Raw genomic sequence first — 69,562 nt, 5'->3', positions numbered from 1 at the left:
ACAGATGATCTTGTATCAATATAGCATCATCATTATTATTATTGCCATCTCCATTTTGCAGCTGGGGAAACTTGGGCTCTACAAGGTGGAAGAACTTGGCCAGGGTTATAAATGGAGTAATTAGCAGAGCTACCTGGGGTTTGAACGAAGGTCTCCTCACTCCAAATTCAGTATTTTTTTGTGTGTGTCTCCAGGTTATAACGCTTCTCCTCCCCAGCTCATCCCACCCCTTGAGGCCCAAGCTGGTTACCTTGGAACAGAGAGGGGGATGCATTGATCCAGAGGGCCCAGATGTGTGTCTATTCACAGAGGGGAGGTGTGTGTCACCAGACTCGGTGCTGGGAGGGTTGGATGGAGCCTGCCTACAGAACTGGACAAGCAAAGGAGAGGGCTTCGGTAGAATGGGGGGAAGGGGGGGGGAGGGAATAATGGGGAAAAAAGAACCAGCCAAAGGCTCTGCCTGAGGTGGGCTGAGAATATCTATTTTAAGTCGTCCATTCTGGGGGAACAGGCTTGAGATGAGACAAGGAAGAGAGAATCTGGCACAAATCCTTCATCCCCCTTACTGAGCCCTCATCCTCTTCAGAGAGCCTTTATCTGCCCCCTCCTCCCCAGGCTTCATCCCCTCACTGTGACTTCATTTCCTTACTGAGCTGGATCCCCCTCACTGGGCCCCCATCTCCCACAACATGTCCCCTCCCCCATACCTTCCCCTTACTGAGCCTCCATCCCCCTCACTGAGCTCCCATTCCCCACAATATGCCCCCTCCCCCATGCCCTTCCCTAAATGAGTCCCAATCCCCCTCACTGTGTCCCATCCCCCTTTCTAAGCCCTAATTCTCCTCACTGAGCCTCCATCTCCCTAACTGACCCTCCATCCCCCATACCTTGCCCCTTCCCTCCTTCCCTCCCCTAAATGAGTCCTGATCCCCCTTACTAAGCCCTCATTCCCCTCACTGAACCCCCCATCTTCCACAGCGTGCCCCCTCCCTGAGTTCCTTGGGGGAAGAAGAGAAACGAATGAGCCAGAGGCAGACAGAGCTGATTCAGATGTCACGGATGGGACTTCAAATGCTCAGTCCTGTTCTCCTCCCCCGGGGAAGCTCTGTCGGCTGGATGTAAGAAAGAAGAGAGAACTGGCTTCCAGGGAGTAAAGAAAGCAGGCCTCCTTGTACTTGTTTCTTCTGGGGGAAAGTCTGGCTTCCTGCCAGGCCCTAGGTCTGCCTCTCTTTTTGCAGGATCATAATACGGATAGAGAACTGGGAGTTCTAGTATGTCTAATCTCCTCACTTTACAGAGGGGGAAACTGAGGCCCAGAGAGATCAAATGACTTGTCCAAGGTCACACAGCTAGTAAGTGTCTGAGGCCAACTTTATTAAACTTTTTTTTTGAGGCTGACTTTAAGAATCAGAAACTGATAGGACTGGAAGGGCCCTTAGATCATAAAGCATAGAGTGTCAGGGCTGGCAGAGGACATAAAACAGAACATCTGAAGAGGCACAGAGCATAGAATGAGGCAGAACGAGAGAAATGTTTCATTCAATGCTTCATTTCAAAGATGGGGAAACTGAGGCTCAGAGAGGGAAAGGGATTCACTCAAGATCACAAGGTATGTGAGTGGCAGAGACAGAACTCGAACCCGGGGCTGCCAGCTCCCAGTCCAGGGCTCTCTTCTCTATTGTCTACTACTGACTTTTTAATTTGTTTTTTTTTTCCTTTTCTTTTTCCTGCTCCTTAATTTGAAGAAATCCAGTCTTGTCCCTTTGTGGCTGTGGCTGTGTCCTCTCTTCTGTGTCCCCTCCAACACAACAGAGGCAGGTGTCTTAGTGGATAAAGCACTAGACCTGGAGTCAGGAAGTTGTTCTTTTTTACAGTTGAGGAAACTGAGGTAAACAGAGGTTAAGTGACTTACCCAGGGTCAGTTAACCTCTATTTTCTCTCTGTGTGACCCTAGGCAATTCACTTAACCTCTGTTTACCTCAGTTTCCTCAACTGTAAAATGGAGATAATAAACAGCACCTACCTCCCGGGGTTGTTGTGAGGATAAACTGAGATGATATTTGGAAAGTGCTTAAAACAGACAGACAGATACTATCATTAACAGTGGCTCAGACCTGCCCCCCGCACCCGTGGACACACATACTCCACCAGAGATAGACATACTCATCCAAACAGATCCACTTCAGTCAGGTTATTTTTAACCAGGCTCACTGTTCTAATTGCATCTTACGGAGGGCAGGGCAGTGGGCGAGCAGGCAGGCTGCCGATGATTAAGCCTGCACACAGACACCCATGCAAGCTGGGGCTCACATTCAGATATGCACGTGTTTAAAGAAAGAGTGGGACAGAGCTCTGTATGGAAACACGTAGGAACCCGTTCAGGGGCAATCGATCAACAAGTATTTATTTATATCTACCAGGTCCAGGGACGGTGCTAGGCACTAGAGATACAAATAGGAAAGCAATTGGTGCAACAGGGAGCTAAAATATGTTCATGGGGGAGGAAATACAGGATATTTACAAAAATGAGCACACAGTTGGGGGCGGGGGGGGGGGCTGGGAGGATTGGGAGATGGGGAGGGGGACTCAGAAAAGGTCTGTTGTATCCGGCAGCTTCTGAGGTGAGACTGGAAGGGAGAGAAGGGTTCCAAGGAGCCAAGACAAGGGGATAGAGCATTCCTGGCATTGTGGGTGGGGGATGGGGGAAGGGGGGGGAACACAGCCTGTGCAAAGTCATGGAGACAGGAGATGAGAGGGCTATGTTCAGGAGAAAACAAATAGGCCAGCTGGAGCACAGTGTGCTTGGGGAAGTCATGTGTAATCAGTCTATGGATGAAGGCTTTGAAGGGATTTAAATGACAAACAGAGGAGTTTGTATTTTAACCTAAAGACCAAAAATGGAGAACTGCTCAAGCTTCTTGAGGAAAAAAAAAAAAGACGTGATCAGACCTATACTTTAGGAATATAAATTTGGCACCTGCCGGGAAGATGGATTAGAGAAGGGATAGGAAAGGAAACAAGGATTTATCAAGCACCAGGCGCTCTCCTAAGTGACCAGCAACAACAACAGCAACAAATATTCTCTTCATTGATCCTCCCAACAACCCTGGGAGACAGGTGCTGTTATTATTCCCATTTTGCAGATAAAGAAACTGAGGCAAACAGCAGGGAAGTGATTTGCTCCGGATCACACAGATAAGTATTCGAACTTAGGCCCAGTGCCAAAGTCTCCCACTCCATCCAGGGCCACCTCTAATCATCCTGATGCATATCTCGCCACTGGACCCAGATGGCTCTGGAGGAGAGAGAGTAAGGCTGGTGATTCTGCACAACCCTTCCTCACTTAAATCCAATTCATTGCAAGTCATGACATCACCTCCTGATGTCATGGTCTTCTTCGAGAACTAAGGACAAACAACAAGAAGGCCCAGTGCTCTCTCCACTGAGACTGGATGCAAAGAGATGCTTTTTTAGGTGATTCTGTTGCAACAGTCGAGGTGAAAGTGAGAAGGACCTCCTCGACAATGGTTGTGGCAGAGCTGAGATAAGGGGAGAGATGGGGGAGATGCTGAGGAAGTGGCTGGATATGGAGAGTTAAGGGGAGAGGGAAGAGTAGAGGAGAATGATTCCTAAGGGGTGACCCTGGGTGACTGGAACAGCAGCAGGGAATTTAAGAGGGTTAGGGGAATAGATAATGGATTCTGTTTTAGACTAATGTTCAATTTGAGACACATTTGGGACATCCAGGAAGAGATGCCAAGCAGGCAGCTGGAGATGTGGGACTGAAGCTCAGGAAGAAGTGCCCAGGTGGGTGCACATCACTGATGAACAAACAAGCTTTTGTTAAGTACTTACGGATCACTAAATGTAGGAAATACAAATAGGAGGCAGTTCCTGCACTCTGCGAACTCACATTTTAATTGGGAAGAGAACACATAGGAGAGTTCAAGGATAGCGAAGTTCAGTTCCAGGAATCCTTAGGATGCACTGGGTCGTCTGGTCCTCAGGAGCAGCTCCCCACTCAGACAGTGGGGCAGAGTGGAGAAAAGAGTCTGGGTTCCCTTCCACTGGTAAGGGTGGAGATGAGCATTCAGTGTCTGGAAAGGAGGAGAGAGGGGAAAAAGGCTGTTTGAAGGAGTTTGAGGTGAGATGGGAGTAGGGGGAGGGAAGTAGCTGCTGCCTTCCAGGTTCCACAGGATGGGGTCTGAGCAACATGCAGTGGTGGGGTGGGGGGAGGGAAGGAGAAGAGGAAACCCCAGTGGGAACCTGTCCTAGCATGCCATAGATACACTTTCATAAATCTGCATATATACACGTGTGTATAGATTTATGTATACCTAAATATGTGGGCCTAAAGCCCCTCCTGGCTCAGATCATCCATATTCTAAGGGCCCTCCCAGCTCTGACAGTTTGGGTTCTAAAGGCCCTCTGAGCCCTAACATTTTATCTCTTGAGGGTCCTCCCAACTCTGGGTTCTAAGAGCCCTCCCAGCTCTGACATCCTGAGTTCTAAGGACCCTCCCAGCTCTGGCATTCTGGGTTCTAAGGGCCCTCCTAGCTCTGACTTTCTGTGTCCTAAGGGCCCTCTAAGCCCTGACATTTTATCTTTTAAGGGCCCTCCCAGCTCTGACATTCTCTGTTCTAAGGGCCCTCCCAGCTCTAACATTCTAGGTTCTAAGGGCCCTCCCAGCTCTGACATTCTACTATGTTCTCAGGCCTCCCAGGTCTGCCATTCTGCACTCCAAGCACCCCCTCAGTTCTGACATTCTGTGTTCTGTATCCTAAAGGTCCTTTCAGCTATTCTGTCTTCTATACTCTTAGAAAGGCTCCATACTCTAGAAAGGATCTTTCCAGGCTTGACGATCTGTCTTTTGTGTCTGTCCAAAGGGGTTTTCTAGCTCTGCTATTCTTTCCTCCCAGCCCTGACATTCTAAGTTCTATGCTTCAAGATCTATTCTAGAATTCAGTAATTCTCTGTCTGGGACCTTGGTCCCAGTCTAGGGACAAGGTCTGTTCCTGGGGATAGGCCTCTGCCCCTGGCTAAGGTTAGGACTGATTTACTATCGGGCTGAAGAAGCAGATGGTCAGGGGGGCAAAGGTGGGTTTGGAGGCCAGGCCCAGGGTGGGGGAGTGAGAAAGGATTGCCTTCTGCTTGATCCAGACTTCTGTGCCCACCCAAAGGCCAGTACCCCCCTCTAACCCACCCTCCCGGGGCCACCTTCACAGCAGCCAATTTCCTGGTGATGGTTTGGGAGATGAATCAAGATTGTTGTAGGAGTGATCTAGAGAACGGGATCTAATCAGGGCCGGCAGAAGAGCTCAGCTTGGCCTCGTGGGTCTAATGCATCCCCATGGTAACAGCAGCCTGCGGGCTCTGCTGGGAGAGGGGATGGGATATGAATGGGGGAGCAGGACTCCGTGCCCAGGAAATAGAGGGTAGGCAGCAAAGAAACCCTCCCTGTGCCAGCAGACCCTGAGCAGCCCGGCCGGACTAGAGTCCCTTGTCTGCTTCCCCAGAGGGTGGGGCACCGGGACACATTCTAACCCAGGGACCCAGTGGCCCATCCCACCAGATGCCAGATGTCTTGAGTCATGGACTTAGATTTGGGAGAGGGGATTGCTGGCTCTCTGGACTCTAGCCTGTCTCTGGGCACTAGGCTCAGGTCTCCTAGCTGAACCTGGGGACTAAAGACTGAGAACAGCCCAGGCAGACACTGAAGCCCCACTCCCCTTAGCCCTACCCCCATCCCTGACAGGAAGACCACTACCTAGGCTAGGACTGCCCATAATCCCATGGATCTGAGTCTCTGACTCGACCTGTCTCCAGTCACAGAAGTCTCGATTTTGAGGGCTAAAGGGGACCTTCAAGATGCTCCAGTCCAGCCCTTTCATTTTACAAATGGTGAAACTGAGGTTCACTTGGAGAGTCACAGAAGGAGTTAGTGGCAGAGAGGAGGTTCAAACCTCAGACACCTCACGCTAGAGGCCTGGGTTCTTCTTAGCCTACCTTTCTCTAGCCTGCCTTCCTTATGGAATCCCTGAAGCTCTGAGCTGGAAGTGCTCCCAGGAGGACAGGCAGTCTGATTCAGTGGAAAGAACCTGGGTTTGAATCTTGGCCCTGCTGCTTACTGGCTGCGAGACTGTGGCCAAGTCATTTGACTTCCCTGGGCATTAGTTTTCTTCACTGTAAAATAAGGGGGGGGATTGGCCTAGATGGTCTCTCCATCTCACCCTTCCAGTCATAAGGAGTTGTACCATGTGGGCGTTTGGTGGGTAGTGGTGTGAGGGCTTGCCCACCTTTGGTGTCCACCTGGCACCCAACTCTTACCTGTGGCTCCAAGGTGTAGCATGTGCAGCAGCCAACCCCAATAAAACAGATTGGCTAAACCAGCTAGAGGGTAACCAACAGTCCTCAAAGCCTCCTGTGAGTTAGGGGCATGTCTCCCCCAAGCATGTGAAGATGCCCCCCGCCAAGGCAATGGGTAAGCAGAACAATTTGTTCCAAAGACCACGGAGGTGCCTGAAGCAGGTGGAGCCTTGGAGTCTGGTCAGGCATAGAAGATGCCAAGGCCGTCGCCCACTGCATCCTGGCCCAGTCTTGACTTCTGTCCTGTCACTGGACTGGAAGAGAGATTGAGGGTGAGGACTTGGGGCAACTCTGCCCCACTTACACCCTAATTCATGGCGAAAGTCGAGACATCCCCCAGGATGGAGCAGCAGGACAGATCTGATTGTTGGGAAGTTTTTCCTTCCCAACAATCCTGACAGGGAATTGGCTTCCCTGTGATTGGAACTAAAAGTCTGAACGTTTCTAATTGGGGAAGGGAAGAGAGGAAAGCAGTTTGTAGGACCCCAGGGATAAGGGTTATATACCCCATCAAAGCTTCACAGAGGGGGTCACATAAGTTCCTCTGAAGCCATATTTCCTTCCAGGTGAGCCCAAGATGGGGAACAGTAGGGTAACAATGAAGAGAAAACCAGGAATATGCAGCCCCTGTTCTCTGAGGCTGCCTAACCTCCTGTGCCCTGGGGGGTGAGGACTCCTGAACTTAGAAGTTTTACATTCTAAGGCCCTCTCAGCTCTGGCATTCTGTGTTCTAAGGGCCCTCCCAGCTCTGACATTCCATGTTCTAAGAGCCTTTTGGGCCTTGGGTATCTAGGATTCTCTCAGACTTGAGGGGCTGCAGGTCCCAGGTTTCCCTCTGTCCAGACCCTCCCAGGAATCTGTCTCTTATGATTTACCTAGTTTCCCCTCCCACAGAAGACTGAACTACATAAGAATCCTAATGAATCCTTCCCGCCCCGCCCCCAACACACACACACACATATGCAGGGGACCTTGCCATCAGCACTGAGGCCAAAGGCAGGGAGGGAAAAGAATCGAGCTCAATAAAAAGCAGACTGAGAACACACACACACACACACACACACACACACACCCATCAGATATCACACCAACTCTTCCAGGGGCACACGTGTCTTTACAAAAGTCTTTTCTTCCCACAATGGGAGATACCCCTCCCTCCCTCTCCCACGAATGCTCCCATGGACAGAAACGTATCTCCCCTTCAGGGCTGAGGTGTTCTGGATGTTCTAAAAGCCGAAGGAATCAATGCCCGGGTTCAAACCCTGAGGATGTCAAAATGGCGGATGGAAGAGCTGGCTGGCAGCCATTTTGAATTCATAGGCCACCATACCTCTGGGCCTCATCTCTTGCTCTACTTCCCCATCTCTCCCAAGATTTTCAATCTCTGGCCTTGTCTGGGAGTATATTAACAGTGGCAGAGTTGACATATACCTGGTCAAACACACAGACACACCAGAAAATGCAATCATGGCTGGTCAGGGGAAGAGGCGAGAAGTTGCCCTGTTGCCTAGCAACATATCCGGGCACCTGATAGGGAGATTGTGGTTCATGGTGCCTGTATGTTATCTGTCCTGGGAAAAGGAGGAAGAAGGGGCTGTTAGTTGTTTCCTTCCTGATGAAAAAAAAAAAGCCAGAATTTAGGACCTGAGAGAATTCCAGGCTGAGTGTTGAAGGAAGATATCACCTAGCCCCTGTCTTCAGGGAGTCCCTCATCTAAGGGGTAGACTTCCCCTCAGAGGACTTTCAGTCTTGGGGAGGGAAACACAACTTTGGAGCTCACACAGCTCCCCAAGAGATACTGCCTCTGCCCTCGGTGAATTTCCAATCTTTATGGCTCATCTCCCCTGGGGTCAAGGTTTGGGAAGGGGGTAGATGAGAAAAGGATCAGGAACCAAATCATCCAGAGCTGTCACAGCTATTAAAATAAAGTACTGGAGACCGCAGGAATGAATGGAAAGAAGGTCAGGATTGGCAGCCAAAAGGCTTGGGTTCTAACCCCCATTCTACTGCTTAATGTGAGGTGGCTGGGGCCTTTAGGGCTTCCCCATCCACCCCTCAAAAATGAAGGAGGTCCCCTTCACTGACTTGGGAGATGCTCCGGCCACTAGCATTCTCCCCGTCTGGGACTGGGGAGGGAGGCTCTCCAGGCAAGTGCTTTGGAGATGAAAGCTGGGCTGGCAGGTAAAAGCCGAATCTCATCACCAACCTTTCTAGAACACGGCAGGACCTTGGCCTCTGATTTGCCCCGACTGACGGTACCATCAGCCTCCAAACTTCCCTAGCAAATGACAGCTCTTCTCTAACTCCAGCTCCTGAGGATGGGGAAGGGCCTAGAGAAGAGGGTGCCAAAGTTGGGGGAAGGGGAAAGGGGGGGGAATGGCATCCCAGAGCCTTAAAAGCTAGAGTTCTCATGTTCATTCCCAGAGTACTTTGAGGCTGGAAGGCTTGCAGGCTGCTTCTCCCCTGTGACCCTGGGGAGAGGGTTGGTGGAGCCAGGAGACTCTCAGGGACAGTTTGCTAATAATTCCTTTGAGCTGTGTCCTTGGAACCTGGGATGCACCCCCTCAACCTCACCTCAGCTCATTGAAATCTGTGCTTCCAGATTTAGCCCAAATGCGTCCTACATGAAGCCTTTCCTGCTTCCCACCCCCAACCCCCACCTGCTGCCGCCCTCCCTCCCCAAACTACCTTGTACTCCTTTTGCGTGTATGTTAGACCACCAGCTGCTTAAGGGCAGGAATGTCTTTGTTTTTTCTCTTGGTATCCCCAGAGCAAGCAGAGTAGAGGCAGCCTTTTAGGCCCCACCCTGTTTCTTGGTCACTTTCCATCTACCTCCTTACAGAATCTACAATGCATCCCAGGGGGAGAGGGATGATGACTTGACAACTCAGAGGGTTTAGCAGAGACCCCCCAGGGGTCCCTGGATCACACCTTGAGAACCACTGTCCTAGAGGACATGTATTGTTTTCTCTTTCAAGTGAAGTCAACGAGCATTTATTAAGTGTCTGCTAGGTACCAGGCACTGTGCTAAGTGCTAGAGGATTTCATTCATTTGGGGAGTGGGTGCTTCCTTGGACCGGGCTCTGAAACTACCTCGAGGCAGGGTCCACTTATAACGTGGGCCCTACTGTCCTGGGCATATTCCTCCGAGCAGGAGGCTTTTTGCTTTCAATTTAAGTACAACCAAAGGAAGAGAAATAAGTAAGTCCCTCCACCCTCTCTCTAAGTCTCAGTTTACACACCTATTAAGTAAGAGCATCGGGTTGGCTTATTCCTAGAGCCCCTTCAACATTCTGAGTTCTAACAGGTCTCTCACCTCTGACATTTTAAGGCCCCTCCCAGGCCTTGGGGTCTGTATTGAGCAGCCTTTCAGCAATCCTTGGGTGTGGCACTTAAGATCCTCCAACCTGCCTCCAGGAGATCAAGTCTTCTATGAAAGCTGGGGAGGAAAAGGAGTCCATGGCCCTGCCTATGAGCCAGTGGTCAGAACCCTGGACAGGGAGGCAGGAGGCTCTGGTCCTCATTGGATAAATGAAAGGGTTGGTGTCTCAAGACCCCTTCCAGCTCTTCCAGTCTAAGTGCTAAGGCCCCTTCCTGCTTTGATTCTCTCTTAGAGAGCCTGAGGAGACAAACAGTGTGAGGGAAAGAGGTAGGGGAGATGGGCAGGATCCCAGGTCGAATAAACCCTTCTCTTCCAGCTCAGGGAAACAGCCACAGCAACTCAGTTGTTTTGGAAATACCTTTATTGCACTAAAAATGCATTTATAAACACACGGACACACGTACTCGTAGATAGGTGGGTAGAGTTCACTTTAAAAGTTACCAGCAAAGTTGAAACATCAAAACAACTGCAAGAGAGAAAGAGGGTGGGGGTGTTTTTTGCCCACTTGGCAGGTGCCAGCAGAAGACAAGTTTGTTGGGGAGCAGTGGGCATGGGAGGTACCTAGAGCCCCAGGGTCTCTGCTGGGATGAGCAGGTGTTGATTTCCAAGCACTGAGGGTGTCAGACAAAGCACCCTTCGAGTGCCCCACATATACCTGCTCTGTTTAGGGAATGGAGTTCAGGAACGTATCACCTAGAGACCCTAAGCTCAGCCCCTTTTAACAGCTTTCTTACCTCAGCCCTCCTCACATCCCAAGTGGGCTTCTTCCAGCCACTGGAAGGATTAAGATCAGTTACCAATCCCAGCCAACCAACAGGTGGCAGAAATAATGAGCCCCAGACCTAGAGCTAGGAAGTCTGGGCTTTGGTTCTCTACTGCCAGAATCACCACATGTATCTCAGGTAAATCACCTCAGTTTCCCTATCGTTAAAATTACAGGGCTGGCTGGAGTCTATGGTCAGGCCCCTTCTGGCTCTGACATTTTAAGATTCTGGAAGCCAAGAATCTCCCCCCTACTTGTTGTGGGGGAGGGGGCTCTGGCTGTCACGAGCTACCCCGACCCCAGTCAGGATATGGAGGCAGAGGCCAACTGTGGAAGAGAGGGACTGGCCAGCCTTGCCCACCAAGCAAGGGACAGCTGTTTGCTAGTCCCCACTCCCCCACCTGGGAGTTTGGGGGAAAGGGACACCTTGTGCTCAGGCCCCAGTGGAGAGCTCTGGGGATTGTTGGCTAGCCATCCAAAGGGGTGCCAAGAGAGTGAGGAATTGGGAAGGAATGCCAGGTCCCCATCCCAGAACGGGATCGGAGTTATCCTGGCAACCATCCCAAGCTGCTTCCAGTCCTTGGCCGAGCTGGGAATTCCCTCCACCTGCCCCCAGGGACCAGCAGAGACTTCTTAAAGGCCTCAGAACTACAAAAAATAAAAATAAAAAAGCCATGACAAATCACTATACCCACCCAGACTGTATCCAAAACATATTTACACACGCAGAATAAAACACGGGGAGATGTCAATCACTCTCCAAGTATAAATAGCTGTGCACAGCAAGGCCTACGGCTGCCATCTGCCGTGTGCAAGAGGATGGGGAGCCAAGCATGGGCCCTGGAGACCGGGCACAGTATGGGGCCCCATGGCGCTCTCTCAGGCATTAGCCAGGCATCATGCAGGGAGACAAGGGACAGAGGACACGGATACCATGGAGTGGAAAATAATAGGAGGCAAGGGGGCCGGCCAGGAGTGCGTAGGACTCAATGGCTCCCCGGCTGGGGAGCGGAGGGTTTAAATACTGACAAAGCACCCCCTGGCCGGAGGAGGGGAGGGCGGGGCCGACTGTGAAGGCAGGCAGATTTACTGGCTGCCTCCATCCCCCAGGGGATGAGGCAAAAGCAATCCTTCAATCTTTGCTTCCCAGGGCTTTTTCCAGGCTGATCTCAGCACTAGAGTGCCCTAGAGTGAGAGCAGCCCTGTCTAGAACCCAGCGTTCCAGCCCTGATTCTAACACTGTCTTGTTGTGTGACCTCAAGGAACTCATTCTCTTTGAATTGCAGCTTCTTCATCTGTAGAACAAAGGGGGTTGGGCTAGATAGTCCCACTAAGCTCTAAGGTTTCTCTTAGCTCTAGAACCCAACCTTTGCTTCTGACCATTCCCAGAAGTCATCCCTTTAATCATTATCCACTAGGGCAGGGAGTAGAGCTAGGAAGGGCTTCTGGAGATGGGAGGTTTCCCAGCCCAGGATCAGCTGATCCGGGGGACTCACCTGGGTGCTCCTGGGGAAGCAGAGCTGGGGTCAACCAGGGTGACAAAGGCAGGCCCTTGACAGCCCTAGAAGGGATCTCATTCCTTTCCCTACACAGTACCAAGGGCCTTCCATTAGCCTCCCCCGCCCCCCCCCTCCCCCAGCAGTTCCTCCCTGACTTGAGATGCCCAAATTCCAGCAGGTCTTCAGCAACCCAATTTAAAACTATGCAGAAAGGGTTTGGAGGAAGAAGGTACCGTCTTCTTAGGATTATAGAGGGGGGTAGAAAAAAATGAGAGGTTACCCCCCCCTTTTCCACACTGGAAAGAATCCAGTCTGTTTTTTGTCTGCTTGTCTCCTCCCCATCTATCAACAAGTCTCCTTCCCCAGCCAGAGGGACGTGAGACCCTTGGACCAGGTCACGGGATTTAGACCAGGAACAGATCTTGGAAATTATCTAGTCCAACATTTTCATTTTACAGATGAGCAAACTGAGGCCAGAGAGAAGAGACTTGCTCAAGATCTCCTAGAGAGCAAGAGGCAAAGGTGGAACTTGAGGCCAGATCATCCTGACTCCAAATCTGGGGCTCTCACCACTGCCCAGTGCTATTGTCTCAGCCCCTCCCCCTCCCCACCCCCATATAAATGAGTGAAAATGACACTCTGGTTTCTTATAGTGACCTGGGACTAAAGCACAGCCAGGTGGCTGGGTGTGAGGACCATTTTTCTCCCTTACCCCCAATCCCTCCTGGGACCCCCTGCATCCCTCACCCTGGGCATGCAGCTCTCAGTGCTGTGGGCTTGGAGTTTCCCCACATTCCCTGGGTGGGCAGGTGGGGCAGAAATGTGGAAGGAACTGAGAGGAGCACCTAGGGTAGGAATGGGTCAGAGAGGGGTTCCCCACCCCCTCCTCTGAGATGGGGGGCTGGGTTGGGGGGGCCTTCACAAGAATGGGAGCAGGGCCGTGAGGGGCACCTCCTTCTCTCCCAGCAGGGTATCCCTCTTCAGGCTGCCTCCCTTGTTCACCACTTTGAGCTTGAGAGCCAGCTTGCGGGCACTAGAGGGGCACAGGCCATCGAAGAAGAAGTCCTCGTTGAAGATGGGGTGCCAAGTGTTCTTGATGATGGTACTCCGCTGCTTCTGTAGCTTCCCAGGTGTCAGACAGAGGCCCACACAGCAATTGATGCTTCGGGTGTCAAAGAGACGGTCATAGAGGCCCTCGGCGGCCAGCAGCCTCACTCTCAGGCGGGCACGGGCCGGATCATACTCAGCTGCTAGGCGGAGGCTCCCGCGTTTGCCCAGACGTACAGTGTGCTCGCCCCGAGGGGTGGAGGCGGATTCACCGCTGGCCTCTGGGCCCGTTGGAGTGCCCCGGCGGGCTCGGCGGCGGGCGCTGGGGCTGACGTCGGCAGAGCTGTCATCCGTGGACAAGGAGCTGTGACGGCCCACAGAGTGCCTCAGCTGGCTCACCTTGGCCTGCCCATCCTGGGCAAAAACCTTGAGCAGAGACACCGAGCGTGAAAGCAGGGGTGAGCCAAAGGGGGACGACTCGGCTGACGAGCCTGTGTCGCTCTCCCCGCCGCTGAAGTATCGGTAGGGGCTCATCAGACCTTCGGCCCGGGAGGTGCCCTCGCCATTGGCCTTGGTCCCAGCTCTTCGAAGGGCACCGGGGGATCCGGCCTGGGCCAGACCGGTGTGCTCACTGTGGAAGAGTGACTCCTTGCGCCGGGTGTGGGGGCTCTCCATCAGAGTGGCAAACCCGTAGGATGTCTGGGCCTTGGGTACGTAGGGCAAAGACATGGCGGTCTGAGCCTGGGGGTCAGCATTGGTGGCCACCGCCTCCTCCTCTTCCTCTGGCTGCCAGTCCTCAGCGCTCTCGATCTGGATCACGTGCCGGCTGGCTGCCTTCAGCAAGTTCTTACTCTCGGCTGCTAGCTTTGCGGGCAAACGGGGGCTTCGTTGGGCCTTTCGCGCCCCGCTGCTGCCAGAGGCCAAGTTTTGTTCAGAGGTTGATGATCCCAAGTGCGGGGAGCTGGAGCCTGAACCTGAACCCATAGCGGCCCCCTCCGCCTGACCTTCGCCGGGCCCTGAGGTAAGCTTCGGAGGAATGAAGAAGTCGGGGATCTTATCTGGGGTGAGTACATTGCTGTAGAGGGGCCCCTTAGAGGACCGGTCCCCATCCGCTCCGCGGGAGGCACCGTTCTCTCCAGACCCTCTCAGACGATCCAAAAGCCACATATTGGTTTTCTTCATAGGTCCAGCAGAGGTGGGAAGAAGGGAGGCACTGGGGGTGACAGAGGCAGGTGGCTGCACCAGCAAGTGCTGTAAGATTAGACAAAGCGAGGCCAAAGAAGTCAGGGTGGGAGCAGAAGCTGCACAGGGGACACAGACCAAGAGGACCTAGTGTGGTGACGTAGTAGTAGTGTGCCGAACTTGGACTCCGACAGATCTGGGTTCAAACCCTGCTTCTGACACTTGCTACCTGTGGGACTCTGGGTAAATCACTTAACAATTCTAAATCTCAGCATCTTCATCTATAAAATAGGGAAGATAGACTAGATGTTCTAAAGTCCTTTCCAGCTCTGATTCTGTGATCCCATTATTCTCTTCTGAATCAGGGAGGGACTAGTGGACCACCTGGCAGTCCCCCCCCCCATACCTTGCCCTGGGAACAGGTGGTTTCACCTTCCTCCCCCTTGTATGTGGCCACTTGAAGATCTTGTTTCTCCTGCCTTCTCTCCCTGGTATCCATTCCCAAGGGTTCATTCCTGCCCTGGTCTGATAGGATCTTGGGGGGAAAAGAGACTCTCTCCCCTCTACTCTCTCTCTCTCTCTCTCTCTCTCTCTCTCTCTCTCTCTCTCTCTCTCTCTCTCTCTCTCTCACACACACACACACACACACACACACACACACACACACACACACACACACACACACACACACCCTCTCCAGGTGAGTGGAGAAATCTAAAGGGCTTCACTTCCACGAAAGCCCCCTACCCACTCTGGGCAGGAGAAAAACTTGACTTTTGGGCAGCCTCCTTGGGTTTCCCAAGGGTTGGAGGATACTGATGGGAGGAGGAAGAGGCAGGAAGGCAAAGAAGTCGTGGGCCCTGGACTCTAGGTCTATCTCCCATGTTTAACAAGTCCAGGGGACTACTTCCTCGTAAGAGATGAGAAGTCCTCCCCCTGCTAAACCAGGGATCGATGGGAAAGGAATTCAAAGACTTTGGGGGTACTCCACTCTGTGGCCAGAGGATAGGGAAGGTCTTGGGGACGACTCTGTCACTCTTCTGAGATCTCAAAGCGCACCTTTAATGCTATAAACCCAAACCCTAGGGAAGGGATCCGAAGACCCATTACATCCCGGATCTGGGCTTGACGGGGAGTAAAAACCATTTGGGTTTGCCCTCCGAGCCAGGGGTACTCTTGTGTGCTAGGATCTACAAGTCCTCCTTTAGGGCTATAAATTTACATCTTAGGTACCGGGTATCGCTGCTCTGGCCACCCTGCTGAGTTGGGAATCTCAAAGCGCTCCTTTAGGGCTATAAGCACCTATCTCCAGGGATGGAGCTTGAGGGCCCTCGGGGACCCTCTCTGCGACAGAGCTGCGGGAAAGACCCCTGCAGGGCATACGGTCCCTGCTCCCTGCATAGTACTTGCTGGGATCTCAAAGCACTCCTCCAGGTCTATAATCCAGCCTCACTAAGGGGAGAAGGGCTGGGAGGGGCCAGCAATGCAGCAGGGGAGCCCAGGCCCTGTCTTCCTTACACACTATCCCCCTCCCCCCATCCAGGGTAAGTTTCCACCTGTAGCTCCCTCCCTCTCTCTGGTCCCGGAAGATGGGGGATCCAGCTGTCCCATCGGTGCTGCTTCTGGCCTCCCGAATCGAACAGAGGAAAGACTGGGGGGGGTGCAAGACACAGGAAGATGGGGACCCCCCCAGACCCCTGCGGAGCGGGCACCTGCTTACCTGCTCAGAGGGAGAGGGATGTCCCGGACCAGCAGGGACTGAGGACGCAGGGAGAAAGCGAAGGAAGGAAACAGCGGCTCCCGAGCTGGCACTGGGCTGGCGACCGGACTCGCGGTGGCTTATATACGGGAGGCGGCGGCGGCAGCGCAGTCGGACTCATTCACCGCGGCCGCAGGAAGCCGCCCAGCCCGGCCGCCGCCGCCGTAATACTCCGAGTAGCGCCGCCACTGTATCCCCACCCCCCCAGGACTCCTACCCCCACCACAAGCCCTGGAGCACCCCCCGCACGGCCGGAAAGTGGGGACAGAAATCGAGGAGTGGCCCTAGACTTCCTCCTCACCCCCAAATTCACGGTAAGACCCTCAGAAAGAGCTTTGTGAGGAAAGAGAGCCGGTGGGGGAGGTGGACCAGAGAGATGAACTGAGGTGGGCTTGGTGGGGGCGCCCTGTTAACTGGAGTTAATCCGAGACTGCGGCACCACACTTCTCTCCCTAAACCAGGCCTCCTTCCAAGATCGCGGGGCGGGGGGGGGCGGGGGGGAATGATCCGGGGGTGCACCTCCCAGAGAGGGCAGCCTTGGCCTGAGCCACTGACCCTTTGTTTCTGGCCGCCAGGTAGATCAAAGGCATCCTAGTCAAATTATCGGATGTCATAGATGGAAGAGTGCTTAGAGATCCCGTAACCGTAGAATGTTAGAGCTGGAAGGGACTTGAAAATACTGCCTGCTCACAACTGGAAGGGACCCCAGAAACGATCTAGTCCAGCTCCTTTTTACAGATGGGGAAACCAAGGCCCAGAATGGGAACAGGGATTTGCACCAAAGTATCGGTCCAGTCGGGGTAAAAGCTGCTTCTAGAGCTCAATTCTCCTGACTCCTGGCCAAAGATCTTCACCTCCTTGGTCACGGTCAAAGAGTTGAAGGAGATGTGAGCCCCTCCCTACCCCCACCGTATCACCGAGTTCAAGCCCGTTTCTTAGGCCGGCCCCAACCTTCCCTCCCCCTTCCCTCCTCCTATCCCCACCTCCCCCGACCCGCAGGGATCCGCCTTGGCCGCCACGAGGTGGGGGGCGGGAAGGCGCGGGGGGGGGGGGGGCGGGGGCAGTTGGCCGGTTGGATTGGACCCGCCCCATCCCGGATCCGAGGGCGAGGCTGGAGGATCCGATTTCGGGCCATCACAACCTCCCCGGGCCGGACCCCCACCAGACAGCCCCGCCCCATCACGCCCCGCCCAGAGAGAGAAAGAAGCTGGAGTCTGTCTGGCCTTAGACCCCTCCACACCTCCTGTTCCTCGCCCGCGTTCGGGCTGGGAGGCAGGGCGTTGGAGAGAGGAGGGAGGGAGGGAGGGAGGGAGAGAGACCGGGTCCTTGAGTTCGAGTACCTGCTGCTGGGGATGTCGAGTGGCTGCCAAGAGGCTGCGTTAAAGACTAGTTAAAAGGCAGCAGGAGAGGCCCCTGGGGGTCACCGAGCAGGGTGAGGCCGTGGCTCCCAAGCATCAAGCTGGGCAGGCTGGAAGACTGGGGCAGTGGAGGGTGGGAGGAGTACTCCTGGGCGTGGTGGTCTGGGAGGAGGCCCAGTTCCCAGCCTGGACCCTTAGGCAAGTCCCTTCTCTCTGAACCTCAGTTTCCATCTCCATAAGAAAGCAGATAAAAGGTACTTGCACTCTCTGCCTCACCTTAGGACTGGGGAGGGAATTATAAACTGTAGAGGTCCATAGAAATGGAAGTTATTATTATTATTACCCTGCCACGGCTTGCTTGTGTGACCTTGGGCAAGTCGTTTCCCCCTGGAAAATGAAGGGGTTAGACTTAACAACCCCTAAGGCCTTTCCAGGGTAGCTAGGTGGCACGGATAGAGTGCCAGGCCAGGGGTCAGAAAGACTCATCTTCCTGAGTTCAAATCCAGCCTCAGACCCTTACTAGCTGTGTGACCCTGGCCAAGTCACTTAACCCTGTTTGCCTCAGTTCTTCATCTGTAAAATAAGCTGGAGAATGAAATGGCAACAAAACAAAACAAAACAAAAAATCCTAAATGGGGTCACAGAGAGTCAGACACAACTGAAAACAATTAAACAACAACAAAAGGTCCTTCCTAGTTCTAGATCCATGACCCTAAGATCCTACTATCTATCCCATCTCCAGGGGAATCCATCTTCAAAGACCCCCATCACCCGACTTCCATTCCCTCCCACACATTTCATTTTCAGAGCTGTAGAGAGGAATTCGAATCAGGGCTTAGAGGGAAGTTAGAAGATAGAAGGAAGAAAACTAGATCTCTAACCAACCCAAGATCAGAGACTATCAGAGTTGGCCTCAGCACTGCACCATTACAAATCCTTCCCTTTTGATTCTCCCCAGGAGGCAACAGGTACAAGGAAAGGAAGGAAGGAAGGAAGGAAGGAAGGAAGGAAGGAAGGAAGGAAGGAAGGAAGGAAGGAAGGAAGGAAGGAAGGAAGGAAGGAAGGAAGGAAGGAAGGAAGGAAGGAAGGAAGGAAGGAAGGAAGGAAGGAAGGAAGGAAGGAAGAAAGAAGAGCATCTCAGGACCTGGCTCCCACAACCTGCTTTATATGCTTATTACTTGTGTGAGCTGGTCACCACACCCCCTGGGCCTCAGTTTCCTCATATAGTTGAATTAGATGGTTTCTGAAGCTCCTTCCAGCTGGAGATCTTTGATCCCATCATGTAGCCACTCAGGCTGCCATCAAAGCTTCCCATGATCTGCCTCCCCCCACCTCCCTTCACAGGCTGCGGTGAGCCTGTGACCTTTCTCAGCCTTGTCTCACATTGCTGCCCTTCACAAGCTGGGCTACAAGCTGTCCTCTGAACTCCGCACTCCATCTCTGGGCTGTGTATACATACATTCGAGCAAGCTTTTTCCTCTTCCTGCCTGGAATGCATAATCTTCTCATCTCTGCTTCTGAGAACACTTTTCATCCTTTGGGGACCAGTTCAGGTACCTACTTCCTATGCAAAACATCCTCTGATCCTCCCAGTCCTTAGCGCTCCTTCCCTCCTCAGGTTGTCTGGTGATTTCACTCATCTGTTGCTTCAACCCAGTAGACTATAAATTCCCTGTTCCCCCTTCTATTTTTTTTGGAGGGGGGGGGTGTCTGTGTATTTCTAGCACCTAGCACAGCTTGAAAATAGGAGGTGTTGAATAAATATTTGTTGAATTGAAAGGAGAAGGACTTCAGAACTCAAAAGGAGTATGTTAGAGCCAAAGGGACTTTAGGACCCTGCATGATATGTAGGATCCCCCAAAAGGGCACTTGGAAGAATGTCCAACACAGTTTGGGGCATTTAATAAATGGTTTCTTTAAAAATGAATTGGAGGGGGACAGCTAGGTGGTGCAGTGGATAGAGCACCGGTTCTGGAGTCAGGAGGACCTGAGTTCAAATCCAGCCTCAGACACTTGACACTTACTAGCTGTGTGACCCTGGGCTTAACCCCACTTAACCCCAATTGCCTCACCAAAAATAGAAAGAAAGAAAAATTAATTGGAAAGGACCTTAGAACTCTAAAGCTGGACTCTTGGAGCTGAAAGGACCCTAGAACAGTGCCTAGCATGGTGCCTGGTACACAATAGGTACCTAATAAATGTTTGTTGATTGGTTATTGGAACCTTAGAACATAGACTATCCTGGCTGGAAGGAACTTTAGAACATTAGAACAAAACTGGAAAAGGTCTTAGAGACCATGAGGTTCGAATCCATCTCTTTCCCCATGCTTATTTTTCTTTTTTTTCTCTTTTCTTTTTTCTTTTTGTGAGGCAATTGGGGTTAAGTGACTTGCCCAGGGTCACACAGCCAGTAAGTGTTAAGTGTCTGAGGCCAGATTCGAACTCAGGTCCTCCTGACTCCAGGGCTGGTGCTCTATCCACTGCGCCATCTAGCTGCCCCCTCCCCACGCTTATTTTACAGAAAGGGAAACCAAGGCCCGAAGCAACAATGGGACTTGCTGATGAGACTTGGGTCATAGGAACATACAGTTAAAGCTGAAAGGAATCACAGAAATTGCCTTATTCAAAACCTTTCCTTTAATGGAGGTCTGTAGATTTTAAGTGAATTGCCTAAGGTCACACAGGTAATAACTACCAGAGCCAGGATCCAAGCCTTTTAAATCCTGAGCTGCGCATTATTCTTTCCCCTGTACCATAGTGTGGTTGACCATTTGGTCGAGTTCCAGGAACCGAGTTCTTGAGGGGAATACCAGGGAACCCCCAGGCTAGGAGCTAATGTGGTGCAGGTGCCAGAAGGTTTTGTTGACCTCTGGGATCTGCCTTGTTTACCTACTTCAGTGAAGCTAACCAGCTAGGAGGCATCAGGGCTCTTTTTTTAAAACCTTCCTTCCTCCTTTCCCCCACAGGCTGTCTCCCTAGGGCCTCTCTCATCGCTTAGGGGTAAGTTTTCTCAGCCCTCATACACTATGTTCAAAGGTCCTTTCCAACTTTAACATTCTGTGTGCTAAGATTCTATGTTCTAAAGTTCCTTCCTAACACTGCGTTCTAAAATCCTTCTGTATCTGATATATTCTAAGGCTTCCCGGAACTGGGGGGTGATTGCCTCCCCTCATATATACACCCCAGGGTGCTGGAACATGGCCCCAGGATTTCTTTCCCTTTGAAAGAGCAGTCCTGGCCTGAGCCCTAGGACCCATCTGGCCTGTCCTGAGAGAAAGGGGGAGAGGTTCAGGGTCCCTAGGTCCTGGGAGAATTCCTATCCAATCTGTTCTCCACCCAGGAGCTAGAGGTGGAGTTGAGGGGTGGGGACTGGTCAAGTTGTGCTGGTTTGGGGCATTGTTCTCCACAAAGGGAAGGGAAAACAAATAAGTCCAGCTGCACACCTCCAGCCTGGACAATTAGTCTCAACCAGACAGGAGCCTGGAATGGGGCAAAAGCCTTCCCAGAAGACAAGGGTCTGGTGGATGGTCTGAGGTCCAGAGCGAGCAGTCTCAGACCTCATTGGGGAACAGGGAAATTGACTCAGATCCATCCTGGTATAATTAGGGAAGTGCTGAATTCAAGTCATAAGGCCTGAGTTTGAATCGCAGCTTCGTCCTTTTTCTCAGTATGACCTTGCCTCTCTAGGCTTGGATTTCCTCTTTCGGATGAGGGACTTAAAGTGGATTTTCTCCCACAGCTCCATGACTGGATCCCAAGGGGAATCCGTGGATGAATCAGTTCTACTGATTCCCCCTCCATCAGATTGGTTTATTAGTGACCTGACCCTGGAGAGACAAGTGGTAGGCCATCTCTGCTCCTCTTATCCTAGCCCCAAACGGGCTTTGGGACTCCATCTTCCTTTTCCTTTCACCACCCAGGCAGCTGTTCTTATTTTTTTAAAGCAGCTTTTGCCCCAAGATTCCTTGGACAAGTGCTGGGGCTAAGAAACAGCTGCTCAGTTAGATTTCCTTCAATAAACAGGAGAAGTTTCCATTGCTAGGAGACCAGGCCCACCTTTCCCTGCTCCCTCCCACCTTACATGCTGACAAGCTGGGGGACTGGACCTGCTGATCCAGGCCAGGGGTTGAAACACACTTGGGGGAGGTGGGGAAGGACTGTTCAGCCAATATGAGTTCCAATCCAACCAATGCCAGATAACTAGTTTTAAGGTGGGGGCTCTAGCATACCACTGAGGTCAGCTGGGCCCAGGTGGCCTTGGATGGTGGGGGTTGGGGATGAAGAGAAGTGGGTGGCCTGGCTGATTTCATTCTTCAGGTGAGGAAAACTCCTTCTACCAATCCAGGTGGGCACTTTCTTTTGCAGCTTGTCTTAGAAAGTTACCTACGGCAGCGCTGCCAGCCTTAAATAGTAACACATAAGGATTCCTACAGCCGTGAATTGACTTAGTTTTGAAATATAATGTTCTCTGTTTTGTCATATTTTTATTTATTTTGTTAAATATTTCCCAATTACATTTTAATCTGGTTCAGGCTGCAGGAGAGTATTGTGGGCTACATCCCACCAAAGTGCGTTTGACACCTCTGACCCAGAGTACTGAAAGGTTAAGTGAATTACTCATATTTATCAGAGGCAGGATTTGAACCCAGTTCTTTCTGGCTTCATAACCAGTCCTTTATTCACCACACCAGGCTGCCTCTTGTAGGGGAATAGAATGAAGAGAAAAGTTGGAGGTAATATTGGGAGAGAATTTGGAATAGTTGGGTAAGAAGTTGGAGAACTCTTTGGGAGACAACTGGGCATGTCCTAGGATTGAGACCTATCTTCTAGGAGTAAGAGTTCTGGGGTTTCCTAGAGAGAAGTTGGGGCATCTGAGAGAAAAGTTGGAGTGTCTCTGAAGAGAAATAGGACCTTTCTTTGAAAGATAAATTTGAATGTCTTCAAATTTGGGGGAGTCTAATAGAAAAGTTGAGGCAGTTGTATGTCGCAGTGGATAGAGCACCTGCCTGGAGTCAAGAGGACCTGAGTTCAAATCTAGCCTCAGACACTTAATAGCTTCATGACCCTGGGTGAGTCACTTAACCTGTTTGCCTTAATCTACTGAAGAAGGAAATGGCGAACCACTCCAGTATCCTTGACAAGAAAACCCCATGGACAGTGTTGGTGTACTATATGGTCCATGGAGTCATGAAAAATCAGACACAAGTGAACAACAGCAAGGAGAAAAGTTAGCACCTCTTGGAAGTTGGGAAAGTTTTTTGGGAGAAATTGGGGCAGTCTTAGGGAGAGAAGTTGGGAGTGTCAGGGTAACAATTCAAGGCATCTTTGAGAGAGGAATTAGGCCCAGGGATGATTCCTCATGAATCCTGACTGGGGAGATTTTTTTGGTGGGTGTGGTGAGGCAATTGGGGTTAAGTGACTTACCCAGGGTCACACAGCTAGTAAGTGTTAAGTGTCTGAGGCCGGATTTGAACTCAGGTCCTCCTGAATCCAAAGCCGGTGCTCTATCCACTGTGCCACCTAGCTGTCCCTGGGGAGATTTTTGAGAGACAATTTTCCCTGAGAGAGAAGCCCTCTGAGCCAAGATCTCCCCAGGGGAGTTATTGTGCTGAAAAGCTCCCAGAACTTGGGAGTCAGAAGATATGGGCTCAGTATTCTGTGACTTTGAGGAAGAAATTTCCTCTCTTTGAGTTTCAGTTATCCCCATCTGTGAAATGGGTATAAAAACCATTTAGCAGGGCAGCTAGGTGGCGCAATGGATAAAGCACCGGCCCTGGAGTCAGGAGGACCTGAGTTCAAATCCGGCCTTAGACACTTAACACTTACTAGCTGTGTGACCCTGGGCAAGTCACTTAACCCCCATAGCCCCGCAAAAAAAAAAAAAGTAAAAACCATTTAGCTTCTCTACCCTCCCAGTGCTGCAGTGAGGCCTGGAGGAGTAGAGATAGCACAGTAAGATGGGGGGAAGGCCAGTCTTGGGGCCCAGAAGACCTGGGTTCAAATGGTGCCTCTGAGACATACTGGCTGTGTGATCCGAGGAACCTTGCTCAGTCTCTCGGTGCTCTAGGTCAGAGGGGTACAGCCCACAACACTACCCAGTGCAGCAAAATCCAAATGAAAATGTCATTGGGAAATGTTTAACAAAAATAAATTAAAACACAATAGAATGTAGATAATGTTACCATGTCGTTTTCTAAGTCAGCATTCAGCTGGCAGGGATCTGAGCTTAACACCATGGGTGTTGGCAACTCTCTGAGACCAGTGTGCAGAGAAAGGACCTGCCTGCCTTGGTAGAAGTTCCCCACACCAGTGAAATCCCAGGCCTATAGACATGGTCCTGGGGCCTTCCCAGCCTGCACTTGTCCTCCTCCTCTGGAGAAATTTCCTCCTGGTTGGTTGAGAAAGGACAGATCTTGGACTGGGGTTACCATACTCTGGGACTGGCAGCTCCACGTCCTGGGGAGGGAAGGGAATGGAAGGGGTGGGGAGGATTCTTTCAGGATTGGGTAGCTCAACGTAAATGAGGCCAGGTCGTTTGGTCACTCCCAGATTTAATTATAAACAGATTCTGAATGCTAAATCTGGGGGGGGGGTAGTAACTGGAGGGAGGGACTTGAGGTCACTGACCAGAGTACTGGGGAGGTTGGAAGTGTGTAGTGGCTATTGTTGGAATCCCCAGCCAATCCATCCCACTTTCTCCTGCCCTGTTTTGCTGCCAACTTGCTCTGTGACCCAAGGTAAATCCCTTTTTCTCTCTGAGTATTGTTTATTACCCATCAGCCAAATGGGGGGTGTGGTAAGATTACTGGAATTTGGCTGACTGATTAGGACCCCAATATTACGGTGAGCCACTCAACTCTCCATATATTAAATTTAGCCCTCACAGGGAAGGGGGGGCTATACTGAATGACCCCTGAGGGCTCTTCTGAAATGAAAGAGCCTAGAGTTGTCCGTGTCAGGAGGCCTTCCCACCTGCATCCCTGAGTCCTCTGGTACCTGAACCTTGAATGAGTTAACCGGGCCTGTGAAGAAGATTGGGAGTGATGAAGATGGAGGAACAGAAGGCCCTGAGCCCCACCTCCCCAGTGCCAAGTTTCCTTTCCATGCATCATGGGGCCTTCAGGTCAGCTCCTAACTAGCGGCCATTCCAGCTCTAGGTTCTATGATATTCTATGGCTTCCTTTCCCCTAATAAGCCGAAGAGATTGTCAAAGCTCCTACATCAGTGTTCTTGAGTGGTGGGGGAGGGAAGGGGGGAAGAGAAGGGATTGGTTTGGTGGAGATCTAGGGTCCTATCGTTCTTCTCTGTCAATCCTCATCTTGCTCTGCTCTTGCTCTGACCCCACCCCGACCCAGATTGAGGATCTCCAAGCACCTTAACCTGATCTCCCTACCCCCCACCCAGGAACTTTGCACCTGCATTTTACAGCAGGCTCCAGTCAAGAAGTGGGCAGCATCATTTCTACATCCCTATGGAGCCCCAACCCATTTGACAATGAGGTTACCAGCTTGGAAGTCATCCATCATTGTGTTATTATTATTTGTTTGTTTAAAAAAAAAGTCAGAAAAAGTTTCATCTTTGGTATGAACACATTCACGCCAGGTGAATGAAGGCAGGGAAGGGGGGCTGGGGCTCCCAGAGACCCAGATTGGCCCATCCCCCTCGGCCCTGGGGAGAAGAAGCAGCCAGTCCTTCACTCAGAAGGTGAGCAGTGTTGGCAGCAACTCCAGGCTCAGTGCTGGGCAGAGACATAGACATCCAAGAAGAGCAAGAGGTCAGCCCAAAGCTGGGGCCTATAAGGGTGAGGACAGGCAGCAGATGGAGAGGGAACCATCTGGGAACTGGGGATGTGGACAGCAGAGGACCCATAGCGCTTCAGGACAAGAAGGGATCCTAGGGCACAGAACGTCTACACTAGAACAGATCCTAGAACACATGCTGTCAGAGCTGGGAGGAGCCTCAGGGACCTCTCAGTCCAGCCCCTTCATTGTACAAACAAAGTGAGGGCCAGGGAGGGTAGGATCACGTGGCTTCTGCCCCCCTACATAGGTTAGCATTAGGGCTCGGAGAGTGTGTGTTCTAAGGGCCCTCCCTGCTCTAATGTTCTGTGTTCTAAAGGCCCTCCCAGCTCAGACATTCTGTGTTTGAAGAGCCCTCCCATCTCTACTATTTTATGTTCTACATTCTATGATGTGAGGAATGGGCGAGGGGAAAGGACACTTGGAGTCTGGCCTCTTTATCCCTCTTTAGACAGCCCGGTGCCAGAGACCCTGGAAAGCAGACAGCACCCTCTCCCTGGGACACACCCCCAGGCCGGGTCAGGATTCTCGCTTCACCACATCACGCAGGTGCAGTTCACTCTCAGCGGCCAGGATGGGCTGCCCATTCTGCAGATGGTAATCAATAAGGTGGCTGATGCTCTCAAACAGCACATCCTTGGTCCTTACCTGCAGCACAGAGAAAAGCAATCAGGGAGAGGAAAGGAAACCCTGGTTGGGGGCTGGGGCAGGCAGAGGGGAGAACCTGGAAGAGAGAGAGAGAGTGATTGGTCCAGCCTTGGGCATCCCAAAAGGAAACCCCCTTTTCTTTCTTGTATTAGGAAATTTGGACAATTCCTCTTCCTCCTCCCAAGACAAACACCCCCACGCCCGTTCAGACACTGCACCCCTTCAGGCCACAGTGTCAGCTGGACACCCAACCAATCAGAGCAGACAGTAGGAGATATGGCCCATTACTAGGGCACCAGGTGCATCTATCTGTCCAGACCCAGCAAGATCTGAAAGCGCCCTGGAAGGAATGTGGGCAGGTGGGCCAAGCCAGGAGGCGGCACTTCTCATCTCTCTTCTACCGTTGACTCACTGTGTGATCATGGGTGAGTCTGCCCCCTCTCTGGGTCACATTTTCTCCATTTGGACAGGACAGTATGTAAGATCTCTCCCACCTCTGACTGTCTTTATTCTAAGGCCCCATCCAGATGAGACATCCTGTGTTCTAAGGCCCCTCCCACAGAATTTCAGAGATGGAAAGAATTTCAAAGGTCATCTAGTCTTCTTCCGGCCCCCCTCCCTCCCTTCCACCCTGCCCGTTCCCAGGAAGTCATCACAGATTTATTGTGAATATACTCCTATGTATGTGTGTTGTCTGATGGGATCTGTGTTCTTTGGGATAGATGCTTTTTCTCTATCTGTCTCTTTGTGCCTTTCCGTCCCTATCTCTCTCTAACCATTGATCTCTATGCTTTTCTCTATATTTCTCTCTTCCCTCTCTCTCTCTCCCTCCCTTCCCCCTCTCTCTTCCTTCCTTTTTCTCCTTCCCTCCTTCTTTCTCCCTCTCTCTTCCCTTCTCTCTCTCCCTCTTTCTCCCTTTCTCTTCCCTTCTCTCTTTCCCTCCCTTTCTCTTCCTCTCTCCCTTTCTCTCTCTTCCCTTCTCTCTTTCCCTCTCTTTTTCTTCCTCTCTCCCTCTCTCTCTCCCTCCCTCTTCCTCTCACCTCCTCTTCTCCCTCTCTCTTCTTGAGGCCAAGGACTATTTCTTTTCTCTCTTTGTATCTCCAGTGTCTAGGAAAGTACCTGACACACAGTAGTTGCTTAATAAATGCTTGCTGATGTTTGAATGATCTCCCTGGTCTCTTTTAGCTAGTTTCCAGTCCCTTCCTTCTCTAAGGAATCATGTTCTATACCACCACCACCACCACCCCCCCCCCAGCTCTGGTGTCTGTGGATGCTAGTCTCTCCCAGCCTCCTTACCACGCCCTCAGGGTCCACCAGGAGCAGGTGTTTGGGCTGTCCACCGTGCATGCCTGTGAGAACATACTGTCCAGGGTTTGTGACACTGTCCCGTACCAGGAAGTCCCCATCTGCCCTGAGCAGCTTCTCTGCTGCCCGCCGGCTCATCTTGCCATGGTACCAGGGCTCTCGGCGTAGCTGCTCCTCTGTTGGGGCAATGGGAGCCCGGCGAGTGGGTGGGCTGGGCCACTGGTCCTCGATGGGGACGGGGCCGCTGCTGGACACCGTGCACTCGTGCAACTTCAGAGCATCTTCAAAGGGCCCTGCAATCCCAAGAGACCTGCTGTGGGCCTAGGCGAGGTCCTCCCCCCTTGGGGGGCTCAATTTGCTCATCTATGAAATGGGAATGGGTAATCTTGGCTCATTTCCCTCATGGGATTTTTGGAGACACAAATGGGAGAGTGGATGAGAGAAGGACTTTGCAGATTTGCCTCTCCCTCAGCCCAGGGCACTTGACTATGTCAAACTAAAGGGCCTTATGCTTCCTTTAGGTGCCTGCTCTCATTTTATCAGACGAGATCGGGCGCATTCAGGGTGGTATGGCCATAGACCTCCTCTCATTTTATCAAGAAGGAAAAAGAGGGGGCAACTAGATGGCACAGTGGATAAAGCACTGGCCCTGGATTCTGGAGTACCTGAGTTGAAATCTGGCTTCAGACACTTGACACTTACTAGCTGTGTGACCCTGGGCAAGTCACTTAACCCTCTTTGCCCCGCAAAAAAAAAAAAAAAGAGAGACCCAGAAAAAGGGCAGAACCTGCCCAAAGTCACTCAGCTAATAGTGACAGAACCAGGATTTAAGTCCGGACCCTCTGCTTTTAGCTCAACATTCCTCCCATCAGACCAGGCGGCGTACCAGCCATCGCATCTTCCTTCCCAGCCCTAAAGATCCCTGAGCACAGGAGCTGACCATCATCCCCTGCAAGCCAGGGGCTCCCTGAGAGCAGAGGCTCTGTGTCCTTCTCACAACAAAGGCCCTTGGAGACCAGTTGGGAATCTCCTTCCTACTGGGAGTTCTTTGAGGGGAGGGGCTGTGCCTCCCCATTTGACTGGAGGGCCCTCTCCCCCCCCCCCCCCCCCGGGCGGAGGCCATATTGACCCTTGGGATCAGGAGCTCTCTGAGGTGATGTCTCCCTTCCTCTTCCCATCATACTCATATCAAAAAGGTCCTTCTTGGGGCTCTCCTCTGGGGCAGCAGGCTCTGTCTCCCAGCTCTCCAAGTTCTGCGTGTTCACATACATGTGTTCCTCGTAGTCCCGGGAGCCTAGGGGCCGGCTGTCTGCCTGCAGGTAGCCGTCATCACAGGGCTGGCCTGAGAAAGGGGGATGCAGAGGGGCTTAGCAGAGCCAGGCCAGCCAGGGAGAGGCAGAAGGGATGAGGGGCACAACGAGAAAGATCAAGTTTGGTGGGTGAAGGCAGGAGGAATAATCAGGAGAGGCGGACTGGGCTAGCCCCCTAATTCCCCTGGATAATTGGACCAGCATTGGGTTATAATTATCCTTCTGAATTTTGGGGAATGGCAGAAGGAGAAAAAGGAAAGGGGGTAGGCATCATAGATTTAGAGCCAAAAGGGACTGTGGTGGCCCATCTATGCCAACCCCCTCTTTTATAGAAAGGCCAAATAACTTGCTGAAGGCCACAAGGATAGAGACAGCATTGGAATCCAGACCCTCAGACTTTGAAGCCAGTGCTGTAGAGAGAACAGTTCTTAGCTTGCTATTCAAGGCCCCACAAAACCTCCCTTTTCAGTATCGAGTATTCTACAAACTGTCCAATCTTCTGTTCCCTAATCTCCCTCCCCAGTCCCATCTGAAAGCAGAAATTCTTCTTTTCCATCAAGTACCAGGTCAGGTGTTACCTCTTGTAAATCCTCCACAAATTCTATCCGCCCCCCCCATCTGAGAGTCCTCTCTCCTTCCTCAAATTTGCCTAGAGAGCATTGTCTGTCTGACTCTTGGTGCTTATCAAATTATATGTTGCACTACATTTATCTGTGTACAGCATTTCTTACCACACCCCCATCCGATTGTAAGTTTCATGAGAGCAGGAAATGTTATTTTCATTTTGTATCCCTAGAACTGAACACAGGCCCCTGGGTGTAGTAAAACCTTAATAAATGTTGATTTGACTAGAAAATAGAAGAAGAAAGGAAGGAAGGGAGGGAGGGAGGGAAGGAAGGAAGGAAGGAAAGAAGGAGGGAAGAAGGTGGGTATAAAGCAAGAGGGAAGGGTAGGGGATAGTGAGCCCAAAGTGTGTCTCAGAGAGGTTGGGGGGCAGGCTGCCAGCAGAGGTGGGTGTGAGAAGGGCCGCCATAGGCTAACTAATAGAGGCACGCAGCCCATCAGGATCCGACTCTGCTCTCACAGATTCATACCAGGGAGGCCCAGGTCCCAGTGCAGGCCAGCCTGACCTCGTTGCTCTCTCCGGGCAGGTGATCCAAGCTAAGAAACAAAAGTGGCCATCAGCATTCCCTTCCTCCCCCTCTCCCCACCCCCTCCAGCCCCCCCAGCCTGGCCTTCCAGCTACAACCACAGACAGATTTCTTGCTGCTTTTGATGCCTTCAACTCTTCCTCAGAGTGGAAATTCCCCAAGGGCAGGAACCGTATCTCTCCTTCCAATGGGTAGCTTCCCAAGGCAAGGACAATATCCTTCCACCTTCTATATCTCCCCCTAGGCCCTGATCATCCATGCAGGGGTGGGGGGTGGGGAAGGGGGGTGAGCATGATCCCCCCTCCCCTGCCTTCATTTTCTCTTGTCATCCCATTGGGATGCTGAGGGACAGAACCTAGGAAGTCCTATTACCCACCACAGAGATAGAGAGGGTCTTTGGAGCCCCTGGCCCTGTGGGAGGACACCCTGTATGGCAGCTCCCTTCCCAGGGGCCCAAGATTCCCTGCAAAGACAGGCAGAGGCTGACCTGGCTGAAGGCCCCAGAGCTAGGTGGCTGGGTGTGGACATAGCTGGGTACCCAGAGCCGGGAGTCCACCAGACCACCCAGGGGCGGCTCCTTCCCAGGGATGCTGTTATAATAGTCATGCTCCGTGGCATCCTCTTCCTCACCCCAGGCTGATTCCTCATTCCCCATCATCCTGGGCCACAGAAACAAAGAGGAAGTGATAAGGTGGGATGCGGGTGGCAGGGCAAGCTCCCTTGAAATCCTCTGCGATTTCAAGGGGGCCAGGACATCTTGGGGTATCAGAGGTCTGGCCGCTAGGATCCTTCCCTCCCAACAGCTGGGGGAGAACGTGCTCTTCAGAGTGTGCTACACCCACTGTGCCCTGCTGCCCTCACTAGGGGGCCGTGGAACTGGTGGGTGGTTGTAGTAGCTCTGGAACCTAGCATCACCACAATGCCAGCAGAAGAGCATACTTCCTCATCCCCCCCACCCCCGCCCCCGCCCCAGGACAGAACTGAGACCAACAGGAGGATGACACAGGGAGGCAGATTTCAATTCAAAGTAAGGGACAAATATCTAGAAAGAGACTGGGCTGCCCGCATGATGAGTGAGCTCCCCATCTCTTAAGGTCTTCAAGAAGAATGCCGCTTGGGAGCAGCTAGGTGACACAGTGGATAAAGTGCTGGCCCTGGATTCAGGAGGACCTGAGTTCAAATCCAGACTCAGACACTTGACACTTACTAGCTGTGTGACCCTGGACAAGTCACTTAACCCTCATTGCCCTGCCCCTCAAAAAGAAGAATGCTGCTTGTTTGGGGATTCTGCAGTGGGGATCCCTGTTCAGGGACAGATGGGACTTAATGCCCTTTAAAGTCCCTTTCAACCAAGAGGCAGTGTGACTCTAGCAGCCATGCATGAAGGGTTAGGATCAGAAACCCAGAGCTGAAAGGGAGCCCAGAAGTTGTCCCATTCAAACCTCATCTTTTTTGTTTGTTTGTTTGGGATTTTGGGGGGCTTTTTGTGGGGCAATGAGGGTTAAGTGACTTACCCAGGGTCACACGGCCAGTAAGTGTCAAGTGTTTGAGACCGGATCTGAACTCAGGTCCTCCTGAATCCAGGGCCGGTGCCTCATCCACTGCACTCAACCCTCATCTTACAGAGGAAAATGAAAGAATAAGTGGCTTGCACACATAAGCATCAGACAGGATCTGAACCCAAGGCCTCTGACGCTGACACCACCATTCCATGCTTCCTTCCCTGTCCCCCACTATGGTACTAGTACACAGAAGGTACCCAAAAATCCCCGTATAGAAGAGGAATTGGTGCAAGAGGTTACCTCGGGCAAGGGGGCCTTATGGATCACTGAGTCCAACCACATCATTGGGGTTTTTTGTTTGTTTGTTTGTTTGTTTTTTGCTTTTTTGTTTTTTCTTTTTTTGCAGGGCAATGGGGGTTAAGTGACTTGCCCAGGGTCACACAGGTAGTAAGTGTCAAGTGTCTGAGGCCGGATTTGAACTCAGGTACTCCTGAATCCAGGGCCGGTGCTTTATCCACTGCGCCACCTAGCCTCCCCCTAACCACATCATTGTACAGGGAGGGAAACTGATGCCCAGGGAAGAGTAAGGACTTGGAACCACAGGATCTCAGATCTGGAAGGGACTCCCCAGGGAATATCATTCAATCCATGTGTCAATAAGAATTCTCTTTAGGACATCCTCCACAACCAGCAGCATGGCCCTAGGTGACTTCCAGGAATGGGGAACTCACTACCTCACCAAGGCAGATCTGGGACTCACACCTGGGTCTTCTGACTTCCCATCTGGGGCATCTTCCCCTGCAGAACATCTGCCTCATCCTGCGGGGAAGGTGAGGGCAGACCGGGGCTGGGGATGAGGACCCCTTTACCTTTCGGGGGGAATGGCCACTTTTGGGGGACTGTAGAGATACTGTTTGAAACGGAGCTCAAAGGCCTGGCCTACGGTGCTGATGACACTCTGAGCCAATCCTTCACAGCATTCCAGAATGTGACAGGCTGTGGAAAAAGGGAGAAGGGGGGACAGGGAGGCCAGAGAGCATGTCACATGAAGTGGGAACCCCCAGGAGCCTCAAATCCCCACCTCTTCTCCTTAATACCTCCCTTCAGCTCTCCCAGGAAAGTTCTCTGCTTTCTCAAAAGCTCAGGGGGGATCCCCAACCACCCCCCAGCCCCAGATGCCCCATTCTCCCCTTTGCCCTGGCCGAGAGTTGTCTTACCTCTCTGGTTAATGGGATCCTTTGCCACATAAGCCACATAATCCGTCATGTCCTGCAGAGAGATGGGGGGACACTAGAGTGAGAGGACAGCCCAGACCTTCTCCTGGCCCCCACCCCACCCCAGACCCTGGAACCTGGGATTCTGAGGCTGGTCCACAGGGCACGGGGTTTGGAGAGGGGTGTCAGATGAACATAATTGGCAGAGAGCAAAGGCAATGGCTTGGGCCAGTGGTAGGGGGAAGCTGGTGAGGTGGTTGCCTGGCAACAAGGGGTCCAGCTGGATGCAGAAGCTAGAGGAGGCAGTGATTGTGGTGGTAGGGATGGGAGGCAGGAAGAGAGGATCAGGTGGGAAAGAACCTGACTTGGGGGAGAGAGCAGGGTAGGAAAGGAAGGGAAGAGAAGATTGGGGGGAGCTGCCCCCCAAGAGGAAGGCTCCCAACTCCCCCCCTCCCTCACTGGTAGGGCTTACCGTGTCGCCACCGGAGGCGAAGGAGATGGACTGCATGTGATGGTTAGCGATGATCTGTCCCGGGCAGAGAGGCAGAGATGGGTTACTATGAAGCAGGGAGCTAAGCCCAAGGGGCAAAGCCTGGGGTGGACCTTGGACAGGCTAGGGACCCTCTTCCCTGGACAGGGGAGACCAGGAATCCGGGAAGGAGCCAGAGGTCCGAGATATCAGCCCAAAAGGACCCCTCCAAGCATCATCTGGAATACTGTCTGCCTTGTCTGACGCTTGGGCTTGGCACTGTGCTGCAAGTTCATTATTCCTCTGCCTCAGGCTGATCTCCCTCCCTGCTCCAGTGCAGGGACCCTGAGACATGCATGCACTCACATGCAAAAACATGTGGTAGAGCTGTGAAGGGTCACATCAGGCAGTGCTTGGGAGAACTGGCCAGAAGGACCCCTTCCAGACTAATGTGTATGCCCCGCTGCATCAAATCTGCATTTACTTATATTTGCACTTCCAGTTGGACCCCAGGGTTCAATTGTGCTTGTCTTGGGATCTTCTTCCTCACTGGCCTTTGTCTCTGCCTCACCTTACCTGCCTCCCCTCTCCTCACCTTCCTTATCCCCTCCCCAGACCAAGGCTCAGAGGCAGTTTCTGCCCTCCTAGAACAAAATCTGCTCCTGCCCTTGCTGAGGACCCTGAGGATAATGAAGAAGAAGAAGATGATTATGATAATTTATATAGCACTTTAAGGTTTATAAAGTATTTTACAAATATATGTGATCTCATTTGATCCTCACAATGACCCTGGGAGGTAGAGACTTTTTATACCCATTTTGCAGATGAGGAAAGTTTAAGTGATTTGTCCAGGGTTCCACAGCTAGTGTCTAGTTACAATTCAAGCTGACTCCAAACCCAGCACTCTATGTCCTCCTACCCCACCTAGCTGCCTCATGGGAAAAAAAGTTCCTGATTTGATCTAGTTCAACAAACATTTATTCAGCACACACTATGTTCCGAGTACCAGGTGGTAGGCCAACTAGCCTGAGCCACCTCTGGCTATTATTTTCAGCTTCTCCCAGGCCCCAAACCTTCCAGGAAACCCAGGTGGGAAGCCTATGATCTGACCTGTCCCAAGTGATACAAGTCCTCATGTATACAGAAATACTCAGAGACAGGTCAAGGGGTGTCACAATTGTGAGGGACCTTAAAGATCATGGAACCCAATGCCTTCCTTTCGTAGACAGGAAAACAGCTGCTGACCTCCATTTCCCCCATCCACCCACCCACCCAGAAGAGAAGAGAAAGATCAAAGGCACAGTGTGTGTTTCTGGAAGAGTTGGGATACACACTCAGACTTGTTGACAAAGTGAGACACTCAAAGACACACAGAGAGGTGTGTACATGCTCACATCCACACATTTACAGTCATCTTTTCACATCTTTCTGAGAGGCATGGGGCACAGGGGAGCTAGAGCTGGTCTTAAATCCAGGAAGTCCTGGGATCATGTCCTGTCCCTGATGCAAACGCTGGCTCTGTGACCCAAGAAAAGTCCCCTTGCCCCTCATCATTGCTCTTTTAAGACTACAAATTAGGAGCAGCTAGGTAGCACAGTGGATAGCATATGGGCCCTGGAATCAGGAGGATCTGAGTTCAAATGTGGCCTCAGACAGCTGTGTGACCCTGGGCAAGTCACTTAACCCTGATTTTCTCACATATACCCCCCCAAAGTACCTCAGAGTTCCCTTTACTAATAAAGTTGCAGGGGGCAGCTAGGTGGTACAGTGGATAGAGCACCAGCCCTGGAGTCAGGAGGACCTGAGTTCAAATCCAACTTCAGACACTTGACACTTACCAGCTGCGTGACCTTGGGCAAGTCACTTAACCCTCATTGCCCAACCAAAAAACAAACAAACAAAAAAAGAATGAAGGAAAAACTAATAAAGTCACAGGTCTAGTCCCTACTTCTATTCATAATAAATAATATTACTTAACATTAATAAATAATTAATGGTAATAAATGTTTGCCTAGCACATGAGTGCTTTCATTCATTCATACATATACACACATATTCATTCATTCATTCATTCATTCACACATACATGTAGAAACAGACACAACACCCTATTCTGTGCTCTCCACCAGCAGGAGTCATCAACCATCATGAAAGAAGAAGAGAATTCCTAGGCCCACAGGTGAGTCAGGAGGAAGCAGGTGGGTCTGACCCAGCTTGGTACCCTACCCCTGTTCTAGAGGCCAAGGACAAGAAATGAAGATGGAGTGGGTCAGTATGGGAGGGTCGGAGGGTGGTGCCAGAGATGCTGCTTACCTGGCGAGTGGTAGGCACCATAAGGTTGAGTCCATCAATGGAGATGTTGATTGTAATGCTCATACCAGCAAAACGGAGGTTGCTCTTCCCAAGGATGGAGAACAGGGCTTTGTTGGGGGCCTGTAGGAGAAGGGAAATGATACCCTTTCAGTTAGGCTCAAACTCTGGCTGGGCCAGAGTGTGAGATCGGAACATTCAGGAAATGACCAGGGTGTACAGTCAGATCTAACCCACAGGAAAGACTAAGTTTAGAAAGAAAACAAAGGGGTAGGGTCAGGAAGGGGAAGAGGTTGCATTCTGGAAAACAAATTGGAATCAGGCAAAAAAAAAATCATGAAACTGTCTTTACCCTTTGACCCAGAGATCCCACTGCTAGACATATCCCCCAAGGAAGTCAAAGACAGGAAGGTGATCCTTATATATGTCCAAATAGCCCTAGCGCCACTTTTTGTGGGTAACAAAGAACTGGAAATGTAGCCGTTGCCTGTCATTTGGAGAATGACAAATCACCTGTGGTTCATGCATGGGATGTCCTATTCATGTGACCTAAGAAATGATGAATGCAGAGAAATGAGAGAAGGATAAGAAGACTTATATGAATTGAGGCAAAGTGAAGGAAGGAGAGCTAGGAAGATGACGTATACAGTGGCTACGATGGAAGAAAGATCGATAGAACACTGAATACTGTGTGATTTTAATGAACAAGCTCAGTCCTGGAGAAAAAATAACTTGCACTGACTCGATCCTTCAGCTGGAGAGGGAGGGGGCTTTGGATGTGTAATGTTGCGTGTATCTGTGGGTCCATTGGTTTTCTGGATTGTGGGTTGTTGTTGTTTTTTTAACTTTGTTACAACAGATGGCTCACTGGGTAGGGAAGCAAGGAAAGATATGTTTGGAAAATAATGTGATATAAAAACAAAAAGCGGGGGGCAGCTAGGTGGCACAGTGGATAGAGCACTGGCCCTGGATTCAGGAGTACCTGAGTTCAAATCCGGCCTCAGACACTTGACACTTACTAGCTGTGTGACCCTGGACACTTACTAGCTGTGTGACCCAATTGCCCTGCCCCCCCAAAAAAAAACAAAAGGTGGGGGGCAGCTAGGTAGCACAGTGGATAAAGCATTGGCCCTGGATTCAGGAATACCTGAGTTCAAATCCTGCCTCTGACACTTGACACTTACTAGCTGTGTGACTCTGGGCAAGTCACTTAATCCTCATTGCCCCGCAAAAAAAACAAAACAAACAAACAAAAGGCATTAGCTAAGTGATCTAGTAGGTAGGGTATCAGAGTGGGAATCTGAAAGACCTGAGTTTGAATCCTGCCTCAGATATTGACTAGCTGTGTGACCCTGGGCAAGTCACTTAACCTTTTCATCCTCAGTTTTCTCATCTGTAAAATGGAGGAAGGAACAGCTTGTTATTGTTTATCCTTCATTCTCAAAGAGAACCATGACATAGGGGTGATGTCATTGACTTGCAGTGAATTAGATTTAAGTGAGAGAGGGCTCTGCAAGATCACCAGCCTCATTCTTTCCTCCAGAGCCATCTGGGTCCAGTGGCAAGATAGATATCAGGACGATTGGAAATGGCCCCAGATGTTTAAAGCAATTGGGGTTAAGTGACTTGCCCAGGGTCACACAGCTAGTAAATGTCTGAGGTCATATTTAAACTCAGTTCCTCCCAGTGCTCTATCCACTGTGCCACCTAGCTTCCCTGGAAGGGACAGGTAGGTGGCTCAGTAGATAGATTACTGGGCCTGGAGTCAGGAAGACTCATCTTCCTGAGTTCAAATCTGTCCTCTGACACTTACTAGCTAAATGACCCTGGGAAAGTCACTTAATCCTGTTTGCCTCAGTTTCCTCATCTGTCAAATGAGCTGGAGAAGGAAATGGCAAACCACTTCAGTACCTCTGCCACAAAAACACCAAATGGGGGCCACAAAGGGTCAGACATGGCTGAAAAATGACTGAACAAAAAATGGAAACAATAGCATTGACCTCACGGGATCATTGTAAGGATCAAATGAGATAACATATATAAAGCATATGTTGGCAAATGAATATACTATATAAATGCTATTATTGTATCTCTTTCTTTCTTTCTTCCTCTGTTTCTTTTTTCTCTCATTCTCTTTCTTCCTTTCTTTTTTGGAAAAAGGGTGGATGCATTTTGGAAAACAATTCAGAATTTAGAACAAAAGACCTCATATGTGCCAAACTATTCATAGAAGCATTTTTAAATGGTATTAAAAAGTTTTAGTGATGCTTTTTTACATTAATGCCATTTCCAAATAACTCCTCACGTCCAACAGAAGCCTCCCTTGTATCCAAAAAGTAGTTATGCGAAACCAACCAATGTGCCAACCGCACCTGACAACATTGCCTCATTCAGCATTTGTATCTCACCACCTCTCTGATAAGAGATGGGAGGCACATGGCTGGGTTTTGGGGTAGCCAAAAACTGGAAACAGAGTGAGTGCCAATTGATTGGAGAAATAGCACAGGGGCAACTAGGTGGCACAGTGGATAGAGCACCGGCCCTGGAGTCAGGAGGACCTGAGTTCAAATCCGGCCTCAGACACTTGACACTTACTAGCTGTGTGACCCTGGACAAGTCACTTAACCCTAATTGCCTCACCAAAAGAGAGAGAGAGAGAGAGAGAGAGAGAGAGAGAGAGAGAGAGAGAGAGAGAGAGAGAGAAAGAGAGAGAAATAGCACAAAGCGCTGTAGTACATGAATGTAATGGAATGTTATTGCACTGTAAGAAAAGACAAATCAGAGGAGTCTGGAAAAACATGGGAAAATTTGTGTAAACTGATGCAGAGTAAATCAAGTAGAACCGAGAGAATGATAGGTACAATGACTATAGTGATGTGAATAGAAAGGGCACAAAAATAAAGCCATGGGGAATAACTATCATTATTAATCTGACTTTAGAGAAGGGATGAGAGGAAGGGATGATTGAGAGGTTATGACTGAAGAAGGTGCTATACAGTCAGACCAGTCACTGGGCTAATGGGTTTTGAACAAATGTTTTTCTTTGTTACCATAGGCTTGTGTGTATGTGTGTGAGAGACAGACAGACAGACAGACAGAGACAGAGAGATCTAGAAATAATTGTGATTTCAAACAGAAGGCATGAATACCAGCAAAACTTTTTTTTTTTTTTTTACACGGGGCAATGGGGTTAAGTGACTTGCCCAGGGTCACACAGCTAGTAAGTGTCAAGTGTCTGAGGCCGGATTTGAACTCAGGAACTCCTGAATCCAGGGCCGGTGCTTTATCCACTGCGCCACCTAGCCGCCCCCAAAACTTTTTTAAAAAGAAAAATAAAAGGATTGATGCTCAGAGATTCAATTTAAAGATTGGAACAAGATTTAGCTTTTAGGATGGGGAAGCATCTGGGTTTCTGGGAGGTACTAGGTTTCAAGTTCAAGAGCAATTCTCAGTTTTAAGGTAAAGATTTAGCTCCAGACACAGGGGATGTCCAGGCTTGTACCTCCTGGAACAATTCTAGGTGTGGAAGAGACTAAGGTTTGAGGCTGTTAGATGGATTCTAGGCTTGGGTTGGAGGGGAGTTATTAATAACAATTCAGATTTCCATAGTGTTTTAGGGTTTGCAAAGGACTTTCTTTACAACAGCCTTGCAAGGTAGGTTGTACCTGAATCTATACAGATTAGGAAACTGAAGGTCAGAGAGGGGAAGTGATTTGTAGCTAGTAATTGTAGTGTCAGTTCTAGGTGTGAGGTTTTAGGAAGTTCTAGGGGGTGAGACTGGGGATTCTAGGTATGAAGTTGGGGAAGGGTCCAGTTCTGAAGCTGGGGCTGTAGGTGTGAGATTGGGAAAGGATCCAGGTTTACATCTGAGTTCACTGTGAGAGGTTGTAGAAAGATCAGGTTTGAGGATGGAGATTCTAGGTATAAGGCTAGAAGAGGATATAGGTTTGATACTTTGGTTCTCAGCGTGAGTTTTGGAGAAAGGTCCAGGCATGAGACTGGGGTTCTAGCTATGAGTTTGGGGAAAGTTCCAAGATTTGAGGTTCAAGATTCTAGGTGTGAGGTTGGGAAAGCACCCTGATTTGAGTGTGGGGTTCTAGGTATTGAGATGAAGAACAAGTTGGAGGTTTAGGGTTCTAGGGTTGAATTGGAAATTTTCCATGTTGAGAAAGCTAACACAGATTCTCATCCAAACCCTCCCTACTAGTCATTGCATTCTCCTCCAGCTGTGGAGGAAAGGAACCCATATCTTCAAGGCACTAATTCTCTCTCCCTCAGCCCCTCACTCCCAGGACCCATGTAGTAGCCGACTCCTTATTTTTGCTATCTAGACACCATAACTTCCTCAGCTCCTATCCTCCCACAACAGAGACTGCTTTTCCCTGAAGTTTCACCCACCTTTTTCTTCCAGGCACCTCGGACACCAGGCACTGCTTCATAAAGCCTATTGATCGCCTCCCTGTGGGCAGACAGCATCCTCATGTGAGAGAGATGGAGGGCAGCTCAGGGAGGAGGTCAGGACTTGAGAACCCTTGGCAGGGGAAAAGTTACCCCAGCAGAGCTGTGCAGCTGGGAAGGTTCTAGGTTTAAATTGAGGGGGAGTCACCGATGATGATGCTAACTTCCAATTCTTCCACATTTCTTTAGTGTTTTAAGTTTTTAACAAAGCCCTTTCCGCACAACAATCTAGCATGTTACAGGAGGTGGGGGGTGGGGCTGGGTGGTTCACTGGGAAGGGTACCAGCTCTAGAGTCAGAGATCCCAAGTTCAAATCTCACTTCCAACACTTACCATTAACGCTGTGACCTTGGGCAAGTCACCTCCATTTCTTTAACTGTAAAATGAAGGGGTTGGACTAGAAGCCCACCAGAGGTCCCTTTGGACTCTAAGCCTTAGGCAGTGGCTGGGTTAGGAAATTCACATATTTGAAAGGCTCTCGTGTAGAAGGATTAGATTTGCTCCTTTTGGTCTGAGAGGGCACAACCAGAAGTGACGGGAGGCATGTGGCAGAGAGGTGGATTTGGGATAAGTGTAAGGGGACACCTCCTAACAATTCAGACTAACCAGGCATGAAACGGGCTTCCTTGAGAGGTGGTGGCTTTCCCCTTACCTGAAATCATAAGGAAAGACACTGGTGGGGTTTGCTAAGGTAGGGCTTGTTTTATCTGGTCTAAGTTGGACTCAGTGGACACTGGGAAGCTCAGTGAGAAGGATAGAGCTTGATGAAAGGAAAGGTGACTCCATGAGGGGGAAAGAGTCTCAGTGAAGATGATGGGTGGGTCATTGAGGGGATATGGGCCCAGTGGGAGGACGTCTTCACCAAAATGGCAACCAAGACCGCTGTGGGCTGGAGCAGAAAGAAGGGAGAGGGGCCTCGTGTCTGACAGAGACTATCCCTTTATAGGAAGAGCCTCAGGATCAGGCTTCCTTCATTCCCAGGGGATACTCCCTTGGCTGACCTCGCCAGCTCCAGTGGCACTCCTACCAACCCTTCTGGCTCTCTCCCTCTCCCCCGGTACCACATCTCCCTGTTTCATATCAAAAAAGATGAGAAATGGGGCAGCTAGGTGGTGCAGTGGATAGAGCACCGGCCCTGGAGTCAGGAGGACCTGAGTTCAAATCCGGCCTCAGACACTTAACACTTACTAGCTGTGTGACCCTGGGCAAGTCACTTAACCCCAAATGCCTCACTAAAAAAAAAAAAAAAAAAGATGAGAAATAATAGAAGCACCCCTCCCCCTTCGGCTCCACCCTCTCCAAGTCTGTGTCACAGCTATTGATCTGAGCCCAGGTCCTCCTTTTCCTGCTACAATAGGGAGTTTCTCAATCCCCTTCCACTCTTCTCACCTTTGATCTGCAGTATTCTGACCTCTCTTTACCCCTGCCCTTCTCTGCCTCTTCCCCCTCCTCATCACTTCTGCCCTCTTCCCCTCTCTGCCTGTAGCAGGTCTTTGGGTGAGGAGCTCTTTCTGCCTGGGTGTGCTGGGGGCAGGGGGAGGAGGATGGTGGGGGTGGGGGGAAGGCAGAGGGGGAATGAAGGAAAGAGGGAGCAGAAGGAGGGAAAGAGAGACAAGGAGGGAGGGATGGGGAAAGAGGGAGGGAGAGGGAAAGAGAGGGGGAGGGAGAGAGAGCAAGAGAGGGGGAGAGAGAGAGAGAGAGAGAGAGAAGGAGGAGGAGGGAGGGAGGGGGAGGGAGAGAGAGAGACAAAGGGAGAGAAAGAGAAAGATGGAGGAGGAGGGAGGAAGGGTGAGGGAGAGACAGAGAGAGAGAGCGAGCACAAGCATAGGATCGTAGATCTTAAATCATAGAGCTAAAAAATGATCTCAGAAGCCATTAGGTCCAACCTCCTCAGGAAACAGAGAGATTCAAGAAGGATGTGACTTTCCCAGGGGTTACCTGGGTAATAATCATCAGATATGGTTGAAGTTTGTACAACCAGACAGCACCCATTTGGGAACAAGTGGTATCCATCCACCCTCTGGCCTGAGGGTCAGGAGACCCAGAATTTGAATTCCATCCCTGTGTAACTTCCCCTCTTTAGACAATCTGTCAACAGGAGATTGGAGTAGATGGGCTCCAAAGTCCTTTGGCATCCTGCACAATCCATATTCTATGTTCTAAAGGTTCTTCCAGCTCTGACATCCTCAGTTCTGGGGCCCCTTGTAGCTCTAAAAATAATTCAATGCTTCTTCCACAAGGAGAATTCAGGACACTCACATTCTACTCTGCCCCTGAAGAGCTGCATGATCCTCTCCCTCCTCTCTGAGACTCAATTTCCCCATGTTTAAGTCACAACAATAATCCTAGCTCTGTCTCCACGGGACTGCTGTGAGGATCAAATGAGATAATGGATGGGAAAAATGCCTCATAAGCTGTAAAGTGCTCTCTAGACTATAAAAGGCTTTGTAAATGGTAACAAACTTAGTACACTGTCAAGTGCTGGGTAATCTGAAATATTGTACAAATATAAGGGATTATTGTCATGACTATGGGTCCTCCAGGCACAAATGGCCCTTTCTGACTTTTGGCTTCAGTCTATGACTTTATACAATGAGTCTGTCTGTCTGCTCAGCCAGCCCCACCCCCATCCTGCTTCCGGGAGAGAGAAGAACCCCACCACTCACCGGGTAACCTGGGTTCGGGTGTTAAAATCCAGGGACCTCATGGAGCGTAGTACTTCTATGCAGCCCATGTACTGAGGGAGATAAGAGTAAGAGAAAGCGTTAACTCCAAGAGCCTGGGCTTTTGGATGGGCTGGTGGAACCAAGCATTAGTGGATGCTTGAAAAGATGAACTCTACTTAATCCCAAATCTTGTCACAATGTCTTCAGCCTTGGGGGTTTGCTCATTCCATCTTTCATACCTTGAAGGGACACTCCCCTCCTCATTTCAGGCTGCAAAAAATCTAAGTCCAGCTCATATCCCTTCCCCTTCAATTCTGGATCTGATCCCTCCAACCTCCCCATCTCCTCCTAGATTCTCAATCCTCTCTGGGGTTTTGTGGCTCTAGTCTGTCCTTGTTCTCCTCCAACTTCTCTGACTACTCCTTCTCAGTCTCCTTTGTTGAATCTTCATCCTAACTGTGAGTGTCTCCCAAGGCTCTGTCCTGGGCCCTCTTCTTCTTCTCTACTATCTTGTTTGGTGATCTCATCAGTTTCCATAGGTGCAATGATGCAGACAATTTCAGGATCTATAGATCCAGTTGCAGTCTCTCTCCTGAGCGGCAGTCTCACATCTTGAACTGGAGATCCTATAGGTACCTCAAATTCACCACGTCCAAAACAAAACTCATTGTCTTTACTCCCCCTGCGAAACAAAACAACAACCAAAACTCACCTCTTCCCTCTTCCAAACTTCCTTGCACTGTGGAAGGCACTACCAACCTCTCAGTCACCCAAGTTCTCAATCTTGGTATGATCCTCAACTCCTAACTCTCTCACACACGTTTGCTAAAATCTGTCAGTTTTCCTCCATAACATCCCTCACATACCACCCCTTCTGTCCTCTGACACTGCCATACCTCTAACTCATCATCTCACATCCAGACTGTTGCAATAGCCTGATGGTGGGTCTCCCTGCCTCAGATCTCTCCCTAGAGAGATGGACTCTCTCCAGTCCATTCTTCACAGGGCCATCAACCTGATCTTCCAAAAATGCAAATCAGACTAGGTTACCTCTCTACCCAATAAACTCCAGTGGCTCCCTATGACTTCCAGGATCCACAAAAACAAAAAACAAAACCAACCACCCCCTGTGACTTCCAGGATCAAATATAAAAGCTTCTCTTTGGCTTTTTTTGGGGGGGGTGAGGCAATGGGGTTAAGTGACTTGCTCAGGATCACACAACTAGTAAGTGTCAAGTGTCTGAGACTGGATTTGAACTCAGGTCCTCCTGACTCAAGCCAGTACTCTATCCACTTCGCCACCTAGCTGCCCCTTCTCTTTGACTTTTAAAGTTCTTCATAACCTAGCCTCTTTCTACCCCCCAGTCTTCTTACACTTTACTCCCTTCTTAGTACTCTTTGATCCAGCTACCCTGGCCTTCTTTCTCTACTTACACACGACATTCCATCTCCCACCTCCACACCTTTGTACTGGCTGTGCCGCATGCCTGGAATGCTCTCCCTCCTCACCTCCCCCTCTTAGCTTCCCTGGCTTCCTTGGAGAGTTAGTTCATATCCCATCTTCTGCAGGGTCTTTCCCTATCCCCCCTAGCTGCTAGTGCCTTCCCCTCCCATTTTATCTTCTATCAACTCTGTCCACATTTTGTAAGTTTCTAGTTATTTACATGTTGTCTCCCCCTGCCTCCTTGAGAGCAGGGACAGTACTTTTGCCTTTCTTTGGAACCCCAATGATTAGCACCGACTGACTATGCAGTTCATCATTTTTTCTAATCTGTATCATTGTTATTTGTAAGCATTTCTTATCCCACTGTTGGGCTGTGAGCTCCTTCATGGCTGTCACTGCTGATGGTGTAATTGTTCATCTCTGTATCCCCAGACTAAGGTACCTAGTATGTACTTAATAAATGTTTTATTCATATCAACTAATTAATTAATTAATATTCAGTTAAGCAGTAGAAGACAAGCCCTACTATTCAGCCAACAAAATCCCCTGCCCTGGGGAAGACAGAGCACTAGGAAGACCTGGCTTCTAATCCTGACTCTACCCCTGTCTAGTTGTGACTTTGAGTAAGTCCCTTTCCTTTACAGGGCCTCAGCTTTCCCACTATGCCCCATCTCCCATCTCCCTGCCTTTGCACTAGTTGTGCCACCATGCCTGGAATACTCTCAGGCCACACCTTCACCTCTCGGAATCACGAGTTTCCTTCAGTTCAACTCAGTTCAAGTAACACCTTCCATAGGAGGCTATTCCCTATCCCTCGTCCTTCCCCTCCCCACCCTGGGGTGCTACTGCTTCCCTCTCCAAAACTGCCTTGTATTTGATTTGCAGATGCATGTACCCCTACATGTCGTCTCTCTCATTAGAATGTAAGCTTCTTGAGGACAAGGACTATTTCAAATTTGTCTTTGTATCCCCAGCCCTTAGCACAGGACTTGGTACATGGTGAACATTTAATTAATATTTGTTGATTGATTAATGGATTGATTTACCAGAAGTCTCTTTCAAGCTCTGAAATTCCATCTTCTTTTTTTTTTTTTTTTTTGGTGAGGCAGTTGGGGTTAAGTGACTTGCCAAGGGTCACACAGCTAGTAAGTATCAAGTGTTTGAGGCTAAATTTGAACAGGGCTGGTGCTCTATCCACTGGGCCACCTAGCTGCCCCTGAAATTCCATCTTCTAAATTGCCTCCCAGTTCTGACATTCTATGTTCTAAGGTTTCTTCTACACAATGATATACTATGTTCTAAAGACACCCACCCCAACAGCTAGGTAGTACAGTGGCATGGAGTCAGGAAGGCTTCTTCCTTAGTCCAAATTTGGCCTCAGACACTCACTAGCTGTGTGACCCTGGGCAAGTCACTTAACTCTGCCTCAGTCTCCACATCTGTAAGAGGAGCTGGAGAAGGAAATGGCAAACCACTCCAGTATCTCTTTGCCAAAAAAAAAAAAAAAACCCAAATGGGGTCACAGAGAATGATACAACTGAACAACAACAAAAGAACTCCTCAGCTTTGATATTCTATGTCATAAGGGCCTTCGAAGAAGCTCCAACATTCCTTGTATCTAGGACTCTGAATTCTCCCCCAGAAACATGAGGGACTGTGGACTGTCTCAAGGTTCTTCAGAAAAAACACCCCAGGGCCAGAAAGGGTTAAGGCACAGTGGCTTTCCCTTTCAATCCAGTTAGACTTTGGCCCAGGATCCCACACATCCTATAATTCATCTGGGAAGGGAGCAGTGCCCAGGGGCTCTGACTCTAAATTAATTAAGGATGAAATGAGGAGCCTGCAAGATGTGATTAAAAACCTGCTCAGCCCTTGGACTAGCTGGTTTGCCATCATGACAGACTGGGGTTAGGTAAGGGGAAAGATCCCCCCAGGCTCCCCTTCCTTACCCTCTTTTCCTTCTCCAATATCCACATTCCTTCTCCCAACCCCAACAGTAAACAAAAGAGCTTCCTAATCCCCCAGGATCAAAAAACCTCACTCCAGGGGAAAGCCCCAGGCTGGGAATCAGGAAACCGGGCTTTGAGTCCTAGCTCCAACTCTGATACCCAGCCAGTCACTTCCATTCTCTGGGACTCAACTTCCCCGTCTGATAAAATAAGAGAAACTTAACTAGGTGTTGTGGGGAAGAGGAAATCAGATCACAAAGAACCGAAGGGATGTGGGTTATGGCCTGACCTATTTGCAAAGGCTGAGTTTACCAAGCCACACTGAGAGAGTTTAGGAGCCAAGATTCTCACCAGTCACCATCATTATGACCAAACAAAGAACCAAGGGTTCCCATTTCCAGGTTCTGCCCTTCCATGATGAGCTGGGAGCCCAGAAATGAAGCTTTTCAGAAGCTGCTGGGGAGAGAGCATCTAGCATGCAGCTTGTTACAGGACTCTGAACTAGCTTCTTGAGGGAAGACACTGTTCATGTTTTGTTTTCATCTACTCAGTGCCTAGCATATAGCAGATACATAATAAATATTTACTAAATTGAAGTTAAAGGGAGGTAGGTGGGAGAAAAGCATGCTGGGAGAATCCCAAATCACTTATGAAGACTGCCAGAGAAAAGAAGTTGAACTCAGGGAGAGGGGTGATGGAAGCTTCTAACATTCCACCATACATAGATTCTAAGAGTCTTTACTATGTTAGCCCCATCTCTCACCTTCAGTCAGTCACTCTGACCTGATGGGGGTATTTCTGCAGGCGGAGGGGGATCTGAAATGACCCTTGAGACTGATTTGAGGCCACACCCTTCTGACTTTCCCCCTTTCCAGGCCTAACTAGGATTAGGAGGAGAGAATACCTGTAGGAAAGGGAAATCAAAAGAGCATCTAACCCACACACTAGAGTGTGTCCTCTCCTTCCACGTGACACCGTGGGAACTTGGGGATAAGTGAGGTTTCCCTCTGAGGGTCAGACCGTGGGAGAGGACCGAAGGGAGGGGAAGGGAGAAGGGCAAAGGGAGAGCCTTCCGGGGACCCTGGGAGAGGGTAGAGCTGGACTGAGCAGGTAGGCTTGTAAATAACCCGGCCCTCAACCTTCTATGGGCCTCAGTTTCTTCATTTGTGGTTTGTTTTTGTTTCTGTTTTTTTAAACGCGAGTTGTACTAGATGCCCTCCAAGGTCTCATTCAGTTCTGACGGTTCGCAGACTCCTCGTGATTCTAGGGATTCACGCTTAGGGTTTGGGGAGCCGGTCGCAAGTCTGGGGTGTCCTGGGAGAGGGGAAGAGGAGGGCGGGGGCAGCCGCACTCACCCGCACGATGTAGGAGACCCCAGGCCCCAGGACCCTGTCGTCCGGGTGCAGCCAGCCCTGCGGGGGCTTGTGGATAAAACTGCCCTTGCGACTCCACTCGTCGCCGGCCTGCGGTGGTCGCGCCCCGGACCCGACCCCCCGCGCCCCGGCCGCAGCACCGGCCTGGCGGACCCCGGCCGCTCCTCGGCAGCGGCTCACCAGTTGTAAGGAGCAAGGGCTGGCGCAAACTGGTTCGCAGGCGCCCAGCACCGCGGCCAGGCCGGGCCCAGCCCCGGCCCCCGGCGCGGCCGCCTCCTCCAGGCCGCCGCCCTTGGTGGCCGGCGCTGGGGCCAGCTCCTTGCCCGCGCTGGACGGGCTGCGGCTGAGAAAAGCGGCGGGGCCCGCGAACTTCCACGGGGACATCCTGGGCAGTAGCTTACAGAAAGTGGTGGGAGCGTCGGGCTCGTCAGTCCCGGCCTCGGACCCGGGCCTCGGGGTGGCCGGGGAGGCGGGCGGGGGAGAAGATGGGGCGCCGGGGCCGGGGCCCGGGCCTGCCCGGCTGCTCATGGCCGGGCCGCCTGAGCCCTAGTGCGCCTCCAGGGCTCCGCTCCCCTTGGCTCCCTCCTCTCCCCCCACTCACCTCCCCAGCCTGCCGGCCGCTCCTACCCTACCCGGCTCGCCCCCCTCCCGGAAGGCCCCCAGAGCAGGATGATGTCATGCTGAGCAGCGCGGCAGCCTCAGCGCGCAGCCGCGGGAGGGGGAAGGGGACTGAGTTGAGGGGTACCGCAGTCCCCCTTTCCCGGCCCCCATTTTCTCGGCCTGCTCTGGGACAGGGTGCCCCACCCCCTGTAGCGCTGGGACTAAGCAATTCCCAGCTCCTACAGCCAATAGACCCACGTCCCCTTCCCACTAGTCCTTGCCCCCTCTCTCCGTTGGTGATGGAAGCGGAGACTTCGGTTAGCTACAGCCGGTCCTCGCCCCCCAGCTGGTCAGGGGAGAGGCGTGCCTCCAAAAGGCTCTCCTAGTCTGCACCCCAGAACTCCCAACCTCCCCCCTTCCGCCTCCCTCCATTCCGGGAGTATCCCCTCCCTCCAACACCCTAGCCTTGGCCCCTCCCAGCATGGAGAACGTCTATGCTGAACACCGAGAGCTGGAAAGGTTGATGAAGGAGGTAGAGGAACAGACACAACCTCCTCCCCACCCACGAGCATAGATTTGAGGAACCTTTCAATTCCCACAAAGCGTCAGAGACCAGGGCAGTCTTCCTCCTCTGTACTGGCTCCTCCCTCCGGGGGCTTAGAAAAGCTCTTTCTCATCTCAGGACCTCACTTTCCCCGTTTGTAAAGTGAGGGACAAGATCTCTCCCAACTCTGACAGTCTATGTTTTAAGGGCCCTTCTAGTTCCCACCAGAGAGCTACAAACATATTATGTTCTAAGGGCCTTCGAACAGCCCTAACATTCTACGTTGTAAGGACTTTCCCAGCATTGACGTCTTGTGTACTATGTTCCAAGGTGGCTTCTAATTAACTTTAAACAGTCTGTGGGACTCTGCCAAGGCCCCTGGATTGGGGACTTAGGGCTGAACCCCAAGGAACGAGAAAAGGAGGAATGTACATGGGGCTGGTGAGGTAGGATGGAAAGGCGGTGGAAGCTGAGTTAAGGGAGGTGGTTAGCTCAGGCTCCAAGCTGGATCAATAAAATGGAGAAACAAGATCATAGACTCTGGTGCCCCACCCCCTGCTCCCTGGGGAAGTGGGGCTAGGAGAGGGGGAGGCTCCAGAGCAGATGGGGAAGGATGAGGGCAGCGCAGGCAGCCAGGATTGGCAGCCCCTGGCTGGAAACAGGGTAAGAGTGGGGGCGGGGAGGGATTGGTGAGAGTGTGGGCGTATGTGTCTGCTTCCATTTGTACATGATGTGTGTGTGTGTGTGTGTGTGTGTGTGTGTGTGTGAGAGAGAGAGAGAGAGAGAGAGAGAGAGAGAGAGAGAGAGAGAGAGAGACTGAGAGACAAAGACAGAGACAGAGAGACAAAGACAGAGACAGAGAGAAGTGGCTATTATGCCTTCCAAACAGTGGTAGATACCCTGAGTAAGGGAGGCATTTCTGGAGAGTCTCTCTTCTGGGCCCTACCCCTATGGATCCAGGTTCAGAGACTTTAACCTTCTTCTCTTGAGCCTTGGATTAAGTGGACCAGGCAATTTGGGGGCACCACACCTCGCCCTTTCAGACCTGCTCTGGGCAGGACCAGGGACAGCGTCAACCCTCTGAGCTTAAAGCAAGTTTTTAACACTGTCCAAATCGGGGCATCTGGCTTGGAAACTAACTCCTCAACTAAGGTGCCTGAAGAGACCTAACATCGTGCAGTCCCTTGTTTTTGGAACTGTGGGCTCTACAAGCATTCTAGGACTGCACACAGCCCAGGGCAGAGAGCCTAGGTCAGGGCTGCAGGTTTTGTTGTTTGGAGAAACCCCAGATCCCAGGACTGACTTTAAGTAATGGGACCTTTTAGAGTATAAATCTGTTATAGTCAGGGACTCTTTGTGTCCCCAGTAGAACCTAGCATAGGACTGAGAACATGATAGGTATTCAGTTAGTATAGTGCAGTAGGTAGAGTATGGCATTTGGAAAGTCAGTAGATTTGGGTCCTAGTCCAGGCTTTGCCCTGACTTACTCTGTAGCCGTGGGGAAATCCCATCTATCCCTCTCCTTGGGGCCCCTTTTCTTCATCTATGTAATGAAGGGTTGGGAACAATGAACCCTAAGGTCCCTTTCCATTCTGACCATCTAATGTCTTCTAAAGGTCAGAGGGGAGAGGAGCAAAGAAGGGAAATGGAAATACCAGATTAGGAGTCAGGAGATGGGTTCTAGTCTTGCATCTGCCACCAGTTCACTGTATCAGCTTGGGGAACTCCCTTCCCTAATCTGGACTTCATTTCACTCACCTGACTCCACATCTTGTCCCCTTGCAACCCCCCTCCTCATATTGATATACCAGTGGCCACTGAAGAGTTGGCTTAAAATAGAGTTCTGCATTGTCTTCTATTTCTCCCTGAGGGCCTCTTCATCACTCTGCCTATTCTCAGTCAGCTTTCTTTAGCTTCCTGCCCCTTGCCTAGTTACCTGCCCATCTGTTCCTCTGACCTGTATGTCTCTCTGATCCATCTGTAGACACCTCTGTCTGTCTCTTTCAACTCATCTTTTTTTTCAATCAACAAATATCTGACTTCTCTCCTCACCCCAATTAATAATGAAGGAAAAACAAAACCATTGTCATAAAAGTATGGTTAAACAAAACAAATGTCTGCACTGACCATGTACCAAATAACAACAATGATATGCCTCACTCTATACTCTGAGTCCCTCACCTCTCTAACAGGAGGTGGGTAGAATGCTTCCTAATTAGTCTTCTGGAATTGTGGTTGGTCATTGTGCCAATCAGAATTCCTAATTCTTTCAAAGCCATTGGCCTTACAGTCATTATATATATAAATAATTCTCCTAGTTTTGTTCACTTCATTCTGCATCTTCCTGGGTTTCTCTGATGCCATCCCCTTCAAAACTTCTTAGAGCACACTAGTATTCCACCATAATTTTTTCAGCTGTTCCTCAATTTATGGGCACACCCCCAGATACCCATTCTTTTTCACCTTAAAAAAGGGCTAGAAATATTTTTTGTACGTCATTAGTAACTGAGCTCATTTTGCTTAGGATTAATCCATCCCTTAACAACCCTACCCTCTAATTGCCCCTTCTTTCTTCTTCCCTTTCCCTCTTATTTCTTTGTGGAGTGAAATGTATTTCTCTACCTGTCTTTGTGTATTCTTCCCTCCCTTGACCAGTTCAAGTGTCAGCTGCTCCCCCACCTCCTTCTCCTTGTTTGTACAGATTTCTGCTTGTGCACCCTGATAATGGAGATAATTTCCCCTAACTTTCATTTCCTTCCTCTCCCTATTGTATTTTTCTTCCTCTCTTTCCACTCTTCTGTTAATATCATCATATCTATGTATTTTTCCTAGAGTCCTAGGGGTTCTTAACCTGGAGTCCATGAACTTATATTTTTTAAAAATATTTTGATGTGATTGTACATATATAACCTATATCAGACTGCTTTCCATCTTGGGGAGGAGGGAGGGAAGGGAGGGTGAAGGGGAAATTTGGAACTAAAAATTCTATGAAAACAAATGTTGAAAACTATCCTTATATGTAACTGGAAAATAATAAAATACTTAAAAATATTTTGAGAACCATATTTCAAAATAATTGGTTTCTCTCTCCATTCTATGCACTTAAAAACAATATTCTGCGGGGCAGCTAGGTGGCGCAGTGGATAGAGCACTGGCCCTGGATTCAGGAAGACCTGAGTTCAAATCCAGCCTCAGACACTTGACACTTACTAGCTGTGTGACCCTGGGCAAGTCACTTAACCTCAACTGCCTCACCAAAAAAAAAAAAAAAGATAATGGGGCAGCTAGATGGCACAGTGGATAAAGCACCAGCCCTGAATTCAGGAGTACCTGAGTTCAAATCCAGCCTCAGACACTTGACACTAGATGTGTGACCCTGGGCAAGTCACTTAACCCCAATTGCCTCACCAAAAAAACCCCACAAAAAACATTATTCTGAAAAGGGGTCTATAAGTTTTAACAGGCTTCCAAAGGGATTTATGAAATGAAAAAGAAAGAATCCCTCTTCTAGACTGTCCCTCTGGTTTATTTTTAGTTTTGTGTTGGTTTTTTTTCACTCAGTCTGGTCTGTCTCTCTCTTTTGCCTAACCATATCTCTATCCCATAATGCCATATGTTCTTCTGGCATTGCTCAAAGCAAAAGAAACCAGCTGTTGTCACTTATCCAGAACACTCACCATTTGGGGTGAAGGTGGAAGGTGACCCTGTACTGACAGAGATTAGGGGAGGGAGGAGATGCAGAGGACAAGGTGGGCAGGCTAGGACATATTTCTTGGACAGTGGAGCATACAGACCCTTCCCTATGCCCTCACACTCCACTCCTCAAGTGCTTTAACCATCCCAGACTGTCCCTACATTTCAGCCTAAGTGGGTGACTTATTGGAAGGGAAGGGGAAGCCAGTTTGTCCCAGGAAGAGATTGGACCAGCCATAGAGAGGGTCCTCTGCATGTGGAGGCAGCAGAAAAGAGTCTAAACACACTGTATTCTAGTACAGGCTCTGCCACCAAGTGGCTAGGTGAGCTCAGAGAGGTCAGTTACCTTCCCTGAGTCTCAGTCACCTAAGTGAAGGAGGAGGGGATGAGGGAAGACATTCCCTGTGGTAGCAGGTCTTCTCATTGCCTAACCATCCTAAATGGGATCTGAGGAGCCCCATGACTAAGAGAGAGGGTGAGAAAGGAAGGCATGAATGAGGAATAGAATGAATGAATGAATGAATGAACGAATGAATGAATGAATTAGTGAATGAATACCCAACAGACTTAATTCTCATCAATCCAACTTCCCCAAGGCATTTTTGAGTTGGATGCTCTACACCCATTGTATCCTCCACCAGAGAGCTACAAACAGCCTTCACTCACATTAGGCATGAAGAGCTATGCAAAGCCCCTGACCTCCCCTGGGCAGTGCAACTACTACCAACCTCCTCTAGGTACCAATTTATTGACAGTTTTATTTTTTACAGCATGTTCTTTGTAGCTATAGATGTGTTGACTGGAGGTAAGGGTGGGAGTTGCAGGCCGGATATTGACTCTTGTGACCCCTCTGTGGCTGGGGCCTCCCTCAAAGGTCACAGGAACCCACAGCCTTGGGGGGGGGGAAGAGAAGTCCTGGGGAAATGGAGCAGAGCTGAATAGTGTCATGTATGCCCACTCCCCAGCCTCTGGGAGGTGGATTGAGGCAGTGAATGGGAAGGGGACCAAGGTCAAGGAAAAGGGAGTAGATCTGAGGACCAGGTGTAGATTGGTGGCTGATCTCTAGGGTACTGGATTTCTAGAACAGACGCCTTAGGGAGAGAGAGAGAGATAGCAACATCAATAGCCTAGAATCTGATTCTAGGTTTCTGCGGAAGAAGAGGCTTGGGGATTAGTTGTAAGGCATTGGGGGCTCTCTTGGGGTGCTCTCCCAGGCTGGGCCTTGGGTTCACTGCTTCCCCTCTGGAAGGAAGGAGAGGATTTGGCTTTTGAACATCTTTCTCCTAAGTGAGGATCTCCACTACCCCCACCAAGGATAGGCAAATTCGAGGTGAGACATTGGTTCAAGAAGGGAAGGAATTCACAGACAAGAGGGTCCCACCATCCCACCTTGCCCTGGGCCTCTTGAGACCTTCCCTGGTGATCTCTAATCCTCTCCAGCCATAGGTCTTAGGTCATAAGAGTTGGAAGGGATCTCAGAGATCATCTGTTCAACCCTCTCCTGCTACAGACAGAGAAACTGAGGGTCATGGCCTCCTTCTATTCTCACTAGGCCCTGGGGAAAGGAGGAAGCAGATATAATGTCTGTATCTCACCCATATCTCACAAGATAGAAAAATTGAGGCAAACCCAAAGAGATCAGGGAACCAAACTTAGGCATCCCAATCCCTGCCAAGCTCGCTCTCTCTCTCTCTCTCTCTCTCTCTCTCTCTCTCTCTCTCTCTCTCTCTCTTCTCTCTTCTCTCTCTCCTCTCTCCTTCTCTCTCTCCCTCTGTTCTCTCTCTCCTCTTTCTCTCCCTCTCTCCTCTCCTCCCCTTCTCTCTCTCTCTCCCCTTCTCTCTCTCTCTCTCTCTCTCTCTCTCTCTCTCTCTCTCTCTCTCTCTCTCTCTCCAAATTCCCAGTTCTCTGCTCTCTCAAACCCAGTGATATAGAGGCCCTGCTTCGACAGAGAAAGAGAGAGAGAGAGAATTGGCATTCGAGGATGCTCAAGCTGTGCTGTTTGTGACCAGAGGGGTAATAAACTTGGAGTGGCGAATTCCCAGGGAGTAAGCAGGTGCCCGGGTCCAGTGCACTGTGACCTGCTCAGGGTTGTGGGCACCAGGACCTGGTGTCTGGAAGAGGGGGCGAGGAGCACAAGGGCGGCCCAACATGGAATAGGCAGGCCCTCGGCGCTGCCTGTAGGCATCCGGATCTGGACACTCATACTGACCCGGCCCTGGGAGCTGGGATGGGTCTTCAGTGAAGCGGGCCTGGGCCGTTCGACCAGACACTGAGTAGCTGGGGCTGCAAGGTTTGGTAAAGATCTGGGAGCCCCACAGAGAGGGCAAGTTATAGCTGTTGGGGGCTGGGACAGAGTCCATCAGGCGGCATCGGGGGATACGCAAGCCCAGGCTATAAGCAGGAGGTCTTGGCTGGTTGATGGGAGGTACCTTCTCCGGGCTGTAGGCGCCAGGGCCAGGTGTCACCTCCAGATCTGTAGAATACAAATGCCTAGAGTCACCCACCCCTGCTGATAAAACTTCAGTTTATCAGTTCAGGCTCCCACTGGATTGGAGCTAAAATTCCAACTTTTCTCTTGACATTTAAAGCCTTTCACAATCTGGTTCAATTACCATTCCCAGACTTCTTTTCTACTTCTCTCATTCTTGCTGTTAGAGAGACAGACTGGGGTCATGGATTGAGTGCTGAATCTGGAGAAAGGGAGACTTGGCTTTAAGTCCTGCCTCAGACGTTTACTAGCTGTGTGCCCCATGGCAAGTTGCTTAAACTCTCTGTGCCTCAGTTTTCTCAACTGTAAAATGAAGCAGTTGGACTTGGTTTCTGAGGTCCCTTCCAGCTCTAGACCTGTGTTCCTATTCTTGCTGAAGAGTTGATTCTCTGCCCCTTAACCATGTCCCATACTCTGCCTACTTCATGCATTTGTGCATGCTGGACCCTCTGCCTAAAAGGGACATTCTTTTCCTGCTCTGTCCCCATCAGGTGACATTCTTTCCTTTATCCAGGACCCTAGTTCAGGTGCTACCTTTTCCACAATCGCCCAGGGAAAAGCATCATTTCCTTCTTTGAAAATTCTTACAACATTTTATTTGAATCTGTCCTTAGTATCTCTCACTACTTCCCTTGTAATCTCATATTATGTTTCCTGGAAGGTGGGATCATTGTCCTTTTTTATTTTATCATCATCACCAACCACATAGCACTTTAGGTTTGCAAAATGCCTCATACGTTATCCCATTTGTTCCTCGTAACCACTCAGCAAGGTAGGTGCAATTATTATCCTTATTTTACAGATGAGGAAATTGAGGCAGACAGAGGTGAGGTGCTGGCACCCCCAACTCTAAGCACAAGAATCCTAAACAGAGTAGACACTCAATACATATTTGTTTAATTGAATGACAACGACCATATCACGGCATCTCAGAGTTGGAAAGGACTTTAGAGGACAGTTGAACTTGTACTTGAACAGGATTATCTCTCCATTAAAGGTGGCTTTTTTGTTTGTTTGTTTGTTTTTAGGCAATTGGGGATCAGCGACTTGCCCAGGATCACACCGTTAGTAAATGTCTGAGGCTGAATTTGAACTCAGGTCCTCCTGACTCCGGGGCTGGTGCCCTATCCACTGTCCCATCTAGCTGCCCTCTCTCTCTCAAAGGTTCTTAACCTGATATCACGAAATTGGATGGGGAGGGGAAAGGGTCATCTTAATTTTCCCTCACCTCTAACTGAAAATTAGCCTTCCCTTCCATTAGTTACCAACTTCATTCCGAAAAGGGGTGCATTGAATTCAAGGACACAACAAAAGTTATGAACCCCAGCTCTGGATCTACCACCTAGAAATAGTCATCCAGCATCCCTTGCTTTCACCTCTGGTGAAGCCTGGCCACAGTCTTTCCCAGCGGCCCCTTCCATTTGGGGATAGCATTGACTGTAAGAAACTTTTTTCCCTACATGTTTTTTTTTAATATTTCCATAAAACTCCCACCAGCTGGTCCTGTGACTTTCCTCAGGGATGAAGCACTTTCAGTCTGATCCCTCTTCCCCATGACCCTCCCCCTCCAGATTCTTGAAGACAGGCTACAATATGTCCCTTCCCCCAATCTCTTCTTCTCTAGGCTGAACATCACCAGTTCTTTCAATTTGATATTCATTCATACAGATGAGTTTTTAGCCCTCATTCCCCTCAGCATAACTGGTCGATTTCTTCTGCTTGTCAATGTCCCTCGTAAATTATGGCACCCAAAAGTGAAAATGGTATTCCACAAGTGATCTGGCCAGACCAAGATCCAGTAAGACCATCACCTTCTTTGGTCTGGATACGATGCTCATTAGCTTGTTTAATTATCATGTCACACTGCTGACTCATTTTGAACTCTTGGTCCCTAAAACCCTCCAGCTCTTTTTCTGCACAAATTCTTATCTAGCCGTGGCTTCCCCATCTTGATGCTGGGTTTTTTGTTTGTTTGTTTATTTGAGCCTAGGTGTAAGATTTAACATCCGCTTCATTAGTTCAAGGTTCTGTAATTTCATCCCTGTGGATCTGCCCCCCTTCAATTCAGACCACCACATATCTACAACTTGGAAAGTTGTGGAGATTGACAAATTCACCACCCTGTGGTGAATCTGATGATAAGCCTCTCCAAGTTTAGCTTAGGATGGGGAGGAAGCAGGATGCTAAGAAGATGGAGAACAGCTGAAGAAGTGGATCGAAGACTAAAAACATAGGACTGTTTACTTCTAACGTCCAAAGGGTCATGGCAGGGCAGGGGGAATAGAATTGTTGTGTATGGTGGCGCAGTGGATAGAGCACCAGCCCTGGAGTCAGGAGGACCTGAGTTCAAATCTGTCCTCAGACACTTAACACTTACTAGCTGTGTGACCCTGGGCAAGTCACTTAACCCCAATTGCCTCACTAAAACAAACAAACAAACAAACAAAGAATTGTTGTGCATGGCCCCAGAGAACAAAACTAAAATAAATGGGGGGGGGGTGTTATGAGGACATGAGTTTCAGCTTAGCAGAAGGAAGAACATTCTAATCATCTGAGCTGCCCCATAATGCAATGGGTTTGTCTTGATAGGAGCTCATCACTGGACTGGAGGAATCCAATCTGATAGTGGCCTCAATGATCCCTTCTCACTCGAAGGATCTATAAACCACATTGGGCAAAGGGGGATACCAAGAAGCAGAAGAGCTTGGCAAGAGTCTGTAGGAGAAACAGGGAGCCAGATCCCTGTGCAACTCACCTTTGGGCTTGGTGCGGGACTGCAGGGAGTAGGCAGGGGCACTGCTCCGACCAAAACGGGTAATGTTGGGCTGCACGAAATAACAGGGCCCAGGGCTGGAATCTCGTCGGGTCACTGGAGAGAAGTGGGGAGAGAGGCCAAAGCCCCAGATACCAGCCCCCTTGGCAACTCCTAGTAGGCACAGCCCCTGTATGCTTTGCCCCTCTTTCTCTTGCCCTATCCCAGAGTCCTTGGGTCAATCTCAGTCCTGACTTTTCTAACACATTTTCTAATTTCTTAAGTATTCCACCTTACCCATCGAATATTTCCTGTACAATTTGGCCTTCTTGTTACTCCCCATATACAAAATCTCATCTCCCACCTCCTTGCTTTTGTACAAGCTATACCCTCTTTACCTCAGCCTTCTAGAAAATCACTCAGTAAATCACCTAGTCAATCACTCAGTCAGTCAAGAAGCATTTCCTCTGTGTGTGTGTGTGTGTGTGTGTGTGTTTTTAAAAAGCACTGTGTTAAGAATGGGAGATACAGGGGCAGCTAGGTGGTGCAGTGGATAGAGCACTGGCCCTGGAGTCAGGAGGACCTGAGTTCAAATCCAGCCTCAGACACTTAACACTTACTAGCTGTGTGACCCTGGGCAAGTCACAACCCCAATTGCCTCACCCCCCCCAAAAAAAGAATCGGAGATACAGGGGTAGCTAGGTGGCACAGTGGATAGAGCACCAGCCCTGGAGTCAGGAGGATCTGAGTTCAATCTGGCCTCAGACACTTGACACTTACTAGCTGTGTGACCCCAGGCAAGTCACTTAACCCCAATTGCATCACCAAAAAAAAGAATCGGAGATAAAAAAAAAAAGGGCAAAAAATAGCTCCTGCCCTCAAGGTGCTTACAATCTAATGGGGGAAGCAACACGCAAATAATCAGCTATGTACAGTTTGTATTCAGACTAGATGGAAAGTAAAGTCAGAAGGGTAGCAAGGATCTCCTCCAGGACCATCTCCCGGTCCCTGCCCAGTCCCCACAGAGCCCCAATTGCTTTGCATTTGAGTATGCTTTGTATTTTCTTAGCTATGTACATGTTGCATTCCCCACTTGACCCAAGTAGAATATAAACTCCCTGAGGGCAGGGTATTCTGTCCTCAACTCCTAGGACAAAGCCTGGCACATAGTAGGCATTTAACAGATGCTTATTAAATTGACTTGAATTGAATCGAATAGAATTGAATCGCTACAGTCCAACTGTTCCTCAGTCCAGGTGTCTTCCTCTGCCCTCCACATCAAGACATCCTACGATAGCAGCAGCCCCTCCTTCTAGAGAACTTCATGGTTTATAAAGCATTTTTCTCTCAATGGCCCCAGGGGGGTAGGGAATGTACCTGTCATTATACCCACTTTATAGAGAAGGAAACTGAGGCTCAGAGAGGTCAAGTAACTTGTCATGGATCACACAGTAATAGGTGACGAAAACAACAATATTAATAATAATAGCTAGCATTTATATGGCACTATATTTTTTTTTGCAAAGAGTCTTACAAATATTTGTCTCATTTTATCCTCACAACAACCCTAGGAGGCAAGTGCTATAACTATCTCCATTTTACTCACATGTTGTATTCCTCACCATTTCTCCATTTTACAGGAGCTAAAACTGAGGCATACATGGATTAAGGGACTTGTCTATTTGTGCCTGTGTGCAACATCACACAACTATGTATGTGAGGCCACATCTGAACTCAGTGGTCCAGTGTCCCATCCCCTGTGCTGCCTTGCCACCTTGGCTTTATGCATCTCTGTTGGCATATGAGCCATTTCATATTAGAGACAGCGGAGAGATCTCTGAACTTGCAGTCAGGAGATCTGAGTTCCAGTCCTGGCTCTTCCCCTTCGTAGCTTTGTGACCTGGAGCAAGTCCTTCCCTGAGCCTCAGTTTCCCTACTTGTGAAACAGGGATAGAAATGTTTGCATTTCCTATTTCACAGAACTGCTGTGAGGAGAGCTTTTAATCTCTATATTGACAACAGCTAATAATAATAATTTTTATTTTTTTTTGTAGGACAATGGGGGTTAAGTGACTTGCCCAGGGTCACACAGCTAGTACCACGTCAAGTGTCTGAGGCCGAATTTGAACTCAGGTCCCCCTGAATCCAAGGTTGGTGCTTTAACCACAGTGCCACCTAGCTGCCCCCGCTAATAATTATTATTATAATAAATCTATTTGCATGTTATATTCCCAGTAGAATGTAAGTTCCTCAGGGGCAGGTACTATTTATTTCACTTTTTCTTTGTATCCTCAGAGCTTAACATAGTGTCTGGTACATTTAATAAATACTTGTTGACTGGTGGATGAGGAGAAGGATGAGGATCAGCTATTGAAACTATTAGAAACATTTGCATGGTGCTCTGAGGTCTGCACAGAGCTTTATATGTATGAGCTCCATTGGTTGGCACACTCACTTGCATCCTGTGCACACAACATCCTGTACACAGAGACAGTAAACGCTGCAAGAGCAGACCTTGCCCATCTCTATAGTGCTGGGCCCCTAGCCCAGGAAGTAATAATAGGTATGCTGTGAGTGCTGATCAGATTTCAGTTTAAGCACAGATGAAGTAAGCACACATGACACATTTATTTTTGTGTGTGTGTGTGTGTGTGTGTGTGAGGCAATTGGGGTTAAGTGACTTGCCCAGGGTCACACAGCTAGTAAGTGTTAAATGTCTGAGGCTGGATTTGAACTCAGGTCCTTCTGACTCCAGGGCCAGTGCTCTATCCACTTCGCCACTTAGCTGCCCCACATGTCACATTTCTAATTTGCATGCCCACTAAGAAGACATCCAGGGGGCAGCTAGGTAGCACAGTGGATAGAGCACTGGCCCTGGAGTCAAGAGGACCTGAGTTAAAATCTGGCCTCAGACACTTGACATTTACTAGCTGTGTGACCCTGGGCAAGTCACTTAACCCAAATTACCTTGCAAAAAAGAAAACTAAAACGATACCTAGGTCTGTGATTTCTAGACAGACTCACACAGAGGGGATACAGGGGCTTACACATGTCCAGACAAACATGATTTTGCACAAAGAACAAAGCATGTGCATATGTGTAAAGGTCACACTTACATCATGCTTCAGGTGCTTGTGATGTGTGGCAGGGTTGGGGGGGCGGCACAATTGACTCCATTTCACAGATGAGGTAACTGGGACCCAAAGAGACTGAAGGTTTCAAAGGGAGTCAGTGGATAAACTAGAACTTGAACCCAAATCTTTCAACTCCAAGGTCAGTGTTTTTACTATGATGATTTTTCTAGACACATACATGCACACACTCACACACATGCATGCAGATAGAGACATGTAGATGTGCCTGCAAATACATGTAAGACAGATACCTTCATTGTATAAGTGCATACTCAGGCACAGATAATAAATGCACCCATTTATACAGCACACACATGTATGTGCATACATCATAGAGAGGTACAGATACATGCAGATAGGGACATGCAGCTGTGCTTGCAAATATGTGTGAGGGAGATACATGTATTGTATGAGTACATACACAGGCACAAATAATAAATGCACATATACAGATGACTACATGCAGCCACACAAATACATACATGCATGTATACATACATACACGTACCAATCTATATATATGTGTATGTGCAGAGATAGTACGTATTGACACAGAAATACACACACACACATACATACCTAAGTGTGTATGATTAAAATCAGGTAGTCAGTAGCTGGTAAGGAGGGGGGAAGGAGGAGAAAGGGCATTGGGCTTAGGAGGAGGGGGCTTGGGCTGGGCCCAGGAGCTGAGAGGCCCAGAGAAGGGTAGGATCGGGTTGGATACATGGCCCTGGAGCCCTGTGACAGTGCCCAGCAGGGCATTCAGGTGTTCCTGAAGGCCAGCCAGAGCCCAGGACCACATCTGCCCCAGATCTGAGCAGTACAAAGACAGCAGACCTGAGAGCCAGTGAGATCCAGCCCAGGCACGACCTGGCCCACCTCCATCCCCTTCCAGCCTCCCACCCCCTCCCTTCTTCACAGAAGAAGTGAGCCTCCAGCTCCTCTTACCCCCCAACTCCCCTTACCCCCCTATTCCTCTCCTCTAGAAAAAAAAAACCCTTGGGGTCTCCAGAGCCAAGGAGAGGGCGGCCCTTCCTTCTCACAGAGTCAAAGTCCATTAGAAATCCCCCCACTTCTCCTTCTGCTCTCGGTGGACCCCCTGGAAGGCCTGGGGCTGCCCCACCATTCCCCATATCTCTAAGCTCCGCCCCCCCCATACTCAGAAGTGGGCAGAGCCCCCCACTGCTGCCCTCAGGGACAATGAGGAGACCTCGTCATCAGCCCTTTCCCTGTTCTCTCTCCCCATCTGACATCTGTCTTCCCACATCCTCTCTCCCCACCCCAACCCTGCCTCTCTCCTTAGCTGCCTTTAACTTGTCTCATTGGAGTTTTTTGGTCTCTTCTCTCTTCCTGTCCTTTTTCCTCCCTGTCCTCTCTGCTCACCCATCCTCTCCACTCCCCATACCTACCTTCCCTCCCCACCCTTCAATTCCCTCCTCAGATCTCTCCCTCCCCCTCCCCAAATCTCTCCTCTTCCTTTCTTGCCTTCAATTCTCTCCCGTAGCTTCTCTTCCCCACTCCTTACCATCGCTGGGCCTGCTGAGGAAGGAGTACGCTGGGCTAGCCTTCTTGGTGAAGTCATGGCTGATATAGCCCACGGTCGAGGGAAGACAGAACAGGTCGGGCCCCGGACCTACAACCCCATGAAGGGGCCCCTCAATTCAATTCAAGAAGCACCGGGAGAGGTGGGGGATGCCCTCACCCTGGGCTATGGCTTTGCTCTCAGGGCCCTTAAGAATGGGGGGCCCTTAGCCCCAGGCGGGAGCTATCACAACCCACCCACCGGAGAGGGCCCCCCCCCATTCTGCTGGCCCTTAGCTGGTTCGGTCTTCATAGGTCAGGTTTGGGGAGAGGGGAAGGGAGGGAGTGAAAGGGAGTTTCTGAGAGCCTTAAACATTTCCTGATCACTCCCCTCCCTCCTCATTCTTCAGGCTCATACCCTCCCACCCTACCCAGCACTGCCAAGACCCCATAGGAGAAGCCAGCCAGTCACTCAGAGACATGTGGTTTGGGAAGTCCCTCTCTACCTAGGCAGACTGGGGCATGGGAGCCGAGGAGGGTGTGGCTTCAACCCATTCTGGTGCTTAGGATCTCTTCTGTTGTGTCCCCCCCCTCCCATCTCCTTCTACTGAAGGGCCCAGCGGGCACATACCAATCTCACACGTAGTGATCCCCGATGTCTTCTTCTGGCCTGTCTCACCCAGCTGGCACACGGTGGCCCGTCGGGCCAGAAGAGCACCAGGCAGGCGGGGAGGAGGGGGTCCACAGCTCAGGGTGCCCATGGTGGAGGCAGTCCCCTGGGGATGAGGAGAACCAGGGAGGGAGGCGGTCTCTAAACCCACTGGTCCTGGGTTCTAGAAGTTGGAGGGGGGGCCGGGGCAAGGGGAGGGGGCTGGAGCTGCGTCCAACCATCCACCACGAAAGCCTGCCTGTGTCTGTCACACTGCCCCAGGTTCCAATGGAACACTCAGGTGGTGGCTGGCAGTAAGCTGATCCCTGTTCCGCTCCCTCAGGCGCCACCTCCCATCCACACCTGCAGCCCCAAACCTGCTATTAGCAAAGGGAGTGGACCACACAGGGATCTCCTTGTCCCCCAGAAGTGTGTCTGTTTCCTATGGCAGGGGGAGGAGGAGGTGGTGGCTGAAGGATCAGATCCTGGGAGCCTGGCAGCCTGGGCTTCCTAAGGGCAGGAAGCTCACCCATCCCGAGGGAACAGGGAGCAGGGATTGAGTTTCTGCCAAAATGGTGTGTCCTCCGGAGAAGAATTGGGTGTTGCTACAGCTCCTGCCTTACAGGGAGGCAGCATAGATGATGTGGTGAGCAGAAATCCAAGGCCTCCAACTTCCGGGAAAGTTGCTAGATGTTCCCTGTTGGAGGACAGGGAAGTAATAGGCACTCTGAGGTGGGACAAGAATGCCACTCCCAAATGTAAACTTTTTTTAGAAGTCAGAAAAATCCTTAGAACACAGATTGTCAGAATTTGAAGGAAGCCTGGAATATCAACTATCCAAGCTGGGAGGGCCCTTAGAACATGGAATTTCAGAACTAGGAAGACACAGGATGTCAGGGTTGGGACTAGGAAGAACTTGGGACACAGGATGTCAGGGTTGGGAGGGCCCTTAGTACCTAGAATGTCAGAGCTGGGAGGGTCCTTAGAACATAGGATGTCAGAGCTGGGAGGGCCCTTAGTACCCAGAATGTCAGAGCTGGGAGAGCCCTTAGAACATGGAATTTCAGAGCTAGGAAGACCCTTGGGACACAGGATGTCAGGGTTGGGAGGGCCTTTAGAACCCAGGATGTCAGAGTTGGGAGGGCCCTTAGAACCCAGAATGTCAGAGCTGGGAGGGCCCTTAGAACCCAGGATGTCAGAGCTGGGAGGGCCTTTAGAACCCAGGATGGCAGAGCTGGGAGGGCCCTTAGAACCCAGGATGGCAGACATGGGAGTGTACTTAGAACACAGGATGTCAGAGCCGGGAGGGCCCTTAGATCACAGTAGGTCAGGGCTGGTAGGATTCTTTGTGAGCTAAGAAGCCTCTTTAATCAAATTCAATTCAATTCAATAAATATTAATTAAGCACCTACTATGTATGTAGTGGCACCACATTAGATGCCCTGCTACAAAGAAAAAAAAGAGCCTGTGCTCAAGGAGTTTACATTCTACTAGAGATGAATGACATGTCCCCAAATAAATAACCACCTTCTTTTGGATGGGCCCTGTAATTTCATTGCTATTAGGAACTTTCGGCATTTATCAAAGCAGGTATGAAGCCCATGGACTATTTCTCCCATGTTTGTTTGTTTTTTTCCATGGGGCAATGGGGGTTAAGTGACTTGCCCAGGGTCACACAGCTAGTAAGTATCAAGCATCTGAAGTTGGATTTGAACTCAGGTACTCCTGAATCCAGGGCAGGTGCTTTATCCACTGAGCCACCTAGCTTCCCCCCATGGGCTATTTCTGATCCTAAAGTCACTTGGGGCTGGGCCAGAGTCAGGGCTCCACCTTGGCCAGGTCAAGGTAACAGAAGCAAACTTGACCCAAGTCTTCTTGACTCTAGGCCCAGCGCTTTATGCGCTGAGCCACCTAGCTGCCCCCTCCAAAATACATATTAGATAAACACAAAGTAATTTAAGGGGAAGCACTGAAAACTTGTGAGGAATCAGCAAGGGCCTCTTGTAGGAAATGGCCCTTGATCTGAGCCTCGGATGCTGTGAGGGTTCCAAGAGATGAACAAAGGTAAGAGGGAGAGAACTCCTGCTATTAAGAAGGTCTGGGTAGAGGCAAAGAGGAGAGAGATGGGAGGTCATGCACACCATAAATGGGCTGTGATGTGTATGAGGGGGAATAACATGAAATCAGTCCAGCGGTGGGATGGAGCAAGGTGGTGAAGGGCTCTCAGTGCCAAACAGGGGAGCCTGCATTTTATCCCAGAGGAAATAAGAGATTTGCTGGAGGTTTGTGAATTTAGAAATAGAATAGCATGCTAGACTTAATACTGGAAGTCACCTTAGAGGGTGTGGAGTCCAACTCTCATATTTTATATTTGAGAAAAAATAAGACTCAAGGCTTACCGCAGTCATCGGAACCCTGGTCACCTTAGAACCCCAAATGTCAACATTGGAGGAAATCCTTGAGACCCCTGAATCTGGCCTTTTTCTAGTAAAGGAGGGGAAGCCGAGGTTCAGGGAGGTCAGTGTACTTACCCAAGGGCCTACAGCAATTTAATTCATGGTACAGACAGGCTGGAAAGGCTGCCAGGGGTGGTGAAGAAAGAGCTGGCCTCAGAGTCAACAAAAATTCTGTGTTTTCTTCCCTGAAAGCTCCCTATGCCAGTAAAATTATAGTTCTGTTTAAAAAAAAAATAGCCTGCGGGAAGCTAGATGATGCAGTGGATAAAACACTGGCCCTGGATTCAGGAGAATATGAGTTCAAATTCAGCCTCAGACATTTGACATTTACTAGCTGTGTGACCCTGGACAAGTCACTTAACCCTCATTGCCCCACCCCCCAAAATAGCCTAGACTAGAAACTGGACCCCCTAACTCTCAGCCTGCCATTCTTTCCACTCCATTGCATTTCAAGGCCACCTCACCTCCACGAGGTCTTCCGTGATACACTCCAGGATTATTTGATTTACCCTCTCTTATCTATATCTCACATCAGGGAGAGCAGGGGTTTTTGTTTTTTTTTTTTTCAGGGCAATGAGGGTTAAGTGACTTGCCCAGGGTCACACAGCTAGTAAGTGTCAAGTGTCTGAGGCTGGATATGAACTCAGGTCCTCCTGAATCCAGAGCCTGTGCTTTATCCACTGCGCCACCTAGCTGCCCCCAAGGTAGAGCAGTTTTAAGAACACTAGAATGGGGTACGCAGAGAGGTCGAACTCAAAAGCTGCCTCTACTACTGACCTTTACTATGACCTCCTTTTCTCTCTGAGGACTTCAGTTTTCTCATCTGTAAAATGGACTTGACCATATGCTTATTTCAAGGGGGTTCATAAAGATCTTGTACTTTCAAAATGAGAAGCATTTTTTTTCACAGAGTATTCCCCCCCACATGATACAATGGAAACTTGCTCCTATTTTCCTCATTCTTTTATGCAAATAAAACCTTTAAAGGGGGAAAAAAAGATCTCATGCTTTTCTGCTTCTAATGCTTTCCTTAACCAATAGTCCAGTCCTGCCCCCCCACACACACACCCGAGACTTGGAAGACTCTTCCATTCCATCTCTCCCCCCTGCCCCCCCCCCAACTCTATAATTTGAAATCCTATTCCTTGTTCAAAGTCCGACTCAAATGGTACCTTCTCCCGGAAATCTCTCCTGACCTCCCCTAGCCACAAGTGGTCTCTCCCTCCTCCACTACACCCTGTTCTAAGCCTTCCAAACACACCAGCTCCCTGCTTGGTATTGCAGTCTTGTCTCACGCCTTTTCAGACACTGAGTTCTCTAAGGGCTGGGTGCCGGTCCTCGTTGATTTCTGTCTTTCCTCCAGCTCCCAGGACAGATTAAGTGCTCGTGGTTGCCCCCTGAGAGGATGGAGAGAAACAGATGTCCATACTCTTACGTGGAACTCCAGTTCCACAGAAGAATGAACCCTGTAATCCCTGATGTGATAGATTAGACAGGGTAATAGTTCTGAAGTCGGCAAAAATGTCTTCAGATCCTGATCCTACTCCGTATGAGCCGTGTGTCTTTGAGCAAGGCACCTCAATCACCCTGGGTTTCAGAAGCCTAGACTAGAAACTGGGCCCCCTAATTCCCAGCCTGGGGTTCTTTCCACTTCAGAAGCGGGTTCCACAGATTGATCTCTCCAGTGTCTCCCTGTGTGAAACCTATGAAATGAGTTGTGTTCTTTCTCTACTGGCCTATACCTGTTCCCTTATTCCCTCTTTTCTCCTGCCTTCTTCCTTCATTCTCCCTCCCCCTTCCTCACCCCACCGCACTCCAACGTTAGCTTGAATATCTTACATATAGAGATACCTACATAAGAGCATGTTGTGAGGGGCAGCTAGGTAGCGCAGTGGATAGAGCACCGGCCCTGGAGTCAGGAGTACCTGAGTTCAAATCCGGACTCAGACACTTAACACTTACTAGCTGTGTGACCCTGGGCAATTCACTCACTCAATAAATAAAGTTTTAAAAATTAAAAAAAACCTAAAAACAAGATCATATTGTGTACCTTGTTAGAAGGGAAAGTCCCAGAGGCAGGGAATCCATCTAGTTCAGGTGAAAGGTGACTGTGTGAGTTGCGAGAAGCAGACCTTCATGAGAGATAGTGTGGAATTCGAAATGACAAGAATAGGTAATTGAGTGGTTATGCCAGGTGAATGAATGAGAATGAGGAGTTACAGATTCCTTGGCACCAAGGTTGTGGGCAATTAGCAGAAATGCGATGGGTTTTAGAAAGGTGTCTTCAGGATGTCCAATCTGAAATGTCTCACAAGCAGATGGAAAAATGGGGTTCAGGAAAGAGACTAGGGTTAGATATCTAAATGTAGGAATCATCCACAAAGAGATGATGGTGGTACCTGTTGGGGATGACAAGACCACCCTGTGAGACAATGTAGGGAATAGAGACAGAGATTGGAGGGGGGGGGTGTGCAATGAGGGTTAAGTGACTTGTCCAGGGTCACACAGCTAGTAAGTGTCAAGTGTCTGAGGCCAGATCTGAACTCAGGTCCTCCTGAATCCAGGGCCTGTGCTTTATCCAGGAGACAAGAGATTTTTAAGGAATGTTACAGGGCTTTTTCTTGTATTTAATGCATTTTAGTGTTTTATTTTGTATTCTATTCATCTGTGTTATTGTCTTAGCCCTCTATTAGTCTGTAAGATATGGGAGGAGCAGGCTTTAGATCTTTTCTAAATTTTGTGTGTCTTGAATGAGTATCATCAATTTATCCTATAAAATAATCCTTGTTTTACATAGTTGTTTGCCTAATTCTTCCACTCCCCATCCCCATTAGACTGTGAGATCCTTGAAGGCAGGGACTGGTTTTTTGCCATTCTTTGTATTTCCAGTACTTAGCACAGTGCCTGCCACATAGTAGATGCTCAATAAATAAATACTTGTTGATGACTAATATGGAAATAGGTCTTACATGATTGCACATATATAACCTATATCAAATTGCTTACCATCTTAGGAAGAAGGGAGGGAGAGAAGGAGAAAATTTGGAACTCAAAATTTTATTACAAAATGAATGTTAAAATTGTCTTTACATGTAATTGGAAAAATAAAATTCTATTAAAAATAGGGGCAGCGGCAAAGGGCGATAAAGCTGTGCATACCCTTTGACCCAGCAATCCCACTTTTAGGTCTTTTGCCCAAAGAAATCATGGAAGGGGGAAAGGGACCCACATGTACAAAAATATTTATAGCTGCTCTTTACGTGGTAGCAAGGAATTGGAAGTTGAGGGGGTGCCCATCAATTGGGGAATGGCTGGACAAGTTGTGGTATATGAATACAATGGAATACTATTGTGCTGTAAGAAACAATGAGCAGGAGGAGTTCAGAGAAACCTGGAGGGTCTTGTGTGAGCTGATGATGAGTGAGATGAGCAGAACCAGAAGAACATTGAACACAGTATCATCAACATTGAGAGTTGACCTACTGTGATGGACTATATTCTTCTCACCAATGCAATGGTACAGAAGAGTTCCAGGGAACTCATGATAGAAGAGGATCTCCAAATCCAAGAAAAAAAAAGAAAGAAAGAACTGTGGAGTATAGATGCTGATTGAACCATATTATTTCTTTTGTTTTGGGTGCTGTTGTTTTTTTTTTTTCTATTTTGAGGTTTTGCATCACTGCTCTGATTCTTTCTCTTGTAACAGGATTAATGCAGAAATAGGATTAATGTTATTATGTGTATATATATGTGTGTGTATATATATATATGTATATATATAGAGATATATAGATATAACCTATATCAGATTACCTGCTGTCTAGGGGAGGGGGGAGGGAGGGGAGGGAGGGAGAAAAATCTGAAATTGTAAAGCATGTATAAACAAAAGTTGAGAACTATCTTTACATGTAACGGAAAAAATAAAATATCTCATTAAAAAAAAAAAAGAAAAAAAATATAGGGGCAGCAGGCGGCTAGGTGGCACAGTGGATAAAGCCCTGGCCCTGGATTCAGGAGTACCTGAGTTCAAATCCGGCCTCAGACACTTAACACTTACTAGCTGTGTGACCCTGGGCAAGTCACTTAACCCCCATTGCCCCATGCAAAAAAAAAGAAAAAAGAAAAAAAGAAAAAAATAGGGGCAGCTAGGGGGCAGCTAGGTGGCACAATGGATAGAGCACTGGCCCTGGATTCAGGAGGACCTGAGTTCAAATCTAGCCTCAGACACTTGACACTTACTAGCTGTGTGACCCTGGGCAAGTCACTTAACCCTGATGGCCCTGCAAAAAAAAAAATCCTTTAAAAAATTTTTTAAATAAAGGATAATGAACCTAAAAATAGATTGGTAGATAGAAAGATAGATAGATGGATGATAGATAGATAATGCTTTTTGACTGTGTCCTTCCACTCTCCCCCTAAACCCAAACATGCTAAACACAGGATTCTATACTCAGTGGCTTGTTGAGTGAACAGTCTTCAATTACAAAATTAGGTGGTTGGAATAGAGGTTCTTTAAGGTCTCTTCCAGCACTAAATCTTAAGGTCCTTTGAAAAGAAATTAATTGAATCAGCTCCGGGCCTCCTGTCAGACCAATTCAAACACACAAAAGGCTTCCCATGCAAGGGTCAGGACCCTTTCTGCCCGTTAGGATATTCAGGTGACATGCATGCTCAGATGAATGCTTCACCACCCTTAATTAATCCATTTCCAATCCTTGCAGGTCACTGTGCCCAATCCCATCAGTCCCCTGGGGAGCCAGGGCCCAGACAG

General features: G+C 49.6%; 3 protein-coding genes across 9 annotated transcripts; all 3 read right to left on the bottom strand.

The window, feature by feature from the left end:
- Nucleotides 1-10,091: 10,091 nt before the first annotated feature.
- C2CD4C (C2 calcium dependent domain containing 4C) lies at nt 10,092-16,113 on the bottom strand. The gene is made up of 2 exons (XM_043975308.1): nt 15,960-16,113; nt 10,092-14,308 (listed from the first exon to the last, which is right to left on the bottom strand). The coding sequence occupies exon 2, from the start codon at nt 14,237-14,239 to the stop codon at nt 12,929-12,931; it is 1,311 nt and encodes a 436-aa protein (XP_043831243.1). The 5' UTR covers nt 14,240-14,308; nt 15,960-16,113; the 3' UTR covers nt 10,092-12,928.
- Nucleotides 16,114-23,222: 7,109 nt separating this feature from the next.
- Nucleotides 23,223-47,962, bottom strand: SHC2 (SHC adaptor protein 2). 7 transcript variants are annotated; one of them, XM_043976507.1, is made up of 13 exons: nt 46,937-47,962; nt 42,189-42,259; nt 39,463-39,523; nt 35,068-35,187; nt 32,758-32,811; nt 32,289-32,340; nt 31,941-32,067; nt 30,057-30,228; nt 29,513-29,579; nt 28,292-28,450; nt 27,100-27,401; nt 25,663-25,803; nt 23,223-24,378 (listed from the first exon to the last, which is right to left on the bottom strand). In XM_043976507.1, exons 1-12 carry the CDS (start codon nt 47,480-47,482, stop codon nt 25,675-25,677), a joined length of 1,860 nt encoding a protein of 619 aa, XP_043832442.1. In that variant the 5' UTR covers nt 47,483-47,962; the 3' UTR covers nt 23,223-24,378; nt 25,663-25,674. The 7 variants fall into 7 exon arrangements, with proteins under 7 accessions (XP_043832442.1, XP_043832440.1, XP_043832441.1 ...); XM_043976505.1 differs by lacking the exon at nt 23,223-24,378 and adding an exon at nt 24,385-25,249; XM_043976506.1 differs by lacking the exon at nt 23,223-24,378 and adding an exon at nt 24,385-25,149.
- Nucleotides 47,963-53,776: 5,814 nt separating this feature from the next.
- ODF3L2 (outer dense fiber of sperm tails 3 like 2) lies at nt 53,777-65,700 on the bottom strand. The gene is made up of 7 exons (XM_043990386.1): nt 65,569-65,700; nt 64,867-64,914; nt 62,865-63,032; nt 62,318-62,462; nt 61,691-61,798; nt 57,035-57,148; nt 53,777-54,264 (listed from the first exon to the last, which is right to left on the bottom strand). Exons 4-7 carry the CDS (start codon nt 62,445-62,447, stop codon nt 53,777-53,779), a joined length of 840 nt encoding a protein of 279 aa, XP_043846321.1. The 5' UTR covers nt 62,448-62,462; nt 62,865-63,032; nt 64,867-64,914; nt 65,569-65,700.
- Between the last annotated feature and the right edge of the window lie 3,862 nt (nt 65,701-69,562).

This window comes from Dromiciops gliroides, chromosome 1 (assembly GCF_019393635.1).
Source record: "Dromiciops gliroides isolate mDroGli1 chromosome 1, mDroGli1.pri, whole genome shotgun sequence".
Taxonomy (NCBI): domain Eukaryota; kingdom Metazoa; phylum Chordata; class Mammalia; order Microbiotheria; family Microbiotheriidae; genus Dromiciops; species Dromiciops gliroides.
This window is presented reverse-complemented; position numbering and strand designations above follow the sequence as displayed.

What these genes read in the sequence shown, in the direction of transcription:
- SHC2 (XM_043976507.1), bottom strand. Translation starts at nt 47,482, where the DNA reads ATGAGCAGCCGGGCAGGCCCGGGCCCCGGCCCCGGCGCCCCATCTTCT. An exon ending in ACCCGAACCCAGGTTACCCG is followed by an intron (nt 39,524 to 42,188) that starts GTGAGTGGTGGG and finishes GTCTGCCCACAG; the next exon opens with GGAGGCGATCAATAGGCTTT. An exon ending in GAAGGACCTTTTTGATATGA is followed by an intron (nt 27,402 to 28,291) that starts GTATGATGGGAA and finishes TTGGGATTGCAG; the next exon opens with GGCCCTTTGAAGATGCTCTG.
- ODF3L2 (XM_043990386.1), bottom strand. Translation starts at nt 62,447, where the DNA reads ATGGGCACCCTGAGCTGTGGACCCCCTCCTCCCCGCCTGCCTGGTGCT. An exon ending in GATCACTACGTGTGAGATTG is followed by an intron (nt 61,799 to 62,317) that starts GTATGTGCCCGC and finishes ATGGGGTTGTAG; the next exon opens with GTCCGGGGCCCGACCTGTTC. An exon ending in GTCCCGCACCAAGCCCAAAG is followed by an intron (nt 54,265 to 57,034) that starts GTGAGTTGCACA and finishes TGTATTCTACAG; the next exon opens with ATCTGGAGGTGACACCTGGC.
- C2CD4C (XM_043975308.1), bottom strand. Translation starts at nt 14,239, where the DNA reads ATGAAGAAAACCAATATGTGGCTTTTGGATCGTCTGAGAGGGTCTGGA.